Here is a 72,089-nt window from a genome sequence, read left to right as displayed (position 1 = left end):
GGCTCTGTGTGTTATACAGCCTCTTAGGAAAGCTTTCAATGTTTCCCATACAATCGTGGTTGAAGCTGAATTAATATTAGTATCCAAAAAAATGCATATCTCAGCTGCAAGAAAGCAGATTTCATCCTCCTCAAGCAGAATCGTCCGGTCGAAGGACCAAGAACTTTGCCTTCTCTGATAATGGTGTAGCAAGGTGAAAGCAATAGCAGAGTGGTCAGAGAGGTGAGAAGGAATGTATGTTATATCCTTCAAGTCGTCCTTCAGCTTATAACTGAAGAAAGCATAGTCAATTCTTGACTTGTGTTTATACTTATGATTGTGGAATGAGACGCCTGGATGTTACCCGCTCTCTGCCTCCATTCGTCCACCAACCCCAAATTCGATAAAATAGATACAAGAGTCTGCCTGGATTTAGAGGAAATTACAGCTCTTGAGTTGACAGATTTGTCCAGCTTAGAGTTTAGCACAATGTTAAAATCTCCCACCCAGACAATGGGGTCCTGGCATGAAATCAAGATGTTCTGGATTTTATTCAGAAATGATGGATCATCATGATTCGGGCCGTAGTAACCCACTAGGGTATACCCTGCCCCTTCTACCTGCACTTTTGCTATTAGCCATCTACCACTAAGGTCCTCTTTCTGTTCTACAATTCGGACACAGGTCTGCTTTTTAAATAATATAAGGATCCCTCGTATATTGGCATTGTGATCCGTGCATATAAATTTGCCCACCCACTTCAAGTTTTTCAACATATCCATGACCTCATGTTTTAATAGATGGGTCTCCTGGATAACTATTACCTGCGCGGGAGAATCTTTTAAGTATTGGAGGATTCTGTGTCTTCTAGCTCTCACCCGCAAGCCATTGACATTCCATGATAAAAACTGCAGCCCCGTCATGGTAAATCAATCTTTCCTCCCCTCATACCATCCCCAGAACCAAACTCTCTGGAACCGTCCATCCGACATCCCCCATCCTGAAGCCCGATAAAGGGTAATACATTTAACATAAGAAACATTGGGACAAACTAGTGAGGACTTTTAAAATTTTGCCACCCTCCTTCACCCCCCCACCCCCACCCCCACCCCCTGGAAAACCCTCCCTTATTGATGCTGGCCAGATGTATTGCCAGTTTGCGTCAGAAGAGAGACCATACCTGAGCCCCTATAGAACTAAATAGAGTCAGCGTTCCGCCACCTCAAAGTATATGGCGTGAAGAACGCAGAAAATATGGTGATGACACAATGTAATCAAAACTAAGAAAGAGAGGAGACCTCACCCCTTTGTGCTCAACTTAACTTTATTTATTTATTTATTTATTTATTTTTTATATATATATTTTTTTTTTTAACCAAATATAAAGACTTTATCATTCTGGGGCGAATTGTGAGATACTTCTACTTGTTCTCCCCCCCTTTTTTTTTTCTTTCTTTCTTTTTTTTTCTTCGTACCTTGTCACCTTCCGCCCCTTTTGAATCCTAAGACCCTGGAGCATATATCAGGGGAGCTGCTGCTGACTAATGGAAGCTATTAGGTCATCTGCCTCCTGAGGTGATCGGATGTTATGCATTTTGTTGTTATGCATCACCCTTAGAAAGGCGGGAAATCTCATCTGCACAGTTGCTCCTACTGCTCTAAGCTTGTCCATTCTTTGACCTACCTCCCACTGTCTGTCTAAGGTGGTTTTTGACAGGTCTGAGCGAATCTCAAAGGAGAAACCAGTGGCAGTCACTGACTTCGCCTTTAGAGCTAGATTGAGGATTTTTTCCTTCAGGGAATAGGTAAGAAAGTTCACCAGGATCTTTCTTGGTTTCACTCTCCCGGGGTTAAGGCGGAATGGATCTCTATGGATCCTCTGAATATCCCTGTCGAGATTTTCTGCCGAATCATCGAGATTCAGTGAACTTTTTAATAAATCCACCACAAATGCCTTAATATCGCTGCCCTCCTTTCCTTCTGGAATTTTAAGTAGACGGAGGTTATTTCTTCTGGAGTAGTTTTCCAAGGATTCTACTCTCTCCTTCATCACGTCACCTTGCCTTAACAAGGATTGGATTTTGGTCTCTGCTAACTCCAGAGTTGATTCCAGGCGCCCCACTGAAATTTCCAGATGATCTGTTCTTTCGCAGAGACCATCCACCTTCTTTTCGAGAGCATCACAGACTGCCCTGATCTCGTTCTGATTGGATTTAGACTGGGCAAAGCCACACCTGATCTCCTCCCTCATGGTATTCAGGAGAGTCTCTAACCCCCCCCTCCGATTTCCCCCCCCCCCTCCGGAGGGGTCACCACTGATCATATTGGTAGTCTCCCCTTCCCCCCCATTGTGGGCTGCGAGGGGTCCGCTCCCCCTGGGCTGGGACGCCTCATCCTTGTCTGGGACATTCATTACAGAGCTAGTCTCTGGCGATGCAACCGGCCCAAGTGCATCCTCACCATGAGGGGGATCGGAGTTATTTTTGACGCTCATAGGCCCTACTGAAGATCCTGCCGTATTGCTGCTGACCTCTGTACCAAGCTGAATATCCAGAATTTGAGGTCGCACCCTGAAATATGAGAGCAGTGAGGGTGTTATGCGGATTGAGTTCTTACGTAAGTTACTTTTGCCTCCCCTTTTGCCTCCCCTCTCAACTGAATGGGTGGTGGCACTTTCTTTTGGGGGTATAGCTGTTGTAACTATTTTTTCCACTGGAGCCTCCAGCAGATTTGACACCGCAATTGTAGATTGTTGGGGGGCCTTAAGACTGGGGGCTTGTTTACCCCCCAGGGCATTAGATTTAAGGCTTTTCCTCCTTTTAGACTTCCCCCCTCTCTCTCGGGGTGACCCACCTCTAGGGTTCTGAGTCCCTAGCACCCCCTCACCCTCCACCTTTCTTCCCTCAATACTACTAGACACTTTCTGATCCGAGGAGGAAAGAGGGACGTCTACGGCGCCTACCTTGACCGCCGGGTCTCTGGCTGTATCTATGTCCTCAGTGTCCTCCTTCAGCTCACAGGGGTGCTCTTCGCGCTGCTGGATCTGGCAGCCCCCCCTCAGGAGCCTGCAAGCCGCCGCCTTACGTCCGCGTCTGAGCTCCACGGCTGCCTGTTTCCAGCGCAGGGTGGAGAAATCGGAGGGGTTGGGGCTCCCACACATCGGCACCACTAGGAGTCAGTCAGGGCAGATCCTTGCATAAAAATGAAAGCTAAACACAAGCGGGGAAAAGACATCGGGAAGGATTTGCGATGCAGACGTGAAGAAACATACGGCGGTGAAACGGAGCTCAACGCGAGTCCGTGCGGACCTTCATTGTTGAGAAAACGCCGATGGCTTTGCGCGTATCAACGGAGGCTCAGTAGGTCAAAATCTGCTGACGCGCGAACCGCCTAACCCGCGGCCGCCATGTTTTCCCGTGAGAAAATGCCACTATTAGAATGATGGAACTTTCCTACCGTAGGCATATACTGCTTGCAGACCATCTCTGAGTCACATGACTGGGTGTAGTTGGCATTTGGTCTTTGTGTATTTTTCCAAGATGGCCACACACAACACATTGCTTAGGTGTGCCTGGAAAGGCCATTACTGGCAGGATGGGAGGGAGGAGTTAGACACAGCCCCCTTACACCTGAATAGGCTGTTTCCTGCCTTTACTCAAAGGATTGCTTGTCCCCTGTAGTTAGGCTGGAGCCAGGGCAGAACTTTCACCCATTTCAAAGAAGGTAACAGGTAAAAAATATTAGACCTCAGACACCAACTCTTCAGTACACCTCCACACTTGTGGATACTACAGAAGAGGGAGTGTGGTGCTGCTTTGCTGCTAGAAGGGCTGCCATTCTGCTGCCATGCTACTTTGCTGCTCTGCTGCCCTGCTTGCTGACAAGAATGATTGGACCTGCACCCGTCATACCAGGCTGAAGTGCCTCTATGCATCAGCCAGCTGAATTTCTGTTCTGAGCTAGAGGGACATAACAAGCTCCAGAGGCCTCCCTGCAACTGATCAGCTGACCTGTTGCCTGAACCTGCAACTGGATCTGCCTGGATCTGCCTGAGCCCTGTTGGCCTCTGCTGGAGTGAGTTTCTGATCCCTAAGTGGTGCCCCTCAGATTCTAGACCTTTTGTCAGTTGAGCTACCAAGAAGTTTATGAGCTCTCTATGAAAAAGAACTAGCCCATTTGTGTCAAGATCTCACTGCCCATGCTGCCTGCCAAAGCAATGCTCTAGTGAGCCCGACTCTTCATGCCACAGTGTCTGCCAACGACGCCCAGCAGCACGAGAACTGCACTTATCACTTCAGCATCCATAGCATGCAGGGACTGCCAACTTGAAGCTCTAGCAATGACTGTACTCAACTCTGACAGAAATTTCATGCTACAGCAATGACCATCCGTGATGCCCTGCTTGCCCTTTGTGCTACGTCGGTGACCATCCGGAACATTCTCCCTGCTCCTCGCAGTCCCTTCCACTATGAATGGATCCCTTGCACTGGATTTTGAAGGTAGCTCTTTCAGCGTTACCAACCTGGTCCCTTATCTGGGCCACGGTCCATTGCAGTTGGCCTGAACTTGTGAATTTTACCCAGGCGTGCACAAGCAGGTAGTCACAAGTGGCGCTTTGTGCGCATTGGTGCTATTTTCACTTAAATCTTCATAATTGAACTTCTCTGGTCGTACTAATTGGATTTATGTTATTTTGGTGTCTAATTATTTATTATATTTTACTATATTTTTCTAAATTGGTGTGGGGTTTCCCTTGTGTTGTTTTTTTGCTTACTACTTTCATCATTGCCTCTAAGCTAAGCCTGACTGCTGTGTGCCAAGATACCAGAGGCTTGAGAACAGGTTAATTTGGGGTTGTTTGTGACTTCACCCCGAACAAGGATTATGGTTGCTGCTTGAAAAGGGCTTCACCCCCTCAACCAGTAACCCAATTTCTTACACTTAGTAACAATCCTTCGCCATCTCTTTCCTGTCCATTCCCCGCTTGCCTCCTTTCAATTTTTAGATTCTAATGACAAGAGACTCCCATCTCTACCAACTACCTCCTCTCTCATTATGGTTTACCTGCTTAAGGAGACTTTTATTTTGAACCCAGGTGTATAGGAGAATGTGCATTGGGCCTAGTCTTCTCCCTCATTTATATAAAAAATGCTAAAAGAAAGAAGCAACTGTGACAAAACAAATAAAACTAAGGGGCAGATTTATCATTATATCACAGAGCACAGCAGGCTGCTTTGCTGTGTGAAAGGGATAGGGCAGAAATGCGCCATATTTAACAACATGCATGCATTCCTGTCCTTTCCTTGAGCTGGTGCACAATGTGCTGCCTCGCACCAATGCAGGCACCCTTACAGCGTGGTGCAAGGGTGCCTGCGTTACAAACATGATTGTGTTTGTGAAAGAACGGACGCCTTACTGCACAAAAACAATAATCTGTGACATTTTCCTATTTCTGTGTGCGCAAAATAGGAAAAAATGAGATGTAAAGATATTTGTCCTTGTTACGCCTCAACTGGGAGGCGTAGCATTTAGACGCCTTCCCAGTTCTACCAGTAATGGTGAATCTGGGAATGGGCCATAAAACCTGGGTGGATGCTTGGGAACACCCATGCTCCACCCATGGAATGCCTCTCTAGGGCTGAACAATGCGCCGCAGTGATTTACGCTGCTTTGCGTTGCTCTAGATTTATAAAGCCACTCAGGGCCACGCAAGGTGGCTTTGCATGTCTTGATCAATCTGGCTTAGGGGTTGAGATGCCCTTTCGCCCTCTTGCATGGTGCAAGGGCAATGCAACTCAATAGCAAATATGCCACACAATGCACATCTTATTTCATCCCAGTGGCAGTTTCCATAGAGAAAAACATCACTTATGTGTAGACTGTGCCGTGATGCAGTGTGGGTTTAATTTCAAGCAAAGTATCTCTTCTTTGAATCCATGCAGGCTCCAATTCCATCATTTTGATCCTTTTTTAGGTCCAGCATTCGAGACCTCTTGTGAATACTTTAGTATATACTTATATGTGTATGTCCTTTGTGGGCTCTGGAGATCAGCCCTAGGACTTGTCTGCTTCTGCTTAGGGACTTTTATTTCTGTCCAACTGCCTCTATTTAACTGTCTTGATAGAAAACAGCCAGTAGAGGTCAGTAAAATACGAGAAATGCTTTCTGCTGAGGGACTTTATTTTTTTTATTTTTCTTGCAACTGCCTCTATTTAACTTTCTTGATAGAAAACTACCAGCAGAGGTCAGCAAAATACCAAAATCACTTTAGCATTCTCTCGGTTCCAGTCCATAGAAATAGTCTTCCACAAGCACCCGTAGACAATAATATTTTATTCAAATCTTGTATTTTCAGTGATATGACCACCGAAGGCCCTGATTTTATATTAAAAACAGAGCTTTGGACTATACCATTTTCCACTGAAAGGCAATATTTCTCTCCATGTGTTCCCATACCTGGCGTGTCACACAGTTTGATGCTTACTTTCCCTCCATGTTAAAGAACAGAAGATGTTTCAGCACCTTGGCTAATGTGCTGCATAGCTAAATACATATAAGGTCCCAAAGGCGAGACCAATTGCATTGCAAATGCTTGTTCTTTTTTGCCTCCATTGAGTTCTCCTTCATGCCTTTGCTCTCTTCCTGCCTGGTTCACTGCTCACTCTTACACCCACAAAGCCTCCCTACTTAATGTTCCGGCTGCTTTTAAACTGCACGGCTTTGCTAATGATGCTCACGCCAGCACGCGTGGAGCACAGACACATCAAGTGTCACTTTCAGATAGGAGGTGAGTGGGCAGATAGATATCTAACTTTGCAAACCCTCTTAACACTCAGCATTTCCTCAGGGGCCACATCATTTAACTATAGGTGCTATCTAGCGTCTTTCTTGAAAATGTATTCAGGAAAGTTTTTAACTTCTGACAAAAATAAGACATGTGGACTTTGATCAAACCTGTTTTGTTTTAATTAACTTTTAAAACACCTTCGGTTGCCAATTTTATTGCAAATAAAATTGAAGCTTGCACGTATCTTTTTTGATAGTTAACATGTTTCTACAGCATTCTAGTCATAAAATAGTTTTAAAACAACGGGCGTGCTAGTCCACAGCACAAACACAATCTTTACAGATATAATTTGTCATTTTATTGTTTGCAGCTATTACAGAAAGCAACCTTATTACTCACTTGATGCTGATTAACTCAATGTGTGTACTATTTAATCTAAAAAGAATTGTGAGCTATCTTTTTCTCTGTCATGCATGACTAGGTAAGCAATTTATCACAATGCAGACACTTAATAAATGGCTCTCACTTAGTCTATGTACACGCAGACCCAAATTCCTTGGTTTGACACACTTCTGTCATTAAACATTGTGGCTTCGAGCAAAAGCTATGATCTGTTCAAAAAGTAATATTATAATATCATGTTAGGCCTATTACTTGAAGCATGCAGACAACTGCTCTAGCATCTACTTGCTGGATTCGAAACTTGTGAATGACAAGCAATATAGACTGCTTTCTATGCCAAAAATGCAAGTAGGTGACTGTGACAGTGTTTATTTGCCGTTTCGCAAACCTAGATACCTGAATTGCGGAAAATAAAATCTCATGTAATTGAAAGTTTTCTTCAGCGAGATGCTCCTATATTTTGCTTCAAATGATTTATTTGTTTTAATTCTCAGATAAGACCAGTCCATTAAAAATGCCAGTCAATTTGCATTGCCATTTTTATCCTCTCCTTTTAAATAGAGATCTGCAGAGTAACCGATTAAGTATCAAACATGTATTGATTGGCTTTGGAACCTTGGTCCCTTAGTAGGCGGACAAAAGTTTCCTAAAGGCCTTTACCCTGTGTGATAAAAAAATACGGGGCCTTATTTACAAGCTCCTTGCGCCACTCGTACGTCACTATTCCCATGTTAAAAATGACACAAAAGTTAATAAGCCCCATTGTTTGGTACAGAGGCGCACTTCTAACATTGTTATGCAGGTTGTGTTCTGTGTAGATAAGGATACACCTGAACACTCATATAAACTATGGGGTTTATTTATGAGAACCCTGCATCACTTTTGCACTGCATAAAGTGGTACATGTCAGACACAGGGCTCTTTATCAGATTTACGAAGCCATGCAAAGTTACCCTGTGTGGCTTTGTTTGAAATCAGGAGTAAGGTAGCGCAGGGCAAATCTCTGCGTCACCTTAGTCTGCGCATGGGAGGCGTTCCAGGGGTGTTGCTGCGTGTTTTCACATGCAACCATCATGAAATTTGACGCTGCCCCAGATTTACAAAATGATGTAAACCTGGGCAAGCTCCAAATCCTTACGCCTCCCAAGTTGAGGCATAACGAGGAGAAATATCTTTTTTTCTCCTTGTTTTTTCCTCTTTCTATTTGTGCTGCATCCTGCAGCACTCATAGAGAGAGGAACACGCCTCTTAGAATTGTTTTTGTGCAGGAAGGTGCCCCTTCCTGCAAAAAAAAAAAAAGAAAATCCTGCATGCAACGGAGGCACCCATGCACAATGGTCAAGGGTGCCTACGTTGGCCCTGGGCTGCTGAAATGGCGCAGGGAGAAAGGACAGAAATGCACCATATTGCACAGATACGGTGCATTCCTGACCTTCCTCTTTGATGTAGAGCAGTGCTGCAAGGTGCCGTGCTGCACTGCCCTATGCCAAAATCTCAAATGGAAATTAAATGACCTTATGAAGAAAGAGCTCACAATGTCAAGAGTTAAGGGGGGTACTAACAGGTGCTAAAGATTCACACAACTCTTTAACAACAGTGTTTAAGTTTAAAAAACCATGGACAACCACAGAGAGCTGTGCTCAGGGCCGAAATTTCTATTATTCCACCCGGTATGTGCACAAAATTTGGAGAAAAAATATTGTCCACATATATATATATATATATATATATCTTTATGCTATGTAATTCTTCAAAGTATGCCGATGTGGAGTTAAGAAAGATTAGCATATCGCTGGGCCCAAACTGAGGTTGCGTAGTGAGCAAAACACCGATGGATGAAACCCATATTTTTGTGACTGGGGGTGAATGTTTGCATTTTTCAACATTCTGTCCATCATTTGTTCCTTTTGCCTTTAGCTAATTCTCACACCATTTCCTAATCCGTTGTCCTTTTCTTTGACACAGATTTCACCAGTTTTCCATGGTAAAATCTGCATGGGTTCCGTGTTCCTACATACTGCATGCCACCAATTTGAACTTTAAAAATCTGTGACACCAAATTGCAAATAGTGCAAACTCATAATGAGGGCTTGAGAGCTCGAAGTGAGGAAGTCACTTCACTACACTAGGTAAGATATGTTAGTAGAATATATATTCTTTGATGGGAGGCAATATGGATGACAGAAGTAATATTACTCATTTGATGCTTATTAACTCAGTATGAGCACTGTTTGAAAAGAATTCGAGTTAACTGTGACCCTGTCATCCATGGGGAGGTAAGCAATATATTATTGTCAGTGATTGTCAGTGAAATTGCTCTCCCTCCCTCGCAGCTCCACCATTAAGTGAGGACTTCCTCTGAGCCCCTGCACTCTCGAGTGTTGGTGTTCGAGGCCCTCCTCCACCCGCAGGTTTCACCTGCCCCTCATCCCTGGTGGTCCAGTGGACCTCTGTCTCCATTCTCTCGCTCCGCTTTTTCTCTCCTTTTTCAATCGTTTTTATCCCTCACTTCTATCTCCCCCCTTCACTCGCCTTCTGGGTCTTTCCTCCGTTTTCTGTCATTTTCCCCTCATTTCAAGCTCACCCTTCACTCTCCTTCTGTGTCTTTCCTCCGTTTTTCACTCGTTTTTTACTCTCATCTCAGTCTCCCCCTTTCACTCTCCTACTGTGTCCTCTGTGTCTTTCCTCCACTCTTTCTTGCTTTTTTGCTGCCTTATTTACACTTTTCTCTCTCTTTTTGCCTTTTTCCTTTTGCCTTTTTCAGCCTGTTTTTCCCTGCCGCTGCTGCCCCCGCGGTCCCTCCCCCCAGCACGACCAGTGCAATCGTCCCAATCCAGCTCCCCTCCCCACTCCTGCCTCCCAGCTGTCCAGCCCTCCCGACCCCTACTTAATGGCAGTCACTGCACGGCCGCGCAGAGGCCACACCGCCGGCATGCCAAAGGCAAGCCTGTCTGCACCCGTACGCGACCCAACTGCGACCAGTGCCAGGAACCCTGGATCTCTGCACCGCCAATGCTACGACCCAGCGGCACTCCACACTCTCAACCCAGGCTGCAACAACAACTGCAAGCTAGCATCACCAGCCAACACCCACGGACCCTTCAGCTGTCACCGCTGCTGGCACACCTGCAGCACCGCCAAGACCACAGACCCAGCGCAACCCGCCCGCAAGAACACAACCGAACCAAAGACCCTACAATGCATCCTCCTCAACGTCCCATCCCCCCACAGACATGCCACTGAAATCTGGGACCTCCTCGACAGCACCACCCCGGACGTAGCATTCTTTACCAAAACCTGGACCAACACCACCTCGGGACCGGACATCGCCATTCCCCAAGGATACAATCTCCAGGAAGGACTGCCCCACCCGCCCGGGAGGAGGAATCATCATCGTCCACAAATCCACCCTCTGCCTGAGCACACTCCCAACGAGCCCACAGACCTGATGGAACACCATCACTTCACATCCTGGACTCCGCATTGTCAATGACTCAGCAAGTGAACGCCGTCTCCTCCTCCTGCTTCAACACCCTCTGCAAGATCTACGTATGGATCCTCACTGGTACCAGAAGGACAGTCACCCAGGCTCTCATCAGCAGCAGACTAGACAACGGCAACGCTCTTTATGCAGGAACCTCAGCCAAACTCCAGAAACTACTACAACGCATGCAGAACGCCTCTGCATGCCTCATCCTCGACGTCCATTGCCAAAGCCACATCACAGCCCAGCTGAAAGACCTGCACTGGCTCCCCGTCAACAAGAGGATCACCTTCAAACTCCTCACCCATGCTCACAAAGCTCTCCACAACACCGGACTTGCGTACCTCAACGAACAACTCACCTGCTACACCCCGAACCGCCAGCTTCACTCCGCTGACCTCACCCTCGCCACTGTCCCTCACATCTGTCGAGTGACGGCCGGCAGCAGACCATTCTCCCACCTCACCGCAAGAACCTGGAACACCCTCCCCATCCACCTAAGACAGACCCAGGACCTGCTGGCCTTCAGGAGACCCCTCAAGACCTGGCTGTTCAAACAGTAGCAGCACCCCCGCGCCTTGAGACCCTAACGGGTAAGTAGTGCGCTCTACAAATGTACTGATTGATTGATTGACTTCAAGATACTGGCCAGCCCTACCTCAACCCTCCAAGGAACCCTCATCTACTGACCCCCTGGACCCCATGGACTTTTTGTCAACTCCATCACGGACATCATCTCCCCGCATGCCAGCGCATCCACCAACTACACCCTACTGAGAGACCTCAACTTCCACCTCGACAACCAACTGGACCCCAGCACCACATCCCTCCTGGACAACCTCCACAACATTGGACTCTGTCAGATTGTGACCGAACCCACACACTTAGCAGGACACACCCTCGACCCCCTCTTCACAACAGGAAACTCCATCACCTTCAGCCACACCACCGAAATCCCATGGACTGACCATTGATGTGTACCTTTTACCTTCAGAACACCCACCATCCACAGACACCAGCACCTGCTCCCACGAAGAAACTGGACCAGAATCACCGACGACCAGCTAACCTCATCACTCAGCAGCTCCACCCCAACCATCGCGGAAAACGACGACCCCAACACCGCAGCCCAAACCCTGCACAGATAGATCTCCGACAGAGCCAACACCATAGCCCTCCTCAAGAAAAACAACACCCATGACAAGAAAGCTAGATGGTTCACCACCGAACTTCGAGAGTCCAGACGCACTTGCCGCCACCTCAAAAAGGCCTGGAGGAACAACAAATCCACAGAAGCCCACAATAGCTTGCGAGCTGCCACCAACGCCCACCACCAACTCATCAGAAAAACGAGGAAAAAGCGATTGAAGACAGAATCTCCACTCATGCACACAGCAGCAAAGAACTCTTCAACATCATCAAGGAATTCCCCCAACCCACCAGTGAGTCCACCAACATCCCTCCCTTACAAGACCTTTGCGACAAACTCAGCACCTTTTTCCACCACAAAATCAAGAGAATCTACAACAACTTTGACGAAGACAACCAACACACTGAACCCTCACCAACCACCCCCGACACCCTGAAGCCAGCGATTGACAACTGGACAGCCATCAACACTGCAGGCGATGAAGTCAATCAATCCACTCCGGGGCCCCCATGGACCCCTGCCCCCACCACAGTTTCAACAGAGTCTCCGACACCATCGCACCCATGCTCTGCCACACCATCAACTGCTCCCTGGCAACCGCCTCGTTCCCCGACGACTGGAAACATGCTGAGATCAATCCCCTCCTGAAGAAACCCTCGGCGGACCCCACCAACCTCAGAAACTACAGACCCATCTACCTGCTCCCGTTCCCAGCTAAAGTCATCGAGAAGGCCATTAACAGCCAACTCGCCACATTAATCGAAGAGCACAACATCCTCGACTCCTCCCAATCCGGCTTCAGAAAAACCCACAGTCTGGAAACCGCCCTCCTCGCCGCAAAAGACGACATCCGCACCTTACCGGACAAAGGACACACAGCAGACCTCATCCTCCTCGACCTCTCAGCATCGTTCGACACAGTCTCTCACCGCACCCTAATACGCAGACTCCACGACGCAGGGATCCAAGACAAGGCCCTCTACTGGATCAGCTCCTTCCTCTCTGGCAGAACGCAGCGGGTCAGACTCCCCCCTTTCCTCTCGGACCCTACACTTGCCACCTGCGGAGTCCCCCAGGGGTCCTCCCTCAGTCCTACGCTCTTCAACGTCTACATGGCTCCACTCAACCCCATCGTCAGAACCTACGGACTCAACATTGTGTCATACGCAGACGACACCCAACTCATCCTCTCCCTATCCAACGAACCCAACACCGCCAGACACAACTTTCGAGAAGGCATGGAAGCCGTCGTCAAATGGATGAAAAACAGCTGCCTACAACCAAACACCAACAAAACAGAAGTACTCATCATGGGCCCAAACCCCGATGCCTGGAACGACACCGGGTGGTCCCCCGCCCTCGTAAGCCCGCCCACCGCCACGAACCACGCACACAACCTGGGAATCATCCTGGACTGAGAGCTCAAAATGGACGGCCAGATCAACTCCGTCTCGTCCTCCTGCTTCCACGCCCTCTGCCTCCTACGTAACAGCTTCAAATGAGTCCCCCTCGAACACAGAAAGACCATCACTCATGCCCTGGTCATCAGCAGGCTCGACTAAGGCAATGCACTCTATGCCGGAATAAACAAAAACCTCACCCGCAAGCTACAGAACATCTAAAACACCCCCGCAAGACTGGTCCTCAACCTGCCAAGACACTGCCACATCTCCCAGCACCTGCGCCCACTCCACTGGCTCCCCATCGAAGCTAGAGTCACCTTCAAGATGCTCACCCACGCTCACAAGGCCCTCCACGACACCGGACCAGCATACCTGAACAGCCGACTCAAATTCCAAGCACCCCAAAGGACCCTACGATCATCCCAGCTCTCCTACGCTGTGGTCCCCCGCACCAGAAAGACCAGATCAGGAGGCTGCTCCTTCTCCTTCCTCGCAGCCAGAGCCTGGAGCGCCCACTCTCCCTCTCCACCTCAGACAGACAACACTCTCCCCATCTTCACAAGAAACCTCAAAACTTGGCTCTTCGACAGACCTCCTCCTTGATGGACTGGAACCTGCAAAACCCCCTCCCCCAGTGCCTTGAGACCCTCACGGGTGAGTAGTCACGCTTAACAAACACCTGATTCATTGATTAATTGATATAAGGGAAACATTTAATAAATGGCTCTAATTTAGTGTTCATCCCTATTGCCTGGAATTCCCTAGTTTAGCACACATTTGTCATTGAGCTTTCATGCTGCTGGCTATTACTACAGTCTATTATATGTAACCTTATTTGATTCTAATTATTTTACACATGAAGATAACAGTTATTTGCTTATGGCCAGCATTGTGACTGGTTAAAAATGAAGGTTGTCCCCTGCAGTGCAACTGTAAGAAATTTCAGTGAACATCTGAGTTCTTGTATCTGTCTAATTTTCGACCTTGGGTACAGAGTTGTGATGCTAGAGGTTCCTGTATATTGTAAAGCTTCAACAGAATTTAAATGTGTTTTCACCTTCAAACAGAATCTGTGCATTGAAGGCTTTCCTATTGATCTACTATCTTTTCATGTTTTCAACCTCTTTATTTTTTCCGAAAGATCATATATCAATTGTTTATTGACAAACTTAGCATCTTTGGGCCATGCCATGTTTCCTGCTGGTATTTATATTATGGCAATGCGTCCAAATATATTGCATGCACCAGTGGTACATTCCGCAGGATGGTGTTGCACAAAAGCAATGCTCGTATTGAGAATTCACCTGCTGCTCCTAATATACGAGGAACTAGAAATATTTACTCTGCCTCGAGTGCCAAGTCAGTGGGGGAACTCACAAAGGAAGACCAGCAATATACTCACGCCACGTTGAGCTTTATCTCGGCAGCGGTTGATTGACACTTTGGCTGGCATTACAAGTCGCCTTTTTATTGCGATGGACCTGGTAATACAGGGGCATATTATCAAGCACGGCAGAAAAATGCTGCTAAAGCGGCGATAATGGGCTTGATAATATGCCGCAGAGAATTCCAATAGAAGCCCATGTTGACACCAGAACATGGGCTTCTATGGGAATTCTCAAGGGCATATTATCAAGCCCATTATCGCCGCTTTAGTGGCAGTTTTCTGGCGATAATTTTAAAGCCGTTTCTTGATAATATGCCCCACAGTTTGCAGCGCTGATCACAACTATACGCTGTGGAGTCAGCTGTGGAATCAGCGGTAAGTGAAGCAGGAAGCAGAAACAACAATATGCTCTTGTTATTCCCCCAAAGCTCGCAATCCCTACTATTTTCCCTCCCTTGGATTTACCAGGACCCCCCCCCCCCTGATAATGGTAGCTACCGATCCGGGGAAATAACAGAGGTTAATGTTTCCGGTGCTCAAAGTGAGTGACAATGCAAGAGACTGCATACATTTACAAGACAGTGCATGCATTTGGAGCTTAACTGCATTTGCCAGCACTGTCGGAATTCACTGAGCCACTCGTAATAAAGATCTTGGGGGCTTATTTACAAGCCCCTTGCGCTGCCGGTACCTCAATTTTAATATGTAAGATGGGATGCAAGTATTCTACGCTCCCAGCATGATGAGAGTTTTGGAAGTTGATCGCTCAGTGTGAGGAGTGAATCTGATTGACTGACTAACAGGAGACTGACAGTTTATCAGCACACTTCCTGTTGGTGTATGCTGCACTGAAACCAAGCTTTACAGGTGTGCCAGTTGAAAACTGAAGACGGAATATCATTGTATATGAATATTGAGAGCAAAATATCAAAACAAAAATAAAAAATAGGTAGTCTATATTTACTCCAAATGAACGTATCTCTCGATATTTAGGTCTACAGTATTTTACCCACAGTATTCTTGTATCACAATAATATTAATACCCTCGGTATTCATAGCGCAATCAGCATCACACATTTAAGATGTTGATAACACAAGCAGTCTACATTGCAAATCTTGTGAAGTTCACCAGTCCTTGGAATAATGGTGGGCATTGTGCATTAATTAAAATTCCCACAAATGTATCCCCAAAGCAATAAATACCTAGTGGCGGCTCCTCCGCTAAGGTGGAGGAGAGTCGCCCCACTCTTTTCAAGCGTTGCAAATAAAGGGAACATAAAATGCTATTAACTGAAAGTTATTAGCATTTATGTTTCTGTGCTGCTTTGAAGGCGGGCGGGTGTAGCTGCTCTGCTCTCAGAGCAGGGCAGACGAGGAGTTGTTTTCCCACTCCAAGTGCGCAATAACTGTTTTGTTGGCCCTTTGGGGCTGGCCAAACAGCCATGTTCACTTCACATGTTCTCCATACAGGCTTCATTACAGGCCCCCAGTCTCCGTCTGAGTGCCGAACCACGGCTCTCAATGACAACACTGATTGGTCAGGGAGCTTGGGTGCTTACCAATTGGTATGGGGAGCTGGGGTGCTTCCAGGTTCCTGTTCGGTGGAGTCCTGACGTGAAGGAGAGATGGGGTGGCGATAAAGTAAATTTTTTATTATTTTTTTTATAACCCCTCCCTTGCCCCTGCCACCGCCCGCTACCCCACTCGGTGTCGGCCGCCACTGTAAATACCCCTTTCACAAAGCTGATATATTTATTATATAAATGTGGAAACCGTTTTATCTAACCATCTTATAGGCCTCAAGCATTTAATTACAAATGGCATTCACTGAGGCAGAGAATGGTACTTGTGCCCGTTTATTGTAAAGCAAAAGAGCCAATGGCTTCATTTCAGGTACACCAGATTTTGGTGCGTTAACACCACAGCTAGTAAATACTGGTATTTACCCATCACACTAGTCCCTCCAGATTACACATTTTTGTGCTCAGGATGAAGGGTAACTTGTGGTGTTGGAAAAAGATTGAACATGTTGCTTTTTCTCCAAAAACTCAGATTCTTGTTTCAATGCAAACCTCTGTATGCTTCTAAATTGGGATTACAGCACGACCCAAAACCAGGCCTTTAGGGATTGACTAACTGGTTGATGGTTTGGAGGTCCACTGTTTTTGTCAGAAGCAGACATGCATTTGTTGTGTGCTGGCATTCTTATTGTGAAGAGTCATTTTGAGGCAGTGAGGTCGTCATGCTGCCTTACTCATCTCCACTTCCTTTCCAGAAGTTAATGTTGCGTTTACAAAGGAAACTTTTCTTGCTACACCACGGTGTGGATGCTTTGCTTTTCAAGGGTCAAATCTTCAACAGGAAAGGCATATTTTGAGTAAGGTTATAGCTTCACACCAGCTTTGCTACAATTCTATACCGTGTCTTTGCGGTGAGCAACATGCCATATAGAAGTTAACATGGAAACTACAATGTTTTCGACATCCCCTTTGTTCCCTCCAGGTGGATCTGCACAAAACTTAATTTGCCATAACTAAATCAAATCATCAAATTGGCATTGAAGTTATAAGCTAACCAAAACAATGATTCAAGGGAAACCATAACCACACAGTCCTGACCACTGCCTACATTTGAAGTACAGTTGTGGCTATGAAATGTAATCTAACACCCTTGAAACTGGCTATGCATGGTTAGTTCCACAAACCATAATTTGAGCCAAATCAGGGAAAGCAGACCACGGCCACCAAATTTCACTGCTCACAATCTCATGCATGACATGACAAATAACATCACAAATGACATAAGTGATATTAGTGATTACATAAAACATTCTTTCTATTGACATTATGGATAACTTAACCATGGCTATCGTAGCCTTTGTTTGCCTGTTGTTTGACTGTCATTATTTAATGGTATTAGTTTGCTAATGTGTATGCATATCTGTTGTTGTTTGGGATGTGAATGGGACTGAAAAGGCTAAAAGGACTGACAGGTTGCAGTGATGTGTATTTGTTTTCCATGGCTAGTGGTATGGAATGAATTAAACAACAGAAGAGTGCGTATGAAGAAACAAGTATTCCAAATACAAAAAACTCTAAGTGTATTAATGTGCCCTAGACAAATCAATCTGATATGCATATAGAACCCTCACTCACCAACCTGGTTGGTGACATGCTTCAACATAGGGTTCCACCAGGGGTAGCTACTGCACCTCTGGTGTGCTTCGACGCTTCCTTAAAGCGGAGCGCAAATATCAGACCGAAGGGATTTTATTATGTGATGAGTGCACAAAATAATAGTGTTGATTAAAAAGTACACAGGATTCGCCCACAAACAATTTTAATGGCAACGAGCCTGGCACTGTCAAAAAACAAGTGTAAGAAAGGATGGTTAACACTGACTTAAATTGGTCAGGTATATCCTATATAATGAATACTATATAGGTCGACATGTTTCAGCTTCTAGACGTTATTACACAAAGCTTTCTTCAGGACCTATAAAAAATGGAAAAAGCACCTTGGCGGTATAAGCTCGCTAAGGCTTACCCTCACCTCAGGTGCAGAAAAAAACGAATACACTTGCGGTTTTGCAGAGGCCTTCGAAAACTTCACAAAAGCCTTAGGATATCTGTAAAAAAGCATATATGTATAGTGCATGCATATATTAATTTCAGATCATTACTTAGTATATTCGCCTCAAAAAATGCAAGAGATGTCATAGGCACAAATTCAAATCGTGATGACATTTTTAAGCTGGCATAAACAGTGACATTGTTCCATGTCTAACAGTATTTGGACAAAATCAAGAAAGAAAAACAAAGTTTTTATGCTAATCTTTCGAATACCATTTTCTAAAACTAATGTCTTAGTGGTTGAAGTCAGATGGCAGACACTACATGACCCACACGGAAAATGTCCCGAGACTGGTGGTAGACCCCAAGCATTGAGGATGGAAGGTTCACCCGAACTCTTGACATTCCTAGGTATTGTGTGAACCAAAGAATCTTTGATACTTTTAGCCTTTTTATATGAAAACAGTGGTTTCTCCCGTTTGATGCTGTTGCTCTCGAGGATCCGCCAATGTTTTTTGATAGATTTCGAAATGGCATTTGATGCAACATTATAAGTGGTCACACACGTAAGAGGAATGTCCGTCTCTTCTTTGATTGAATTTTGCAAGAGGACTTCCCTAGGTTGATTCCTGGCCCTCTTACAACTGTTTATCAGAATTTTTTCAGGATAGTCCCTCTGTCTCAGCTTTTGTGTCAACTCTTTGGACTGTGTCCTAAAGTCCTCCACCCTACTACAATTGCGTCGAATCCGCCACCCACCTGTATGCCCAAGGAGTTGGTTCATTTTTCAGTACACGGAAGCCCTGATTGGTTTTAGTTCTATTTCTTATTCGTTGTTCTCCTATGTGGTAGTATGTGCCACTTTGTTGATGGTGCTTTCTCTACACTGTTGGTTTGCCAAATTTTAGCATGATTACGTTCAGTTTCTAGTAATCTTCTTTGTCACTTGATATTTGATAAACGGTAGAACTGAGTGGATTTACTCACCTCTAATGACGGATTCGAAAGATTGCCATAAAAACTTTGTTTTTCTTTCTTGATTTCGTCCAAATACTGTTAGACATGGAACAAGGTTTATGCCAGCTTACAAATTTCATCATGATTTGAATTTGTGCCTATGACATCTCTTGCATTTTTATAGGTGAATATACTAAGTAATGATCTGAAATTAATATATGCATGCACTATACATATATGCTTTTTTACAGATATCCTAAGCCTTTTGTGAAGTTTCCGAAGGCCTCTGCAAAACCGTGAGAGTATTCGCTTTTTTCTGCACCTGAGGTGAGGGTAAGCCTTAGCGAGCTTATACCGCCAAGGTGCTTTTTCCATTTTTTTATAGGTCCTGAAGAAAGCTTTGTGTAATAACGTCTAGAAGCTGAAACATGTCGACCAATATAGTATTCATTATATAGGATATATCTGACCAATTTAAGTCAGTGTTAACCATCCTTTCTTACACTTGTTTTTAGACAGTGCCAGGCTCGTCGCCATTAAAATTGTTTGTGGACGAATCCTGTGTACTTTTTAATCAACACTAATATTTTGTGCACTAATCACATATTAAAATCCCTTCGGTCTGATATTTGCGCTCCGCTTTAAGGAAGCGTCAAAGCACACCAGAGGTGCAGTAGGCACTCCTGATGGAACCCTATGATGAAGCATGTCACCAACCAGGTTGGTGAGTGAGGGTTCTATATCCATATCAGATTGATTTGTCTAGGGCACATTAATACACTTAGAGTTTTTTGTATTGGAATACTTGTTTCTTCATCTGCACTCTTGTGTTGTTTAATTCATATTATAGGGGGATTAAGAGTGTGTCTCAACCCTCTCTCTCTTATTGTTTACATTTATAGTGTTATGGAATACCACGTCATGGGTGATTACAGTATAGATGGTCAAGTTAATTTTTTGTTCGAGCTTGCAGGTGAAGCCAGATGTCAAGGGACAGGCAAGATCCATGGGGCTGCCCTTGCTGCCTGTTGGTTATGAGATCTACAGGGAAGTAATCTGTAGTCAGCAGGTGAAGGGAGGCATCCTGACCTGGGCGGTTCAAATCGCTGAGAAAGATGTCTTTGGAAGAACTAGTGGAAGGTGCTGGCATGGACGTCAATTCACCAAAATGGCAGCGGAAGTGACTTCACATGCCCCTTGACCTTCACTTTCACTCACACATACATATGCTTATACATGCACACACATTAACACATACACACACATCATTATGAGGACCGGCCATTGACCGTAATGAAGTGTGTAATTACTATTCTAACTCCAGTCGCGCCTTGATAGTAGGGAAGGTTATAAGGCGGACCGAAGCAAGTCTAACTGCACTTTTAGTTTTTTGATACACTCGCTCGAAAGTACCTAAAAACACTATGAGGACCGGTCCTCATAACGCACCGGTCCTCACAAAGATAGTGTTTAACTGGTTTTGTCAAGGTTAACCCACACTATGAGGACCGAGCCGGTCCCCATAGTGTGGGTTATACATGCCCACACACACACACACACACACACATGCACATACACTCTGCCTACACATGCACACACATACACTCACTCTTGCTTATCTAACCACACTCAAAACTGCAAACATGCACACAACATACATACATTTAAAATAATTGTTCTTACTTACCTCTGCAGCCAGGAAAAGCCATATTACATCTAGTTGTACTCTATTTTTTAGTACACCAATTGCGAATAATGTAATATTATTCGCTATTAGTATCATAAAAAATGTACAATAAATGAGATGAGTGAAGCCCCCACCGACGTCCATAAGGATGAGCTGCTTCTGTTTCTGCCACTGATTTTACCACTGCTGATGCTAGGGGTTTCAAAGGCAGTTCCGGGGTCACACGGGGCATGCCAGGGGTCTCCACAGTGACCCCTGGCGACCCCTAAATGAAGTCCATAGGTGCTTGGGAGAAGGCAGATATCTTACTGATGAATGCTGAGCTGGTGAACACTTGTTAAAAGTGTTGGAATAAGATGGTCTGTGTAGTGGGTCGAGGAACTTAAATCTGCTCGGTGATAGATGTCGCTGATAAGTGCATGAACGTGTCGCTAGATGACTGCATTGGAGCACACCAATTTCATTCACCTTGTTCATATGCTGTCTGCCATAGTCTTGTGAAGTGGTGGCTCGTAGAAGGAGTGCTGCGGGGCGGTGAGGCAGGGGAGGGGTAGGGTGAGGGGCTAAGGGAGTCAGACATACGACGCCCACGAGTAAAGTAAGTAAATAAATAAATAAAACGATTTACCTTGCGCTCGCTGCATCACCAACTCGGCAATGCAGCGTGCGCAAGATAAATAGTTTTATTTATTTATGTACTTACTTTACTCCTGCCCCTCCCCCGCCCCGCCTCACCGCCCCGCAGCACTCCCTCTGCGAGCCGCCACTGGTCTTGTGTTACCTGAACAATGAAGATGTAAGTGAGGTGGTCCACGTTCCTGCAATGGCGAGAGCATCCAGTTGTATTAATGGCTTCAGGGATCTCTGTGATGTTGATGAGCATAAGTTAGTGGGTGTTGTCTATGTGTTTGCTGATTGGGATTGTTCAAAGTTGCAGGATTACACTGTAACTGCGTGAAGATGGCAGTGCTCGCATTAAAGAGAGTTAGTCGCAATGTGGTAGCTCAAAGAGGAGAGCATAAGTATGATGGAAGCGCTGAATGGGCTTTTTGTTGTGTGTACTCCTACTTTACTCCTGGAACTCAGGAGTAAAGGAGGACCACTAAAAGTGAAAGTTAAAATCTGCCTGCCTGATTGGCTTCAGTGATTGAGATGCAATCCCGAAGGTCCCTATTCCAGAAACACACAATGGGCTCATCTTGCAAATGTATTTTTGGCCATGACGTTGTAAATTTACAGCCAAGAATACCTCATTGACACCTGGCAGGAATTTACAAAAGGATTCCTGGCAAGTATAAATCCTGTGGAGTCAGCTGACACAAGTGTAGAGGGATCCGCCATAGTAAATCCAACACGAAGGGTGGGAAGTGGGCTTACAACTCAGATCCGACTCCACCCCATTCAAGGAATGGTCAGAGAGTTATTTCTGAGAAGGAATGCTCTTCCAAGATGGAAAAGGAGAATGTATTACCTCCATATTTCTCGGGGAAGGGAATATGGCTTTTTCCACTGGGAAATTTTCAAATCTTTTATTGCAGAGAGAAAATAAGAAGAAAATGTGCATTTGCACAAGAGAGTCCATTTTCCATGTGCTTAAATCTACGCATTGTAAGTTTCTGCACAAGGGCAATAAGATCCTGTGGGAGATGTCACAAGGCATTCGCAGTAGTATGTTTGGAAGCCTCCTCCTGGTGCAGCTTTCGTATAGTACTTCTAGGGATGCCTGAGAATTGCGAGGAAAAACGTAAAAGCATGTTCAGAGGGATATGTCATTCTAAACCTGTTCTTTTACCCAGGGGCAGCTGGCATGGCTCACAGTGGGGGGGTCACTTGTGTGGGCTGCTGGGGTCGCAGGGGTGTTGGAGGGGGTAGTGGGGGTTTCGCAAGTGTGTCGCGGGGATCGCGGGGGTGTCGCGCGGGGGTGGAGTGGAGTTTAGAAAAAAATACCTTACCTCGAGGCAGGGTCCCGTGTCTTCCGTGCACCTGCTCTCCTGCGTCCGCTTCCAGGAAAAGGAAGCAGGAAGCTAGGCTCCCTCCCCTAAGCCAATCACAATGCTGCACTGCAGCATTGTGATTGGTCTGAGCACTGTGACACAGCCCTCAGCCAGGGGCTGTAGGGGTGGGCATGTTCTCCATGCAGACTGTAATGCAGCCTGCATGGAGAACAGTGAAGTGCGCATGACTGTTTTGAGCTGCCTAAAGGGCCGACCAAACAGTCATTGCACACTTGAGTGGGCAAACCATTCCGCCCCTGACCTGCTCCGTGAGCAGAGCAGCCCTGGTCACCCTTCCGCCCACAAAGGAAACATAACATGATAATAACTGAAAGCTATTATCATGCTATGTTTCCTCTTCTCACACTGCTTGAAAGTAGTGGGGCGACGCTCCTCCGCCACTGCCTTTACCTTTTTTCAGGAAGGGAGCTCGGTGCTCTGCCAATGGAAAGAGTGACCATGCTGATCACCAGCACAGAGACGCGTGTCATATAAACAACCGCAGCCTTGATATTTAGACATCACTTCCATTTAATTTTACCTTTCAGATTGAAGCTGAAACCAAATGGATATTGATTATTTTTCGTCAGCCTGTGACATGTTCATTAGAAATAGTTAACTTAAACTATGTTCACAGATGACTCCATTTATGGTAATCCTGAAAACTATTCACGCAATGATAATTTCGCCATTAATACTGGAATTTGGAAACAGCCGCACTCTCATTGCTCTAATAGATTTTTATTCAATTGATTTTATTTAATTTAAAATCATTTCACATGTAAATCAATCAACCAGTCAAGCACGCGATGCACATTTGGTTTTCAAAGTATGCCTGGGAGAGAACTGGCATATTCATTATTAGTTCAATTCACATAGATTTTCAATTTACAACATCTGCCCTATTTAGATGTCTTAGATACATGACATTTCATATCTCACAGATTGGAAAGCCTGTGGCTTTGCTACACTGAAGGTAGCAATGCTTGCATTAGACAGAAAGAGAAAAAACAGGCGAGCCCAAGGCTCTGGAAACTAAGGACAGGCAGAGAAGCCTCACACAGCTAAAAGAGAAAATATGTCACACAAGGGACTGCATCTTCACAATTCACACTACCTCTTTAGGAAAGAAAGGAATGTCATTTCATGTGCGTGGCATCTAGGATTGCCAGTTCCTTCAATATAATTTAAAGTTTGACAAATCTTGCATTTATGGTGATCCTGTTAGGCTGGCTCCCAACTCAGTTTAAACTATTGATGTCATTTCTTGCATGAATCTAAATTTGAATTTGTTTCATCTGTGCTTTTAAAGTCGTGTTTTTTAACTTGCCAATCAATTCGTACCTGGTTGGTTAAATCCTATAACGCTTTTAGTTTACTTGATCCCTGTAGGACCGTGGGGGAGGGGTGTGTTACCTTCTCTTAAGAGCACTGTATGGCTCGCTGGGACCGTAGCAGCCATCTGTGTCCCCGTAGCGCGGGGACACACTGACTGAGTGTAACCAGGCACTTTATAAATGTGCTAAATAAATAAATAAATTGAGGGTGCCGTTCCCATCTAGGTGTTTGCACTCTAGTTTCCACTCTACCGCACTCATAAAATGGCTGGGGAGCATACGCGCAGCGGACGCACCGACAGCGCGCCTAAGGCAAGCCCGTCTGTGCCTGTCCCTGCCCATCTGGGGCCGGGGGCCACAACACCTGTTCCGTCCACACTGAATAGACAGATCTACACACAGCTCAAGAATTGTTGGCACTACGACAGGTACCTCTCCACAATTGCAACATCTTTAGAATTGGGGTGGGCCCTTTTGTTTGGCAACATTGCTAGTTCAGCCTCATCTCCCTCAGTAGGCAAAATGAACATTTAAGAAGAGAGCACAGTACAGAAAATGGTTCTAATTGGCACTCAGCTGAAGACCATCATAAGTGTACTCTACATGATCCACGCTCAGGCTTCACTGAGTTTGTATTTTTCAACATCAACTGTCACTCCCTCCCCAAACATCAAGCTCACATCCTGGATTTCCTAATAGACAGGGAACCAGACATGGTCTTTTTGACAGAGACGTGGCTGCATGAAGGCTTGGGCCCCAATGTAGCTGCTTCCCTCCTGCCCAATTATTCTATGATTAGGAAAGACAGGCAACATAAAATAGGTGGAGGGGTAGCAATTATTTACAAAATAAAATTTGAGTGCAAAACAAAAAATTTACTGCACCGGACTGCGAAAGTTTACTCTTCGAAATTGCACTTACACCCAAATGTACTATTTCAGGCATTCTGCTATATCTCCCCCTGGCACAGTGGGGTAATGGTTACTCTCCCCTCCAGATTTAGCAGCTCTGTATATTTTAAAAGCAGCTAACTTCACAATTCTGGGTAATTTAATCTTCGTTTAGAGGATTGAAGTTGCCCTAGAAGCTCTTCACATATGGCCGATTTAGGGGTGTTGAATCTGCGATTGTCCAATTCTAATCCCACCCATATAGCGGGCCATTTATTGGACCCCATCTTTTCCAATATGTCTGACCTTAGTAGTCTCCCATCCTTTCCCCTACCCTGGTCTGATCACTTTGCGATTCCGTTTACACTGAAAATAGTTTCCTCCCATACTTCGCCTTGTACAGCACCAGAACGAAAATCGAGGAGTTGAGCTATGCTTAATGTTCCAAATTTCAATAAGATTCTGATCAATAGCAGACCTGATCTTAAACTAATTTCCATAAAGGATCATGAGCTTATTTATATTGGGCTTTCGGAAGCAGTAGATTTAAGCCTTATGGACCTAATGGAATTCCTTACCAGCCTCCTTGCAAGCTGAGACCTCTCTGCTCACCTTTCGCAAAGGTCTGAAAACCTGGTTGTTCTAAAATTCGTTTTCTTCATAACCTCTTTTTTCTGACCTACCCTGCCTCACACCAGGTAACCCTTATGGGTAGCTACCCACCCTACAAATTTTAAATATTAATAATAATCCTGTCTATGCCAACTAACACCGAAAGAGAAAACAGAGGTATAATCACCGTACATCCTCCGAAACACCATAGGGCCGATTACGAGTCGTTCGGAAACTGTTCGGATCGAACCGGTCTCGGAATGTTTTCCAAACAAATTGGATTCTGCAAGTCTGAACAACTGATTATGATGGTTCCCAACATCATTTGGTCGGACTCGCATTGACTTCAATGGGAGCCTGTGTTCCCGAACAAGAACACAGGCTCCCATTGAAAAAAGGGGTGGTTGGGGAAAACCTTGCACCCTGTGGTGGGCACCCCATGATGCCTGCCACATTTTGCATGGTTAGGAGGAGAGGCCACAATCGGACAACTCTTGGTGAAGGGGGGCCTGCAACAGGCCCCCAAAGACAGATTCTGACAGCCATTTTGTGTCGGGCAGACCGAATTGGACCAGCTGTCTGTATCGGTCATCGTAATCGCTTATTCGAAAACCATGTCCATAGAGCTTAACGATTCGGCTTCGAAAGACTCGGGCTGTCCGAATGCCTTTCCGAACCAATTTGGACTACCCGAATGGTTTCCGGGCATCGTAATCGGTCATTGGGAAATGTGTACTATTTGTTTGGAAACAAGGGTTCCAAATCGGATTCTGCACTACCAAATTCCATTCAGAGCCTTTCTGAATGACATCATAATCGGCCCCTATGTACACAAAAGTATGGTGAAATACCAAAAATGTCATATTATTTTTGGATTAAATCCTTAGTCCTCTAAGTAGCGAGTCCATCCTTTATGGCTGAGGTGACCTCACTCACGTTTTGTGGCATAGGCTAACTCAACCCACCCTGGTAAGGCAGTGCTGCCAATGTGGATTCAACCTCATAATTGAGGGAGTTCTTGATGCAACTTTCAAACTGAATAGAGCTGGGATTCAGACCGAGACTATGTTAAAAAATACTTTGGGGTAAACCAAAGGAAATACCTTTATTAGACGTACCCTAGGTATGATTAAAAATAGATAGAATTAATGTGAGTGTTATATCCTCCTTCATCCATCAAGTAGTTATGTTTCTGCCCTTGCTTGTGTCTCCAGAAAGTTCAGGGGTATACATCAGGGCTTATTAACTGGATCTCTAATTGTATTTCCAATCACATGTGATAATTTGAATATCCTACCTCCACAGTTGAGTATACTTGACCCTAGGGAAACAAATGAGAACAAGGGCAAGCGTTAACACAACTCAGGGTTAAACCACAAGCTTCTTCCTTCTAGTGATGGGAAAACATGCATAACAACTATGCATGTTTTCAAACATGAGCAACAACTATGCATAAAAGCTGTGCATGTTGTCAGCTACCGAAATCACAGGTTTCCATTGAACATTTTGTGCAAGGCTGAAATCATTAACCCATTGGTTGGAGTCTGAACAGAACTTAGTTAACACCACTTGTTGCCTGATTCAGGAAGAATTTGCTGAGAATAGATGTAACTTAGGGTCTTAATACGAGTTCGGTGGTCTGACCGCAGAAGGACCGCATCCGTGACCCGTAGGAGACCGTTGCGCCTGTGTATTACGAGTTTCACGAGGGGCCGGCAGTGTGGGTGTGGCAGTCTTGTGGCGGTGGCCAATGTATTTCCATATGAGTCGATGCCTGTGTGTACATTCCAACTGCATATGTGTCAAATGCACACACATGCATGATATCTGTGGAAAAATGCCACCTACCCATTGCCGGAGTCTGACCCATATGTGGGCAGTCCCAGTAATGCGTACATGGTATCAAAGCACATACCTGTATTTCGCCGAAGACGGGGTCCTATTTCTCGGGGTGAAGATGCTCCTGTGTAGGGGGATCTGGAGAAAGGGATCCACGTCGAAATCTGCTGGGAAGAACTGGAAAGGGGTCAGCATGCACCCAAATCCTTCGTTACCGCCGACCTTCAGGTGGCGGCCTGACCGTCATGGTCGGCTCCTTTGGAAGTCAACTCGTAATAGAGATAGCAGTGTTGTGCCTCTGTACTGCCCAATGGAGGCTGTCTAACCCCTGCTATGACCCCGGTGGTTGGTGGAGTTTTAGTACAGCCAGCGGATCAGCCACAGCTTTAACAACGCCAATTTGCCCAACTTGTAATATGGCGGACGGCTCACCGCCATCGGACCTCCACCCCCGAACTCATAATAAGGCCCTTCACCTAATACTGCTACTGGCTTACCCCTGAACTCTCGGTGCAAGCAAGGAGTATGCCTAGCTTTCTCCACCCTTCCGACTGCTGTATTACGAACTTACCGAGGAGCCGGCTGTGTGGCTGCAGCGGTCTTGCGGCAGTGGCCAACGTATTTCCATATATATCAACGCTTGTGTGTACATTCTGACTGCATATGTGTTGAATGCACACATATGCTCATCTTACACATCAGAGACAACCTAGAGGCTATGACCATAAGATAAAAGTTTTGGTTTGCACCATAACCATCAAAAGGAATGTTACTGTCACAATGTCACTTCAATATGCTACTTCAAAACACTGTAGATCAGAAATGCAGTTGGATTGAGTGTAGAACAACCATTATAAAATAGCTTGCTAAAACCGTTTAATAGTAAGAACATTGTTTGAGGGAGACAGAGTTGAGTATATTTATTCATATCATAGTGTACTCCAGCAGATTGCCCAGAAATACATTTTGTTTTTGAAACTTTATTTTTGTGATAACCCTTTTCAAATTGCCAGATTAATTTTGAACCCTTCTGTAGCCAAACGGCCATGCTTTAAGTTTATTTTGTTCAATGTATAATCAATTTGTGCAGTTATGACATCATCAGCACTCTCAGTTATTTGATGATACTTGTGGAAGTTTCCTGGACATTGCCTTTGCCATAAAAAAAAGCTTTCTTTGCTGATCTGAATGTTCTCAGAGATTTCTGGAGTTGTCCAGCACTGCACTTTAGCTTCTAAATCTTTTGTGCAATACAAATTTCTTAATAACTACTAAACAGATTTACAAGAAAGCAATAAAGGTGGAAGAAATTAGTTAACAATTGTCATTTGACTTACAAACCAATGTTAGAACTGCACCTTTAAAATAATTTTAAAAGCTGCTGCAAAAATGTTTTTACATAGAAAAAGACCTTAGAACAATGTGCTTGCATTGTACTGAGAAATAAATCTTTCTAACGTATAACCAATACCCACAAGTGTTAAATAATAATTAAATAATGCAAGGAAAATGTACATAAATATTTGGATTACAGAACATATGTGTAAAAAAATGATTGTACCAAGCTATAATTCTTAAGTATATCCACCTTCAGTTTAGGCCTCAAGATCCTATCATTTCCACATTTGCTCATAGCTTAATAAACTTTTATTTGGAACATTTGCCTAGTACGAGCATCTTGCTTGGGAATTTGCTGAATCCTATCATGTGATTCCCTCAGCGTCCTCACCATTTAGTAGATCATTTACCTGAAAACAATGAGACTTGCTGTACTTGCTATATTAAATAAATATTTAGACATTTATATATGTTCCATCAGAATGCATTGATAGTTTGTCTCTGCTTTTCTAAACAGGCCTTTGTCCTCATACTGGAACACGAAAGGCATCCTTTAGATTAGGTATGAAGGTTTTCTCCATGTAATGACCTTTGCAATGGTGTTATACTAATGTACCAGCATGAGCACTTACTATGGGAATCGAGGGAAGGGACATCAGGAGCTTGACAACACCATCAGATGAGAGAATATATTGGATTAGAAGGAGCAACAACAATAATGTTTGCTGCAATATTTCTCATCTTACATCAACGAGTGTTCCTAGATTGTTAGTTTAGACAACGCTTTGGAGAAGCCTGAATGCGGAGCTGATAGACCCATCATCCTTGCCTTGCTACTCTTCTCCTGGAGAGTTGTGTTTGTTCTGTTACCGACAGCTACAGCTAAAGGTGGCTTACTTTTCATACTTAAAAATCTTTTCTTTTGGATCAATGCTACTGCAGAGCACATGTTATTATTGATGGTTGTTACCACAACTTTATTGGAAGTTCTATTTTATTCTTACTTTGCTCTCTTCCAAAATAAACTCTTCATGGGCTCTATTTAGGGTAGGATAGGTCCCTACGTTATTTAGTGACATTATCCTTTAAGGAATATTTCTGTAAATTGACGAATTTGAATACAACTACAAAAATAGTACTAATCTTTAAAGATAAATAAAGGCACTGAAATCTTTCGAAACCTCTCATCATTGACTGAAAATCTAAAATTATAATTGTCAATGATATATGACTATTTTAAGTTTTGTTCTAGCTTCATATCACAATGGCAAAGGTCCATTGACTTGTTTAAAGCCATCAGGATTTCCCAAGGTTGAAATTGATAAGTTAGATGTTTAAGTTTTGAAACCATACTTGGCTAATCCTCAGGCTTTCCAGCAAAGGCATGTTGTGAGTAAAGTTAAAAGTTTCACACCCACTTTGCTACAATTCTATTCAGTGTCCTTTCTGCAGCAGAGAGCAACATTTCTCATAGAAGTTAACATAGAAACTGCAATGTTTTTGACTTCTCCTTTGTTCCCTCTAAGTGGATCTGCACGAAACCTGATATGCCATAATTCAGTCAATTCATCAAATGTCATCAAAGTTATTAGCTAACCAAAACAATGTTTCAAGGGAAACCTGAAAATTACTCATAACCACACAGTCCCGACCACTAACTAAAATTGAAGTGCAGTCATGGCTATGAAATGTAACCTAAAACCCTTGAAACTGCTTTGTATGGTTAGTTCCACAAACCATAATTTGAGCCAAATCTGGGAAACTAGATCACAGTCACCAAATTTCACTGCTCACAATCTCATGCATGACATGACAAATAACATCACAAATGACATAATTGACTTTAGTGATGACATAAAATATTACTTTGTATTGACATTATGGATAACATCACTATGGATATAGTAGCCTTTGTTTGCTGGGGTGATTGTTATTATTTAAGGGTATTAGTTTTCTCATTTCTGTTATAAATTGATTTAAATATTGGGAAGTCATGGCCTGTGTATTCGCAGGAGAGTTAAGGTTTTCATGTTGGGGAAGTAAGTTATGGTTTGTGCAGTCAAACATAACTGTCCAATTTCAGTTTTTAATAATATATTCTGTATCTATAACTTCAATTTATCATAGTTTTATAAGAGAATTTTAACGTTTTTTTAAACATACATTATCAGAAGAAAGCATAATTTCTCTTTAACAAAGTTTTCTTAAGTAAATTTATGTTATTTTGATGCTATCCTATGTTCTTCCTATGTAAAAAATAAAACCCGTTTCACAAGACCTTCAACCCTCTATGGGCAACCAAACAGTGCTACACAAAAGCATAACGCATTGCACAGTGGGGGTTGGCTAACCTTCTGAACGGTTTTACTACATAGTGCAGGCCTGGCCTTCAGGAGGTGACGCAGATCTAGCCCATATGGCCAGACTTTTGGCCATGCTCTTCGCCCAACTCACTATTGAACCCCAATCTCATCCATGCTTGACCTTTTGATGCACATAACAGTAGTTGGGTGCGGAACGTGGACTTCAGCCAAACACAGCACTCAAAACATTGCAGGTAACCGATTGACACAGTGCACGGCCTTTGGCTATGTACAAAGGGGCTGGTATTTGACCAGGCCCAACCTCCTACAAGTGACCAACTCAAGCTGTCCACAGCTGTCAGCTCTGAGCATTGGGAATTTTGAGGACTTTACTGGCATCTGACAAGATTCTGTGCCCAACTCACTGCCGGCTCACAGCCACTTCAGTGCTGGCCTTTAACTCAGTGGTGGTTGGCCATCTGGCAAGGCCGTCTGCAAGATCCTGTGCCCAACAGGTTCAGGGTGCCAAACATTCATTGTGAATGGCCATTTGTTCTGTGCAGCACAGGTTGACTGCAAATCAGCTCGCAATCTGTCACGGGTGATCGGATTTGGTCTTAGTACCTAGCAAAGTGGTCCATTTAATGATGAAGGAGTTTGAATTTCTCATATCAAAATAAAATATAGCCCTGGTGTTTTGAATTTCGAAAAAAGGAGTAGAAGGATCATTTTGCCATTTCAGTGGCGATACATCCACTGAGAAAAGCCACAAGCCACATTTAATAGTACTGAGGAAATGCACTTTCTAATATTGACCAATCCATTGACCAAGCATTATCCTATACCTCAGAAGCTCAAACAAATGAAGGGTAAAGCGAGCCAGTATCTACAGCCTGAAACCTTTATTTTAAATTGCTGTCTAAGAATTTAAAGGTCTGATAGTGTCATCTTTTTTTTCAGTTTTTTTATATTTAAGCTATTGAAATTAATTTTGCATCCATGCAGTTTCATGCACATTTGATTTGAACTAGAATTAGTTACATCAATATTTCAAGAGGCATAGGCATGACTTACCATGTCTGTGGTTTGAGTGAATTGATGATAACTCCCCTTTTCTGTTGTCAAAGCATTTCTTTAATCCTCTACTGCTTCAAATTTTATGCCAACTTCAGAATGTCAGACATCAATGTTTTGGCTAATTTGTTTGATTTGATAGATCATTCGCAGCGCTTTGCATATGGAGTGGTTTGTGTACAATTCTTTTTTAATTTAAATTCCTCATGTTGCTTGTGATTATCGTTCGTGGTTCTGCTTATTGTGGCAACATGTCCTAATTTACCCCATGCAGGATTTGGATCAATAAACCAGCATACATGCTTCTCTATGGTCGATTCTCCTGGATTAAAGAGTCATAAATCCCTTGCTATATCTCTGCCATAAGTCTTGCATTATTGCCTTGTGTTAATTAAAAATTCTGCTTTCGTTTATCAACGAGGTTGATTGTATCACTTCAGCTGATATGTTTATCAATTCTTCTTGTGATTCAGCATGCACAATTTAAAGATGTTATTAACGGCAAGCCTTCCCAACTACACCAGTCTTTATGCAGCTTTTCCAAAGAAAAAGCCCAAGATTTCCAAATAAACTAATGAGAGGGCTTGTGAAGTGACATTTTTCTGTTTTTCAATTTAATTCCCATGTGTGATGTTTTATGCCTAATTCACAAATGCATGTTAGAGAATTAAAAAACATACTACATTAATACTACTTTACAAACTCCAAAATGCCTCTGTAAAAAGGCCGATAGTCGCAAGAGCCAAAATTAATCCTGGGATTTAGAATTACGAATGCTTTTTACATCTTTCTGAAGTCCATACTGATAGATATGCTCCTACTTCGGCTACAGTAAAAATATTCCTTCAAAACTGTTATGACACTTCATGGTAATATTTACTGTGGCATGTAGATTTTACTAAATAATTGTCAATTGGCTTTTGTGGGTCATATGCAGTATTAACATCATTAAAATTTAGAACCAGATTCTAACTCTCTGAATTTTCTGCTAATTGCTATTAGGAAATCGCTATTCCTAATGTATGGAACATTTATTTTTACATTTCCTGGTTCCCAGTGGGTTGAAAAGTGACCTACCTCATGAGTATTAGGGCCTTATTATGTTTGAACTGCCCGACAGATTAGGAGTACTCTCCTGCCTTGCCGGCGGTCCTTTGGTGTTTCTAGGGCGTGTCTATGAAAAAGGCACAGCAATGGGAATATCAAAGGTAGTACCTGCACGGCATGGACTGCTGCAGTCAATGCTGTGCAGGTACTGGTGTGCATGCACACAAGTTGACACATGTTGTGCCCCCCTGTCTGCATCCATATGGCGCGAGGTACCAGGGGGCCCAGTATGGCCCCCTTCATTTCCTCACCTCCACACTTTGCATGGCAGTCATGGCAGTCTCACCTCCATGTGGTGGTGAGAAAACTTGTAGTCTGCTTGGCAGGGCTGCTGCGGCCCCACCAAGCATATTGCGTCCTCAAGACTGCTGCGGTACAGCCAGGGATCTCTGGTCGTGATGAGCTGGTCGGAAGACTGCTACCCCTGTGCACCTGTGAGTCTGGTGGTCTCCTAAAAAAAACATTATGAGGTAGGCTGCAGTTTGTTACCCATGTGGAATGATAGCCATCACAGGGATGGTGACCTGCTGGGGTCAGCAAACAACCATTGTCTATGATTGCTTTTAAATATAGTAATCTTGTTTTTAATGCAGCCCGTTTTCCTCAAGGAAAATGGAATACGTTACAAAAACAAAAGTGAAACATCTGACTTTCATTTCCGTTGGACCACTGTCTACTCTACACAATATTTTTTTAACATTCTCAAAGGGGAAGAAATTTCTTGGGGACCCAATCACTTTTGTGAATTCCTTATTACTACCTTTCAGTAGTAAGTACAATTTTTAATGTTTTGCAACCACAATTTAATTGCGAAACATTCATACATACTACTGCAAATTGCTATTTGGAATGGATGCCCTAAACACATGCCTTCCAAATACCTATTCAGTATGTAGTCGCCAACCCAAATTGAGATTCCGTAGCATGTTACTGAACTGCAGTTTGGGTTTCATATATATCAAAAGACCTGATCCTGCAAATCAGACTATTTGCGACCTTAAAAAGGCTTTGCAATATCTGGCCCTTAGTGAGATACACAAAGAGATCACTTTATACTGATGCAGCGTAAGCCTGGTAACATTTTTTATTTTACGCCTACTCTCCCTTACTGCTCTAACCATACTGGCCCCTTTATGATTAGACATTGTGCAGTATTTCTATTCACCACAGAGGCAATGATCGTCTGATGAATCTTTCTCCCCCAATAGGAGGAGTGGAAATTAGTGTAGCAAGATCACCATGTTAGCTGTCCAATGAGGACCATTTACTGACTGCCAACTCACAGATTTGAGGTCAGAATTAGGTGCACCACTCTTGGAACCATGCTGTAGAAATAGAGAATGGCAACAGGAAGACCCAACCTCTTGAAGATTAAGTAGAATAAGAATTAAGAAGACCAAAAGCTCTGCACCAGCAATGAAAAACAAAAGAATGAAACACCTGCTGTTCTGTCAGAGCTCGCTTACTCTCCCCAAAACACATTTAAATCATTAGTAAACAGTACAGTTTGAATAAAAGAACTAACAGGACTCAATAATAGACTCAGACAGATATTAGATTAATTTGGACATTTACCAGGCTTTATCAGATGGTTATTAGCAGAATCAGTATACAGAGTTACAGAGTCCCACCCATAAGGCAGAAGGATAGTTCAAATCCTACGAAGAAGGGGAAAGGGTTCAAATGTAAAGCTCTTTAAGGGAATGGCCATTAATATAAACAAAGAAATGAAAGCAAAGGAGGTTTTAGTTCATCAGTTACTGACTGTAGCATCAGCAAGTCAGTCCAAATTTAAGAGAGAAGTTTATCAAGAATCGATCAGCATAGTATCTTGGTCTCAGAGTAGGAAAAATCTGAATGGTGTTACCCCTTCTCTCGAGTTTCTTCTTTTGTAAAATCTCTAATAATGTCCTGGTGAAGTAGCATCACACCACCATCATGTGTTCAGCTTCAAATATTGTCACCCAGGACACTTGCAACATTGAGATGCTTTCCCATGTTGGTCATGCTAAAAAAAAGATTCAAGGGTCCACATAGGTATAACATCGGGAAAAGGAGATACAAAGTAATCATCTTATCGCAATAGCTAAAATTCTGTTCCCACAGGAATATTTCACTGTCCACGGTGAAGAAACGTTCAGGAATGTCGGGTGTGCACATGTACAGGACAAATGAAGCAACATTTTACTAGTGGAAAATGAACCATTGTATGAAGTCAGGGTAAAGATCAGCACTAGAAAAAAGCATTTTCTAAAAGGTTTTGAAGTTAGAATCAAATGTTTTCAATTAAACAACTCTAAACTTAAATCAAATATAATGTGATGAAATCAATTCAAAATAAAGAATATATAGAACTTTAACATATCATTATTACACGAAGACAGCTAACGTTAGAACTACTCTACTACCACAATTTCTTCCTCAGCATTCATATAAGTGTATATGCAATATATTCAAGTTATCCCGTAGGGCTCTGGGATGATACGACTGATAATGTAATAATGAGTTCCTATCCGTCCCTTTTTGATGGACCAAGGTACTCAATGTATTCTCCTGCACAATGATGTCAAGATCTAGGTAAACCGCATGTTCATTACTTATTGTCCAAGTGAATCTTAAACAGGGATCAAGATTATTCAACCAGTTCAAGAATTCAAGGAGGATACTTTCCTCTGCAGTCCAAACACACAACACGTCATCAATATACCTCTTTCAGAGACCAATATGTCTCTGGAAGGGGTTTGACGAGTGGTACGGGAAGTGTTCCTCAAACTGGCCCACATATATGGAGGCCAGACTGGGCGCAAAAGTTGCGCCCATAGATGTACCGGACACTTGCAAGTACAGATCTTTTTTGTAGCAGAAGTAATAACGTGTCAGAGCAAGCTCGATACACTGGAGCACGAACGATTGAGGAGTGTCATAAAACCAGTCTTGCTCCCCCAGGGCTCTAGCTGCTGCCACCAGCGTAGCTTCCTGGGGGATACTGGTATACAATGATTCTATGTCAATTGTGACTAGAAATTGTTGTGTGGAATCAAATTCAAAATCATTCAAAATATTCAGGATGTCCGTTGTATCCTGTATATACGATGGTTGTCGGAGGACCGATACCCTTAAGAAGAAGTCCGCAAATTGGGACAGCTGCTCAAGGACGGATGCAATTCCCGACACTATCGGGCGCGCCGGAGGGAGCCGCTGTGCTTTATGCACCTTTGGTAATATATAGAAGGCTGGTGTTCTGGGCTTGCTGTTAACCAGAAACTCTGCCTCATTGCTCGTGATCCACTTCTTACTCTTGGCCTCCCCCACCATCTTGGTGATCAGATCTTGGAGTTCACCCAGGGGGTCCCTAGGGAGGTGGAGATAGTTTTTCCGTTCACCCAACAGACTCAGGACTTCTATGTCATAGTCGGTGGTATTCATAACTACAACTGCCCCGCCTTTATCGGCGGACTTTATAGTTATAGCATCATTGTTCTGTAATGTCTTCACTGCCTCCCAATCATCATGTTGTTAAAACAGCCACGTTGGTCAAGTTGTTCCAATTTTGAAATTTCATCCAAAACCTTTTGTTCAAATACCAGAACCTCTGGTCCCACCAAGGAACTGGGTGGACAGAACTGGGATGGACACCGCAAATTAGTCGAAAAAACTGATTGTCGTTCTGCATCTTTATTAAAAAAGAATTTTTTAAGTTTAATCTTTCTCATGTTTTCATGAAATTCCATCCTACATTTAAAGGCATCATGTTGTGGGGTGGGGACATACCCCAATCCTTTATTAAGAACCCTTGTCTCACTCGGTGTTAATTCATAGTCTGACAGGTTCATAACTATGTTGTTTACAGCAGGGTTCTGCCCCAACTGCGTGTTATACGTGGGGATAACATTGGCCATTGCTGTCCCTGATTCTGATTCTGTCAGGCCCGGCCTCTGCCCCTCTGTCCGCCCCCTCTGTTGCCCCTGTTGGTATGTCCTAAAAAAGAACGCAACAAAGCCCCTAGATCTTCGTTGGACTTGGAGTGATGGTCAAACCTTACCCTCCAGGGTTGGTTGGCTGGGCCCCTTCTTCCTCCCCACTCGAGGTGTTATCAAAAGTCCAATTCTGGGGTGTTCTTCTCTGCTGTTGTCTACCCCCCTCTGATAGTTAAATTGCGGCACCTGCTCTCTTCCCTGTTGATAATGTTTATCATCCACATAGGGAAAAGCCCATTCGTGAGTGTACCTCTCAAGATTCCTTTTTAGGCCCTTTATTTTCTGGTTCACCATGTAGTTTATATAACCTGCCAGATCCTCTTGGATCCATAACAGTTGTTCTTTTGTGTCGGTGATGGCAGTGTCTTTCTTCAGGGTTTCCTCTATTTCTAAAATCTCCACCAGTAGTTCATCACTCAACCTCTTAGCCGTATTTATAATTAATATTAGCCAATCCCTTTTGGGCAATATAACTCCAATCTAATCTAAATTTCTTGTCTTCTAAAAAAATACATGGCTCAATTCTTACTAACAAACTAGCTGGTGCGGCTCCAGCACGGAGATACTCTGTCATCAGAGCCCCATGCAATGCCACCCTGACCTGACGTTTCTTGGTATTACTTTCTTGGTATTACTAAGTCTCTCCCATTCTTCCCTTACCGAACTTGTATTGGTCAAAGAGGAATCTGGGAAAAGTGATGGACCTGACAGAATAGCGGCGATCTGATCATCAGAGAACGGCAAGCAATTCCTATCCATCCCTTCACCACACAATTTCTATAGGAAAATTCCACAGGCGAACCCCCAGGCCAACAGTGCGTGCTGCTGACTATGTAAAACACTCTTCTGGTTGGTCCAGTTTATTTATAAAATCCTTTAACAATTCTTTTAAAGCACTCTCATGGCTGAGCCGACATTAAAAGTGTACACCACTTTATGGATTTAGTTAGAAAATGTCAGGTTTTTAAATATTGAGATTTGTCGTGATTCCAGTTTTTAATTCAAGAGAAAGATATATATTATTTTTTTTTGCAAGAGGGGACAAGATATATTGTATTTGATTTAGACCTCTACAGAGATCAACAAAAAAGAGTAAAATTTACATTTTACAAAAGTTGATTTTCGTTATAAAACGGGTCACAATGTATATTTTTTAAATAATTGTAAAAACATTTAAGAAATTATAAAAAGGTTAAAACCTTGTATAGTGAATATATTATATCTAAAACATATAGGTTTTAAAAACCAAAATCTAGCCTCTACCGGAATTTTATTTAGGCAAATGTATATCACATGAGCTATATCTTGCTCACCTCCATTGCAAAGGTCACATATACCTGTATTTTTGTCAGATTTATTCCAGTTTATTGTGTAAGCTTTTAGTGGTAATATTCCTAAACAGAGCAGAGTAATGCAGCATCGGAAACTCTGTACTATTGTAAATTGCAGGTATCTTTGCTGATTCTCATATACTATAGTGCCTGCGAAGGATTTGTATTGTGGTAGCTGGGTACAGTGCTTTACATCCAGTTCACAGCTTATTCTTGGGGTCAAGGTATTTAGGAATAACTTCAGAAGTGCAGGAGTCCAAGATTTTAAAAGTGCTATTGAGCATTCTGAAAGATCTAGTGCTGTATTAAGATTCTTATTCAAAGTATATTGCGCAGATTTGCTTTTAAATGTTTCTAACTTTAATAGATCCCTCAAAAATCCTACTTCAGCATGCAATAAGTAATACACCCATCTTATTATGTTTGCTATAGCCCTAGCAAAGGTGCTAACTATGGTCAGCTGGAGGCACAATGCTTGAACTGGGACCGCTTGATTAACCTTTATGATTTTTTGAAGCAGGTTCCCTTCTCTCATGTTTACAGCTTTCCATTTTGGATTGGAATGTATTCTAAGGCATAGTATAAAATAGGAGGTATTTTCCTGCGGTATACTTCTATTAGGGAATACAAATGCCTGTGTCCGGAGGGGAAATATAATTGCTTTAGGGCTCCAATGTGAGTGTCTGCCTTAAGGCCTATATGCTGAAGATGGGAAGAATCCTGTACTGTCTGAGAGAAAATTCTCCCAAAGTAGGTGTATTCTTTAGCTACCTCTCTTTGTCTCCCACCGAGTGACCAATTAAAATGAAATGTTTTTTCCCTCTGAACAGTACAGCCTTTGTTTTAAAGATGTTTGCTTTAAAAAAGAATCCTCAGTATAGCTGAATAATGCATTTAGGTTTCATTGTAGGCCGATTGGGGTGAGGTCCATCATAACCACATCGTCCCCATACATTAAAGTGTGCATGTTACTAGATGCTAATCTTGGGGGACAGTTATTTATTTTAAAGCAGTCAGGGAGGTCACTTATAAAAAGGGAAAATAAAAGAGATGCTAAAAGACAACCCTGTTTTAGGCCACTTTTAGTAGTTATTATTCAAGTCAACCCCTCCAATTTGTACTCTACACTACGTTGATGAATGTAAAGAGATGCCAGCCTTAAAAAAAAAAACAGGTATTTCAATCTTCTCTAATTTACTCCATAGTGTGAGTCTGTCTACTCTATAGAAAGTTGTCATAAAATCTAGAACACAATTATCTAGAACACAATTTAAACAACCTGTGACTTGAACGTTACATATTTATCGTCTTCAGAGTTGCGATATTATCCGTTACAGAGTGTTTTGGTCAAAATCCTGTTTTTGTCATGGGAATCGCCCCTCTGGAGAACACCCAGTCTTTCAGCTGATTCAGGATACTGGCCACAAAGATCTTCCCGGTTGCATCCAAAAGAGCAATTTCATAGTAGTTACTTGATATTAAGCGAGAGCCTTTTTTAAAGAGTGTTATCATAATGCTCCCCAGCCATGATTTAGAATTAGCTTCATTCTTCTGGATTACCCTGAAGGACTATAACCGGGATTTTATCTGGTCCCATAGCCGCTGGAGATCTGGTGTTCTATATATATTGGGCAATATGTTGTTCAGATGGTGCTGAGATAGCCTGGCTCATTTCGGTCTTAGTATTGCTGGATTTGCCGAAATTGTCATCGATCTCATTTGCTTTGTACAAGTGAAGAAGATATTTTTCCCAGTCATATGTAGACACAGGAGAGGATTTTAGGAATTTTTTGTTCCCATTGTTTTAGCAATTAGGTTCCAGAATGCTTTGCTGTTTTTATGCATAGTTGCTACTTGAAGGTCTGTCCAATTTTTATTGTTTAATTCCTTGCTAGTTTTTCGCTTGTGTACTTTTTGTAGCAATGATACTTCTTTCTTTCTATCCTCTCAGTAAATATGAAATTGCTCTCTAATTAATTTGTTGAGATTGATTGTATCTTGATCAGATGATTTTCTATTTGATCTTTTAGTATTCAATTCCTGATGATTTCTGTAGTGTACTCACAATGGAGGAAAGAGTGTTTTCAAAGACGGTGATATGGTCATTGAAATAATTAGATTGATCTAACAGTGAAGACATTATTGCAGCGTTCATTTTATTGATGATGTTGCCACTCCATATTATTTGCCCTTCTTTTCACATGTGTTAAGGCCCATGGGGAAGCATAATGTAATGATGCTTCTAACTTCAAGTGTACAATTGCATGTAGCTTTCCTGACTGAATTGTGACCTTAAGTACAGAGCTTTTTCAAAAAGGCCCAGACTGCAAATTATGTAATCGAGAATAGAAGAACTAAAAGTTCCCTTTCTTGTATTTGCAGCCGGGACATCTCCTTCTACTCTTCCGTTCAGTACTACCCCATTAATACCTTTGGACAACTCAAGTAGCATTTTCCCACGCTTATCAGCTTTTATAGAGTTTGGAAACACTGGTGTGGGAATAGACTATGCTTCGTCCAGTTCTTTATTCGTACAAATTTTCAGGAGAGCATTAGAGATTTTCCCATTAAAGTCACCTATTCGGAGAGCTTGAGATTTCCTGATTGATTTTATTGTAGTTTCTATTTTCTCAAATATTCTTGCTATTAGTAGATTATATTCAGGGCCTGGGGGGACATAGATGTTAAAGATAAATAATACTTAAGCTGAAGCAGATTTTCTTTCCGGTATTTTATTTTGATGCATTGAGTGTTATTACAGGATAAATCTATTACTTCAAAGTTCCACTGTATTTCTTCCCTTAATAAGATTGCGAGGCTACCTTTTGCGTGGCCTCTTGGTACCCCTAATGCCGGCATTTCAAATACAAAGTATTTTTTCAGGTTAAAGCTGTTTAAAAACCATGTTTCTTAGGGACATACTATTGATGGAGAGTTTTCCAGGATTAGTGCTAGTTTTTGAAGGTTCTTACTAGCAATATTCCATGATGCAAGGGTGAAAGGTCTGCTAAAAAGGGAGTTTGTTTACCTTTCCTAGCCTGTTGCTATTTAGGCTGCCAGAGATCCAGGACCAAGTATTTGCCTTCGGTGATATTTTTGGTTTGGCTAGATTACAATTACAGATCGTCCCTCCCCGTCATTGATGCAGATGGTTAATTTTTCTTCTAGGGCACATAATGAGCTCTTGGTGCTGAAGGTATTTTGATTATGGTGTTGCTTCCTACTCTGTGTCGGCTCTGCTGTCCCTATTTATATCTGCTGTGTGAGTTTTTCGATAGACTCTGACTACATCGCACCCATTTATATGTAGGGAGTCGCTCTCTTAAAAATTATAGATGGACTCACGGTAGACCAATATTCTACTCTTGCTGTAGTGGGACCAGATTTATTCGGGAAGGCTACTAATTTTATTTTTGTTGAAGTTAGAGAATGAAGAGAGTGGACCATATGAAGGAGTTTTAATATCTTTTGTCGATTCAGAGGTTTGTTTCCTGTAGGAAATAAGTCAATTATCTCTAAAGTATGATATTGACTCTGAGTTTTGTAATATTGGGTAAACTTCTCCTTCCAAGTCGGTTTTAGGATGATGATCTTTTACTGTGTTCAAGCTTTTAAAATTTGGCACATAATTGGGGTTCAATTGTGGAGGGGTTTTCTTTTTTATAAACAGAGGATAAAAGTCCTTGTTTTGAAGTAATTCTGATGAAGGTGGAATTTCTGGTTCTACCCTTTTTGATTCTCCTGATACTTCTTGTGTAGGAAGCATTAGCTGCGGGAACATTAATTTTTGGGATTTTCATTTAGAGAATCTTCACTTACTTGTTTTTTTTTCCTTCTCTTTGATGTTGTAATTGGCCTTAAAACTGTTGCAATTGTTTGTTTCGGAGTTTACAATCCCTTTCTTGTCTTCATTCCTTTTTTATATAAGGATTGAATTGAAGACTCTTGTGCTTTTCTTTGTTTGAATATTGGGAATCTTGGGGTGGCATCATGTGGGATGCTTTCGCTTGTAGGAGTAGAAAATAGTTTGTGAAGGGAGTCGATTTTATCTCCCTTTATACACTTAATGTTCCCTTTTTTCTTGCTCCTTCCGCTAGTTTGCGTTGATTTTTTAAACTTAGTAGGAGCGCTTTGTTCAATGTGGAGTACTTTGCAGTCTTGCTCCTTTTTCCCTTTATAGATGTCCTCATTTCCAATTACGTTTAAGGTTTGATTATCTCGCCAAGATTGCTTATTTCTCTTGCGGTCCAGCAGCTATTGGAGTATTCCAGTTTGAGTTTCCAAGATCTGGTCTGAGTTATTGGTGGATTTCTCCAGAAGTGCCAATTTTGACTTGAGAATCCTTTGAAGTCAAAAGTGAATTAGATTTATAATCCTGCTTGTTGGTAGACTGCGTGGAACTAAACAATGGTAAATCTGGAGAGTGAGAGAGATTTTCCTCCATACCTGATAGGCTACTTGGAGTGCTGTTGAATAGTTGGAGTGTCTCCTTTGTTATTTTAGTTGCAACTGGGAGTGGCACTGAGCTGCAATTTATATCTGGCAGACTGAAGTCTGTATCTGGAATGTAGGAAGATACTGCTTTCACTACTTGATAAAGGGTTTTCTAATTCTCACCTGCAGAAGTGGGCTCAGAGAAAATATTTCCTTCGGATTCATCAGCTCGTTGGTTTAGCTTATTGATTTCTATTTTCTCCATTCTTATTTTTTCTTCATCGCTTTGGTGTACCAATGCTTTTGTCTGCTTAGTTGTTTAATTTTTACAGTCAGTCTTCATGGCAAAGAGAAACAAAATTGTTATTTCTGAGGTTGCCGAGAGGACTCATATGTGAGCAGATTTAAGTTTACTCTGTCTTAAAGACTGCTCTTTGCCTAATCTTTTCATGTGGATTGTCCGGTTTCTTAATCTCTTTTAAGCCATATATCGAGAAAAACTTTTGTTGGAACTTAATGGGTCAATACGTTGGTATATATTATGGACTAAGCCAAATAAAGATAATATTCCTTCTGCTTTTTGCTCCTACCATCCAGTTCGGCATTTCAAATACTTTTGCTGAGTGTGATTACTAGTTAACCTGTAGCAGAGATTGATTTTCTTGGGAGGGGGTTTGTCTCTGGGGATCAGAAGGAGTGCACTTTATAGAAAAGCATATTAGGTGTTTTTATTTTATTGGCCCCCCTCCATAAGGTCTGCACTGACTTCTGATACACCCTTTCAACCAGAGTTGTAAACTCCAGGCATGTTTTTGATAGAGAGGATTTTATACCTAGTCCTCTGACTGCGTTTGCGCAAATCAGGATCTGATTTCCTGTAGTGATCCACGTTCAAGCCTATCAAACACTCCTAAGAGACAGAGAGTAGGATTTTATTGTAAGGGGTGATCCTGTGGCTACAGATCTCAATGATAGGTACTAGATAGCTGCTGGCTGGCAGGCAGGAGACAAGCAGAAGAACACACAAAAGCCTTTAAGCGAATGTTCAAACAAGTTGATGGAGTGAAGCAAAGGAGTGAGGCGAGGCAAAGGGGTGAGACAAGTTGAAGGGGAGGGGTGAGGGCTAGAAGGAGTCGGAGCTCACCGGGTCCACCCGCAAGCTACAACCAGACTGAGCTGGGCGGTTTCCGTGGGGACCCAAGCTTTCTCTCTGCTGAGGTTCATCAAGCCCTCCGCGCTTGATCTCCTCACCTTTCTTTCCAGCGCTGTATGGAGGGATCCCTGTTTCAAATTAGGTGTGGATGCTACAATGACCTCCTCTCTTCGATACCCCACCATGCTCAACCTCTGCCTCGTCTTGTTCGGCCCGCCTCTGGATTATGCCGCAGGAGTCAGAAGTGGTATAAATCTGTCACAATAAACAAAGCTTTAGAGCTTGGGTCCCAGCAATGCCACCACACCTTCATCTTACTGGGTTGGTGCGATTTGCTACTGGAAAAGGCACTGACTCACTCTGTCTCTGTCTCTGTCTCTACTATGAGACCTGCTCCAATTAAGTGCCTAAGGCCCTGGTGCCAGTTGCACACCCGGGCATTAAAACTCTCCTGAGGCGTGCAGCTGGTGCACTGAGGCACCAACGATAAGCCCAAATGAGCTTTGTACTGTGGCGGCAAGCAGGAGTGACGGGGTCTAAAGCTTCCTGTCATAGCTGTTTCCTTCAGCTGGGGTTGAAGCCTGATGCAGCCGCTGACGAGCCGCAGCCCACCTCCACTGGTACAGGCACTGCACAGTGCCTGCCACCTGGTACAGGGACATGCCCACCAGTCCAACCACACACCCCCCAACACATTGGGGGCCCGCAATGGGCCCCTGGAGACATTCTCTGCATGCCTTTCCATGGCGGTTCCACCGCCACAGAAAGGCTGGCTACCGCCGGAATCATAATCATGCCAGCAGAGCCTGGCCCTGCACCGGCATCATTGTAGCGGTCCATTTCTGCCCGCTAGGCATGTGTGTGGACTGGTACCAGCGGAAAAGTGGTGGGCGAAGATTCTCAAATAAAGCAATTTTTCCCTAAAAAAATATGCAGTTTTCTTTAAAGGAGAATAAGATGTTTAATTTTTTTTAAAGATATACAAAGTTTTCTTAGGAGTTGGCAGGCAGAGATCTCATAGGCCATTGCCTTTATTAACATTCAAAAAGATGAAGCTTCCTGGTTGTTAATGGCTTTTCACGTCCCTTAAAATGGTAGAAAAATAATAATGTTTTGCTACTGGATTTCCATTGCAAAACATTATTATAGATATCACAAGGAATTGGTAGTTGGAAGAGATGCCTTCAACATACCCCTTCCAAATACTGATTTATTCTTGCTATTTTAACCCAAAAATGTAATGGTAATGTGCTAATATAAGTGATGTTAGAATTTGGGTTCCAGGTTGACTGGGGTATAAGCCCTGGTCAAGCAGTTACCACAATCCAAGTCAGGGTAAGGCACAAGCAAACCCTAATGTAACCTGTGCTCACCCTCTGGTAGCTTGGCACAGTGCAGCAAGGCTTAACCCCTTCAGCGCTGCGCGGATTCCCCCGCGGTGCTGAAGGGTTCTAGCGCGGGCGTGGTCATGACGGAACGGTTCCGTCATGAGCACAGCTCAACCGATGCTCATGACGGAACCGTTCCGTCATGAGCATCGAAGGGGTTAAATTTAGAGGCACTGTGTAAAGTATTTGGACAATACTTCAAACAGTAAAAGACTAAAACCACCACATAAAAATATTGCATACCAGTTTAGAAAAATAGAGCTTAATTTTATAAATGAAACAAGGCAAAAGCGACAAAAATCCAATAAGTAGAACTGAATAATAGAATTTTGAAGAATAAATGGTAAAATAGTGCTTAAAAGCATAAAGCGCCAACCGGGGAAATCTGGTTGCGCTAGACTAGGTAAAATCCAAAGGTTTAGGCCAGGCTCAATGGAGCCTAGATCAGATACAGTCCCAGATGAGTCCTGCTGGAGGTATACCTTCTCAAGTTTTGTGGCAAGAGTCCCATTCACAGGGGAGAAGATCCCCGGGAGCAAGGAGAGTGTTACTGGCGATGGTTGGCGTGGCACAAAGATCAGGCTGGGCATCACCGATGGGTGGGCTGGGGCATCACAGTGGCTCTACACAGCAGCAGACAATGCTTGCTGTGCGAAGAGACAAGCTTGCGGCAGCTCGCGCTAGTTTCTGGTGAAAGCGGCGCAGTTCCAGTGCAAATGGGCCAGTTTGCGAAGAGTCCAAAAGCTTGACTTTATGAGCAACAGACCTGCACCAAAGACCCAGGGACCAGAAAGGCACCTCTTAGGGGGCAGGAACTCGTTGAAGACAGGTCCAGGAGCTGTGGGGAACCTGTTATATCCCTGAGGTTCAAATCAGGAGGCAAGCAGACTAGCCCTTTGAGTCCCTCTGGGGTTCTGGGTTCAAGATGGGTTCCGGGTCTAGTTCTTCCTCTCCAGCCAAGATGGCAGCACAGCAAGGCAGCAGCTCCTTCAGAGTGGCAGTCTAGCAGAGTTGAAAAGGTCAAAGTGCCAACAAGGGATTTTGTTCAAAACAAACTATCTAGTTGTATAATTCAACAGAATGTCTTTTTCATGAAATGTGGATATGAATTGACCCTTTCTTTCATGATTTATTGCTCAACCAATGGTGTACCTTACTCCTTTTTACCCTGATTTATACATAACAATATTTGTGTTTATTTCACAAAAACATTTCCCGTGTGTGTTGCTCTTTATATTTGACGATTGAATCAGATGATTGATATCTTTCATTGGTGTTAATTTTGAAATACACTTGCCAATTCATTTCTGTTGAATTATACAACTAGATAGTTTGTTTTGAACAAAATCCCTTGTTGGCACTTTGACCTTTTCAACTTGTCTGCCCAAGCCCTCAAGGGTATATTGGGTCTTTCCCTTCATCTGCATCAGTCTAGCAGAGTGGCAGTCCTTTCAGCAGCACAGCAGTCCTTCTTCCTGGCAGAGTTTTTACAGGTTCAGAGCTGTACTGAAGTGGTCAGAGGTCCAGTATTTATACACAGTTGGGCCTTTGAAATGGAGGAAACACAGTGCACAGAGGTCTTGCCCTTCCTGCCTTGGCTACAGACTCACTACAGGGGGTATGCAGCCATTTTTATGGGGACAGGATATAGTCTATTCAGGTGTAAGTGAGGCCTCCCATCTTGCCAGGGGGGCCCATCTAGTCACACCTAAGCTCCCATTGTGTGTGGCTGTCTAGGGGGCATACACAAAGCCCAGCTGCAACCCACCCCAGATACGTGATCAGAGGCACCAAATAGCAAAAGTAAGAAAATACCAACTTTCTAAAGTGGCATTTCCAGAACTGCAATTTAAAATTAGGGGTGGGCGTAACTTGTGGAGTTAACTAAAAACTAGGCCTGGACGGTAAATTCCGTTCCGCTCGCGGAATTGGCGGAATTTGGGCAATCCGCGTTCCGTGGAGGATGCGGAATTGCTCAAATTTCCACGATCCGTGGCGTCGCGAATTTTTCTCTTATTCGCGCATTCAAAATGTGTGTTTGCGCACGCAAGAGCGACTTACCAGGATCCCTGCGTTCGCCGACGAGTTTTCCTATCCGTTCGCGTGCGCCACGAGATTTTGGTAGTTACTCCATTTTATGATGTTAAATAAAATGTGATGCCTTCCTCTATTCTTCTGTGTCCTTGCATACATTTCTGAACTGGATCCGACTGGGTTCAATATATCAATGAATGTAATTGAAGTATTCTTAAACTTAGCAATTGTAGCCTTGCTACCTGAGGATCTTTGACCTCACCAGACCACTGTCTTTCTGAACTAATTATTTACCCCAGGTCACAAATGTGTGGGGTCCCCTTGTTTTTGAAACGCATCGCACGAGATTTTGGTAGTCAGGCCACGTGATCCCACGAGAGTGTGCGATCGTGAACCCGTCATTCGGAATTGCTTGTTCCGCCCGTTCGCGAGGCGTTTTTCCTGTTCGTGAACGGTGTTTGCGTGCTCGGGGTGAAATATCTCGCAAACTTGCCAATGCAGTCACCAATTGGCGCGGCCATCTTCTCTCACTTGTCCCGCCCGCTCGCGATGAATGTTTCCTATTCGCGAATGCAGGCACCTTCCGGTTGCTGGAGTCCTGGCAAAGATTTCCACGCTGGTCCGCGAATATCCGCGGAATTTGCACACATTGCCGCAAAATTACGAATTATAGGGGAGATTACCTCAATCGTGTAGTGTAAACGCAAGAGGCAAAAGGCAGGCGCCTCCGTCCTGAGGAGACCCATTGATTTATTCAGCCTGGTTCGAAATTTGGACACACTGTCAGGGTTGTCTTCTATACCAACGCCAAATTACGACTCTGTGTGGACACTGTACTGATTGGTGTATTAGTTTGGGACACCTTGTGTTTTTGGTGTGTATGTAAACATGTATATACAGTCAAGCACTGAGCACTTTATTGCACCCTGCGCCGTCTGCACTATTGAATAGCAGCTGTCTTATGATTTTTGAATAATGCAACATTTATTGAAACATGGGCCTTTGTGTTTGACCGAGTGTAACTGGATATCTGGGGTGTGTAGATCATTGAATGATTTTTAATTCTTAATTTTTAATTCTGAGGAAGGCTCTCCTGTATTAACGGCTCTCTTTCTTAGGGGCCGAAAGGTCAACTTTCATATTGCTGGTTTGGCTTAAACATGTCATTAACTGTAAGTGTTTAAAAAATTGACCTGCCGTATTAGCCATAGGTTTACCCTAATTATTGTTCCTGTTAAAAGTACTGTCTCCAAATAGTAGGTAGTTGTCCTATAAAAGCAAAGTAGGAGTCTTGAAGCGAATGAGTTCTTATGTGAAGGCGTGGTTGTTTCTGGGGAAGTGGTTTATTACAGTGGTGTGTACTAAGGATGAGTTTGAAATCTGGGTGTTAGATTTCGGGCATTTGAAGGCTGGAGAGCGCAGAGGTACAAGGGGGATGCTGCTAATGTCTTCTTTGTGAATTATAGCTGCTCTGCATCATGGTCTATTTTTCAATGCTTTCGAAATATTTTATTTCCCTGTGTAATCCTCTTGCCCATAAGGGGGTGAACTGAGTGCGCAAATCATGTCTTGCAGAAGAAATGTAAGTGATTGTGTCAGCAGCGGATTGTGCTTTAGTTGTTGCAATGCGCCAGTTTAGTAGAATACATTTTACTTTTGTATGCAGAGCTTTGTTAATTATTTCTTTTTATTTTGTTTTATGTGAAAGGAATGCTTGGATTGGCTCATTTAGTAGGGAAGGATCTATTTCTTGGATTCTTCACAGGTGATTCTGAAAGAGGTAATGGATTTTTGGTTATCATGCTGTTGTCAGTTAGGTCCCTCTCTGTGGTGAGTGATAAAGGAAAGATCAGATTAAGTTGATTTATTAGAGGGATTACAGTTTAAGGCAAGAGACCAACAGGGTCAGTCAATAGGGGAACCAGCTATCCAAACATAGTAAGTAGTATCCCCCAAGTGCTGAAGTAATCTTACAGGAATCATTTTTTTTAATTTTGTTTCTCTACCTTTGTTTTTTACATCTTGGCTACAGGCATATTAAGTTGTCTGTTGTGCAGACGCATTGTTTTCATTATATGTTATGCTATATTCATTTGTAAAGCGCACTTAAGATACCTAAATATATTAGTCGTGCCAATATAAGATTAGAATTTGGTTTGAAAAACCAATTATTGACACGCCAATCTGTATTTTTAAAGTCTTTATTATCATTAGTCCGATCAGAGGAAGGATCTTTAGCGAAGTTGTGTTGGCTCGAAATTTCAGAAGGTGAATACTCGAGAAGTTGGCAGTCATATTTAAATAGTTGTTTAAGCAATTATAAATGCTTAAAATTAGAAGACGAAATGAGGAGTAAAACTGTATTTAAGAAAGAAATGAATCAAATGGCTGCTTTGCTTAGCACTATAGTGGACAAGGATGACCTAAGAAAAAAAACTCATTTTTGGACTATAGCTAACTCTTTTGGTAGGTTATCCCCCCAACTTTATTTGTCATACCATTTGAGACCTTTGATTAAGAACAAATGTATTCATTTAAGGATGGGTAGATATCCAACAAAGGATGGAATACCAAAATGGGAAAGTAAATGGTCATCGAATGTCTGCAGGCTCTGTGGGTTAACTGAAGAAACCTTAATGCATATTGTAACAATATGCCCAGGGCTAACAGATGCTCGAAAGTCTATCCTTAAACCGATTTTTTACGAATCGGGAGTTAGAACATGTAGGAATGCAATTATTGCCTGTTTAAGTGGTGATGATATTAAATTTGTTCATCTCTTTATTAAGTTCATCACTATTGTGGAAAAGAAATTACAAAAAATAGCTGCTTGAAGAATAATATTACACGACTATAGAGTACCAGCAACTTAATATAATTTAGGAGTTTGTAGACAATTATTAGAGATAACATTCATTTTTTTTTAGTTGGTATGATCTCTTAATGTCTACTTATTGAAATTATGAAACGTGTTACTATTGGAAGTTATTGTCGCTCACAGGTCATATTATATCAACTGTGTTACTGCTAAAATATCTGACGTTAAAACATGTTACATTAGATGTTTGCTGCTAACATAAAGCTCCTTAGTAAGCACAATGCACTTTATAGTAGTTTATAAATGGATAATAGTAAAAGGATCTCAATTGTAATATCTGCTGCTAATATATGTTACTTTAGAAAGATGTTGCTAAAATATTTTTTGCGGTTAGTAAAAGTTATTATTGTAAGCATAATGCTTTTTTATTTTTTTTTATTTTTTTCATTAAACATGAAATGATAATAGTGAAAGAATTGCAAATTACAATAACTGCTGCTAATATATGTTGTTTTATTTTGTTGCATTTTAAATGGTAATTATTGGAAGTATAATGCACTCTACTGATTATTAAGCTTTTTAATTACTGTTTTATGTAAAGGTTTTAACGTTTGGTTGAAAAATTGTTAATTATTAATTTACAAGTAGTGGTTCTTTTCAAAGGTGTTTTTATTTTATTTTTGTGTGTGTGCACATGATTGTAATGATTTTAATTAATTAACAAATACAATTACTACTACAGTCATTTGTAAAGCGCACTAGTCACCAGAAAGGGTATCCAGGCGCTTAATTATACAAATGCTCATTATACTAAGAGGTGGCCTGGGTCAGCCCCTTGCTCAAAATTGGAGGGCTTTGTTGCCCATCTCATATCTCTCCTCTTGATTCAATGGCTTCCCCCCATATTCCTGTGTTTGTCCAGTCACGGAGCATTCTGGTCTGACAGTGTGACAACTGGATAAGCTGTACCCTTCAACTGCATACTTGAGGGAATTATTTTTCCATTTATTGTAAGCACTCTATTTCCTGTCTGGCTCTCTTTTGTTCTTTTTTTTACTATCTATTCCCGCTTTAACCGATTCAGCCCCCGCCTCTTCCCTGCTCCCCTAAACACAGCTAAGATTATTCTATCCTTCATTTCAATTCTTTTAATTATTTAACTGGGTAAATGCATTGGTCTAAAGTGTTTTTTTGTTTGTTCATTCTAGTTACTGTTGGAAACATTTTCTTTATTCAGCCTTAGCTTCCATTCATTCCATCACTTCTATTGATTCCTTCACTTCACTTCCTCCCTTTCTTTCTTTCCCTGATCACGTTCTCAGAGTGTTCACTCAAGTGAACTATGGAAGTGCCTAGTCAACCTGAGCAGATGCGTTAGCCAATAGCTCTGGCTAACCACTTCTAAGGTCCCAAATGCAAGACGGATTGGCATTGCCAATGTTTGTTGTATAGGGCAACAGCCTCGATCTCTACATTCACCTTGTTGTCACCATGGAAACGGTAGCATGTTTATGACTTCAGGCAGCACACTCGCTCTGGTCCCCCAGGGGTACTAGTATTATTATGTGTGCACAGCTGCATTATGTCCACATTTATGTCCGACTGCCAACTTTAGGGTGGAAATAGACCGGTCGCAGAGTAACCCAGACACGTTGGTGCCTCCTAAAGTTTAGCAACGCTAGTGATAGGTTTATAAATGAATAAAGAAGGAAATGAGGAAACGGGGTTCAGGACAGTGAGGGTTACGGGAAGTCAAAGTATCCCCCATGCCGTGAATGACATGGGGGTTTGATGAAGCTAATTCATTCTCCTGGGTCCACTACAGTTTTGTGCACCCAGGGCCCTGAGTCCTGCATCACCTTGGAATGGGGAAAGGAGTCCTCTAACGGCTGGGTTAGTCTATCCCATAAACCCCCCTCGCTAGTTCGAACTCCTGTTTATGATCGAGGTATCACCTCTCTTGGGAAGAAAGTGTTGATATTTCGGACTGTCATTGGCTGGGTCTTTTTAACGCTTTGAACTTAGTATCAAAGAAAGCCCCTCTCGTAGCCTGTAGGTGGATTTTGTTTCTTCAAACAGCAACCTGACCACTACTGAAAGCAACAAGCAGCACCCACCCACATTCTTCCAAAAGGGATAGTTCTGTGAGGCTGGATGTCACTGAGACAGTAGGCTGCACTTGATGGTTGCCCAGGATACTATTGTCCCATCTGCTCTGAGGAACTATGAACAATAGAGATGGCTATTAATAATGGCATCAAAGCCAAGGAACAGGATATGGTGCAACGGCCAGAGCTGACGCCTTTTAAACTCCACTCCACGGTGGAGTGTGGAATTTATCAGGAACTCCACGTTCCAAGCAGAATCCGGAGCTCCCAAATTCTGCAAACTCCATAACCAGAGTAGAATATTACTCCCAGGTCAGCCCCTTGAGAGTCTTTCACTACCAGAACATGTAAAAGCCTAAAAGTACATGTCCAGAGTTTTGAATAGAATGCACCCTGCGCTCTGGGTTATCCAGGGCCTACCGTAGGGTGACTTATATGCAAGAAGGTTTGCACCTGCCAAAAGGTTTATTTTGCCAGGTTGACAGGCAGTTTAAACCACACACACAGGCTCTGCAATGGCAGGTCTGAGACATGGTTAAGGAGCTATTTAAGTGAGTGATATAATCAGTGCTGCAACCCCACTAGTAGCAGTTTTGCACTGGTTAGCAGTGATAAAGAGCTCAGAGTCCTATAATATCTAGGGGCTTCACAATAAGAAAACAGGGCAATGGCATGTCATTAACTGATAACCCCTCCATGGTATGTGAATGGCATCCAGGGAGCCTCGACCCAACCCCCTATTCTTTGTTTTCAGCCTCATACTCAAGGTCAGGCAATAACGCGAATGACGCCTGTAAGTCACTCCCCTTCACAGTTGACCTGGGCCTTTTGGTTTTCTTTTCCTTAGGTGTTGACCCCTAAAAAGATAGCGGCATTAAACACTGATTCCCCTCCACTGGAACGGCTATGTCTGAGAAGAAGTATGCACATGGTGAAGGAGGCTCTCTTACTAGCATAAAGTCACGGGTGTCGAACTCTACAACTTACAGACCAACTTTTTAGGTACTTGAAAAGGAATCTGACCAGAGCCTTTTCATTTCTTTTGAGGAGCATACTATGGAAAGGGTGGACCCGGGGTCTAACCAACCTACCCAGCAAGAAACAGAAGACCTTGGATGTGAGGGACTAAGCATACCACTCTTAAATCAAGGAGATTAAGATAAAAGACGTTTAACACTGATACTGTTTCCTTGCGATACATCCCGCACCTTTAGCATGGCAGAAACACACTGACATTTTAAGCTATGCAACTGTGCAAGCAAAATCAGCTTTGTGATAACGTAGTACAGAATTTAGGGATTGTGCATCCCTAATTGCAATTCTTTGTGAATCGCAAGTAGGAAATTGCAATTCATAATGTGCAAAAATTTACAAGTTAGTAATAGTGATTCCTAATGGGGTCACATTAGACCTACCACATTTTCTTATTTTTTTTTAGAGTTTTATATAGCGCAAACTTGACCCGAATCCAATCGGGTATCAGAGCGCTTTACGTAGCACCAGTTACGTTACATGAGGTCACACATTCATTTTTATTTTTTTGTTAGGCACGGGGAGATTAAGTGATTTACCCAGAATCACAGGATGTTCAGCGTCATTACCAAGACTCAAACCCAGTTCCCCAGGTCGAGCGCTGTAGCCGTTAGGCCAACTCCTCATGAATATTAATGAGGTGGGTCACAATTTGTGACCTATTAGGAATTGCAGCCATCACAGAAATGGTTGCCTGCTGTGGTCAGCAAACCACCATGTATGTGATTGCGTTTTTAATAAAGTAATCTTTTTTTTTTAATGCATCCCATTTTTCTTAAAGGAAAACGAGATTCATTTAAAAATATAAAATGAAAAATGTAAGTTTCATTTTTTTAAGAGCAGGCAGGGTTCCTTTGGTCCCCTGCCTGCTCTTAAATATGATTTGTTTCAACATTCACAAAGGGTATGGGGTCTCATGGTGATCCCTTTCCGTTTACGAATGGTTACCACTACCCTTGAAATGTCAGTAAAAAATGTATATTTTTCAACCGTAATTCGATCTCAAAACATTCATACATACCACTGCATTTCAGTATTTGGAAGGAACACCCTAAACACACCCCTTCCAAATACTGAATCTCTAAACACAAATTGCAATTTAATAACATGTCACCAAATTGCATGTGCTCAGTAGATACGTAAAATAATTTTTGCTGTCGGAAATAGCCAGATTCTGCATATTCCTTCCATTGATATAACATCATCATCATTTATCTTTATTTCGGTCACTAGGACCATAAAAGTATACAAAATAAATACAATAAGAATTATACACAATAAAATATACAAACATAATTCAGTTGATAATAGACGCAACACAATTAACTAAGATCGTCATAATAGTTCATTCAACTGAAGTGTCTTAAGACAGTGCATACGAATAATCCACATTGATGCTAAAAATTTTGCAACAGCAAATACAGTTGGGGCCGAAAGATCTGTTTTCAGTATTCTAAAAGCTGGGACATGCTGTCTAAAACCCAGATTCCTAAGGAGAGGGCGGAGCCAATACTTCCTTGCTCTTTGATAGGCTGGACAAAAAAATATAACATGCACATCCGTCTCACATGAATGCGCACAAGCGGGACATTGGGCTGTGTAATGGGAATGTGACCAAAGAACCGTACGCGCCCTAAGGGGGAGAGTGCTGTAACGCCATTGCATATATAGCTTCCTTGTTAATGGTGGGCCCATGTCGTCATATATAGGCTCTAGATGGTATGAGTCTTTAAAACCCAGGAAGTGACCAATTTGAGACCCCTCCCGTGCCTTCGTGGTGGCAACACGTAAATTATATTCATAATAAGCCTTCGAGATGAATTTTCGTGAAACCCTGGGACAAGCAGACGCTGGGTCGTACCACAATTCTGGTCTACCCAGTGACTCGCAAATATGCTTGATATAACTTAGCCATGGGATATGTATATTTTTGCAAAGACGCAGAATCTCTAACAGCTCAGCTTTGTATTTAGAAAGATCCGGCGAAGACCATATTTTGCACCAGAAAGTTAAGGGTCTGAGACCCAGCTCCTCTGAAATAGGTCTCAGACCCAAATCCAATCTGATTGGCAAAAGTGGGGTACTAGTTAGTAAGGCCGCCAATTGCCTAAGGAAGTTGTTCTCCGTTACCTGTAGCTTCTGCCCAGACGTATGCCCCCATATTTCGGCTCCATAGGTCACTTCCCCTCATGCCTGGATTTTGTATATTTGTAGGCGAGGGCCGAATGGCTTGTATGTCAATCCTTTGGTCATCCTGGCAATGCCACCCACCAGCTGAGTCAGTTTCATGTTTGCCCTGGTTTTATGCGAATCCCACGCCATGGACTGGTTGATTACTACCCCCAGATATTCAAACGTGTAAACCCGCTCCAATCTGGAGGGCCCTATAGAAGGGCACGGACGCGTTGTGGAGGGCGGGTTGAAGATCATATACTTAGTTTTTACGGCATTATTCTCCAATCCGCGGTCCACACAAAAACTTGTGAACCCATCCAGGATCCGTTGTAAGCCCATGGGGGATTTGGAGAGCAGCAGGGTATCATCCGCAAACATGATTGTGGGGACCCTGCTGCCGTCCAGCTTGGGGGCATCGGTATTGCTCACCTCGTTAACCCCTTCTGTGCCACGCCCTTTCCCCCTCTTGTGCCGGACGTTTTATTAGTGGGTGGGGTTCATGACGAGATAGTCTCGTCATGGGCACAGCGCGACCGTGCTCCATGACGAGACTATCTCGTCATGGGCACTGAAGAGGTTAAGATGGTTTACAACCCCGTTGACAAAGAGGCAGAAAAGGGTCGGTGCAAGGACACAGCCCTGTCTAACCCCCCTGTCAACGGGGAAGGCATCCGAGAGAGTGCCTCCTCTTCCACATCTTACCCGGGCAAAGTTTCCCTGGTGCAATCTCCTCAAAATTGATAAGATGTCAGCGGGAACCTCGAGGTCTGATAAAACAGCCCATAGTTTATCCCTGGGCACTAGGTCGAAGGCGGCACGCAAATCCACGAAAACCGTGTATAAGCTGCCGCCCTCGATCAACACAGTCTTCCAATGTATAAGAATCAAACGGAAAATTTGGTCGACGGTGGAAATACCTCTACGAAACCCTGCCTGATAGGGGCTCATGATTGCACTCTCTTCAATCCAATCCTGAAGGCGATTTAACATGAGTCTACCAAAGATCTTCTGTGGGACATCAATAAGGCTAATAGGTCTGTAGTTGGCTGGGAGCAGAGGAGAACCCTTTTTAAAAATTGGGACGATCTCTGCGCCCAGCCAAGTACCCGGCATAGCCATGCCTCCCAGGATGGCATTGAAGAGAATCATGAGGTAGGGCGCCCAAACCTCCGGTTCCTGTTTGAATAAGTCGCCCGGTATACCATCCAAGCCTGGTGCCTTTCCAGATGCCAGCCCAACAACAGCCGCTCGTACCTCCTTTAATGTAAACAACTCCCCAATCCCGACGGGACAGGACAATTGGGTAGAACTTACCCTATCATCCTCCGGTAATTTGTAAAGGGACTGAAAGTGATCTTGCCATACCTTAGCTGAGATATTAGGTTGTATGGCAGAGGCCAGCTCCTCCGAACCTGTGTTTACACAGCGCCAGAATTTGCGCGAGTCCCCGCTAGCCAGGCAGGTAGTGAGTTTTGTCCATTTTTCGTACTCCCATTCACTTTTGGCGTTGGAAATTAGGGACTTGTAAGCTGGTCTGCTTGCCCTGATTTCTACATTGCCCTTTCCCTCTTGAATTGAAATCATAAGGTCGGTCTTTGCCTTGCGTCAGGCACTATTGTACCAGAGAGGACCGACGGTTTTTCCATTCAGCTTGTTTGGTTTGTTAGTAAGACATTCAGAGAGGGATTTAACAAGATCATCGTGTATCTGCCCCAGTTGCATGTGTGCTTCCTGTGTGGTGTCTTTCATCTTGAGTACCTGGACCTTTTCAAATATAGGAATCACCTGGGCGTATAGCTTAGATATCTTTCCAGAGTGTGAAGCTATTTGCTCCCACTTCACTCTACGCCTGTTGTTCTCAAGGACCAGGCTCTCCACAGGAGACACCCTTTGTTTCCCCCTGGCCTCAGGCCCAGGGTGGACGTAAACTAGTTCCAGGGCATTATGGTCACTATCATCCCTAACTGATACCCAGAAGTCTCTAATATGCGACCATGAGGTCAGGGGAACTAGAACATAATCAAGTCGTGATTCTCTGCCCACTCTATTGAAGGTGCATCTGGAAGGGATGTCAGATTTAAACCTTCCATTGCAGGCCCGGAGGCCATATTTCAATGTTAGGGAGGTGATTTGTAGGGCCAAAGGAGACCACGTTCTTGGGGCAGGAGCCTGGGAAGGGGGTATGGACCACAAAAGTTCCTCCTCCAAGGCCAGCCCTTCCAAGGTGCCTGAAAGAGGCTCGTAGTGGCAGTTGAAGTCGCCGCCAATTAAAAGGGGAATACCCTCCGGAATTTCATTGAGGGCGATCACAAGCTACGCAATTGTGGGCGACTCCTGTGTGATGTTAACTGGCCTAGAATAGACATTTATCAACAGGAGACTTTGAGAATTAGGCCATTCCAACAGTACAACTAGGATGTCTTCCGAATTCGACGGGAGAATGGCAGCCCTGCATCCCAGGTCGGTGGCCACCCATATTGCAAGGCCACCTGAGGGGCGCCCTCTTCCCCCCCAGGTTGCATGTGTCGAGAATGTTGCAAAGCCAGTATAGGTGATATCTTCCCTAGCCCAGGTCTCTTGGAAGAGACATATATCTTTATCCTCAATGAAAGAATTCCAGGTCAGGTTATTCAATTTGTTAGCTAAGCCCGCAACATTCCAGGATAGGATCTTAAGGGGAAAAGAGTTACCTGTCGTGGAATGTAGGAATTGGTGCGGAACCTCCCCATAGTTCGTCCCCGGGAGTGAATTAGAAGCAGAGTTGTTTTCTTGGGCAAACCGGTCCATAATCATGTTGTGAAGGGGACTAATAATCCCTAGGCATCCTTCTTCAATAACTTGAGTATACTCAAGATCATCCTTCTCCTTGGGAATTTCCAGTTGTTTCTTAGGTGTTTTAATCTTATTTTGGTATGAATCGCCGCCTCCCCCCAGCACTCTCGGTCAATTCACCATTTCTAAAGAATTAAACCTATTATGGGTGGGGGGATAATCAAATCGAGGAAAACCTATAGAGGGGTACTCCCTTCTTTCCCCTAGGCCCCTTCTACCTCCTCTCCTACCTACTAATTCCCATCCTTCCTCGTCCTGATCAATAGTTATGGACGGGTAAAAGAATGAGAGGGGAAGGGATTGGATAGAGGACCCCAGGGCGTTGTCAGGCCAGCTGCATATATGGGAGACTGTACGGGGATCCCTGAAATTAATCAATACACAGTCTCCATGAATAGTTTTTCTGGTATTTCCTAGCCACGGGACTCTCCTCACCATAAGGACCTCACTATGGATACCCACAGGGAGAGGTCTGTGTGTGGAGAGCCAGTGGATAACCTTATTTTTTAGAGCCTCCACAGGTTCGCTGGTGGATGGTTTTAGTTCAGGGATACCAGCTAGAATGACTGTATACGGGACTGCCTCCAGAGGTAGGTTAACAGGCCTGTGTCTTATACCATTACCCTGGATCCGTGATGTAGGTTCTACTATCTTCCCATGGGGCCCAAAATTTGTAGTGCAAGATGGAATCGGGGGATTTGGTGCGTGAGAAATGGATGATCTTGGATGATGTGCTTGTGCAGGCTTCAGTGAGGGGCTACCTTCCTTACCTGGAGGTACTTGCGTGGGCTTCGTGTTTTGGATAGCTATTTTAGAGGCATCCACTATTTGATCGATTCCCTTTTGGAGGTTCACTAGAGATATTTCCAAATTTGCAAGGCGATCTACTAGAGGGGTAAGTAATTTCTTCATAAGAGAATTGATATCCGAGAGAGAAAAGCCATCCTCTTGCGGTGTAGCATTATAACTAGGGGATATGTGACCTATAATGTGTGGTAGGTCTATCCCCGTGCGAGCTACTCCATGTTGGTTCTCTTCACCCCTCGGGTTGTGCTTTGAAATCTTGGGCTTGCGCCCGCCCGTAGTTAGCGCCCTTCTTTTTTTTTGTTGGAATTGCTCCCTCCCATTCCCCCTTCCTTGACTGTGTAGGTGGGAGGTTTCTATCCGTGGTGGAGACCTTAGCGGTGGGATTTACTTTAGGAGTGACTTGGGCAGGGGGGTGCCTGAGTGGTGGGAAGGGTAGTATGCTGAGCTCTACAGGGGCAGAAATATCACAGTCTGCAATGGATGTAATCGAAGTATTAGGCTCAGAGCTGCCAGGATCCCCCCCCCACACCAGTAGCAATGCATTCTAGGGGTTGTACTGGGGAGGTGACCTGTGCAAGTGGACCCAAAGACGATCTCCTAACCCAATCAATTTCCTGTGAGATGCGCCTTTCTAAGGTGGTTATTTCATTGATCAACAAAGAACCTGCCTTGGCAAAATACATGTCCAAAGTGCCGGTGGCCATACCAGCGGCCAGCGCAGATTTGCTCCGGGTTTCTCTGGCAGTCATGATCTTGGCTACAAACCTCAGTTCAATCACTAGCGAGCGATGCCAGACCAGAGGGATTGGGCCTGGCCCTACCTCGTCCGTACTCGAACGGCTTCAAACGGCCCGCTCTTTGCCCGGTCTTCGCCCCGGCCTGTGCCCCGCACGCGTCCCGCTCACGCAGGTGTTGAAGACTCTTAAATAGTAGTGATTAAGGGGAGGGGTCAGGAAGAGGACGCCAGGTGGAGATGATGAGGTCCACGCTATGCTCCCTGGGTCTCGCAGTCCTGAATAGATACACCCCAGAGTCCGTAGGAGAAGTGTGCAGCGAAGGTCCTGCTGCTCCGCGACCTCGCTATCAGCATCGAACACCAGCGGCAAATACCAAAGCCTACGAGCGGCACCCCGACATAACAGATTTTGATATTGAAACAGCATGTTGAATACTAATTAAGGGGTTTAAATCTTTTGGTGCTAGTATATTTATTGTAATCATTCTTCCATAATGGGGATCAATGGGTATGCAAGCAGCATTTAGATAAGGGGGAAAAACGTATCAAGAACACATATAAGACCTAATGAAGCACACTGTTGCAAACAATGTCATACGCATAGTAAAATCAGCAAACTAGAAAGTTCAATTCAGCCTAGAAAAATGAACAAATGGAAAAGTTAACATTACAATATGACAGGAATGAGTCACAGTCATTCAAAAATTATTTTGAGATGGTAAAAGCAGGAAGCAGGTGTGTTGCTTTAGTGCTGTTTTAGTGTTGTAGTTATGGTTTTACCTTTCGTGACAGCGATTGTGTACGTAACCTGCTGTTGATGTTCTTTGACATGGATGAGAGGTGATTTTGTCAGGTATCTTTTCCCTCAGGTCCTCTTTGTCTTGAGAATACCCAAATAGGCTTGGCCATTAGCAGTGATGCTCCTCAGGTATGACAATATAGACCAGTGATCTTCAAACGTTTAAGTGCCATGCCTCCACATGTAGAACAAATCACTGGGCCCCCAGAATGACAAACATATTTTCTAATAATTATTTTATAAAATTGCCAGCTCTGAACATTTTTTGCAGATTTTCAAATATTAAAGATATATTCAGGTAGCCCTTTTAAAAATGCAATCAAATGCATCATTACCAACATGCTGGTGGTAACCTGGACTCCATAAACATTTAAGAGTATTCAGAGGTGAGAGTTATGAGAAAAGGTGGGAGAGACTTTGAGGGTTAGTTGGCGCCCTCCATATTAGCTGACATACTTTGACACCTACTGTCAGCCTGGACAAAAGTGAAAAAAAGATAACTGATGGTCCATTACTGAGTAGCTCACTTCCACTGTGTTTTTTTCACTATAAACAAAACACAGTTTTAAGCATCATGTCTCTGTTACCTACGACCCTCATCCTCCTGGACTTCTCAGCTGATTTCGACACGGTCTGCCACCACACCCTACGCACCCACCTCCACGATGCAGGAATCCGTGGCAAAGCACTGGAATGGACCTCTTCCTTTCTCTCCGACAGAACGCAGAGCGTCCGACTACCCCCCTTCCGATCCAAAGCCTCCAAGATCATCTGCGGCGTACCCCAAGGATCATCCCTCAGCCCGACCCTGTTCAATATTTACATGGCCCCTCTCACCCGCGTCGCAAGACTGCACGACCTCAACATCATCTCCTATGCCGACGACACACAGCTGATCCTCTCCCTCACCAAAGACCCTCGCACCGCCAAAACCAACCTCCACGAAGGAATGAAAGCCGTCGCCGAGTAGATGAAGAACAGCCGCCTGAAACTGAACTCGGACAAGACGGAGGTCCTCATTATCGGATCCACCCCCTCAGCATGGGACGACTCCTGGTGGCCAACTGCCCTGGGTGAAGCCCCAACACCCACCGACCACGCACGCAACCTGGGAGTTATCCTCGACTCAACTCTCTCCATGACCAAGCAAGTCAACTCCGTCTCATCCTCCTGCTTCAACACCCTCTGCATGCTCCGAAAGATATTCAAGTGGATCCCCACCGACACGAAGAACTGTCACCCAGGCCCTCGTCAGCAGCAGACTGAACTATGGAAACGCCCTCAACGCGGAAGCCCCAGCCAAACTGCTGAAAAGACTGCAACGCATACAGAACGCCTCTGCACGCCTGATCCTCGATATCCCTCGCCACAGCCACATCATATCCCACCTGAGAGACCTGCACTGGCTTCCCGTCAACAAGAGGATCACCTTCAAACTCCTCACCCACGCAAACAAGGCACTCACAACACCGGACCAACATACTTCAACAAACGACTCACCTTCTACACCCCGAACCGCCAGATCTGCTCCGCCGACCTCGCCCTCGCCACCGTCCCCGCATCTGAAGAATGACCACCGGCGGCAGATCGTTCTCCTACCTCGCCGCCAAGTACTGGAACGACCTCCCCATCATCCTACGGCAGACCGAAGACCTCCTGACCATCAGGAGGCTACTCAAGACCTGGCTGTTCGAGCAGTAGCAGCTACCCCATCTCCCTCAGCGCCTTGAGACCCTTACGGGTGAGTAGCGCATTCTATAAATGCCTTGATTGATTGAGGCATGTCAAATGCACCTGTTGGCCAGAGCCTGGTAACCCCCTGAGATGAATTCAGGTCCTCCCAGGGGGTCTCACCCCCCAGATTGAAGACCGTGGTCAGGAACAAAGGGACAGATGTTCGAGTCATCTATGATGTCACTTTGAACCAGTGAGAAAATATGATGTTATTACTATCTAACCCATATACATTGTTTTTCTGTACCTGGTTGCCATGGAAATCACCATATTAGCTTCTTCCATATATCGGTTGTGCGGAGGGGAGAGAATCATGGGGTAGCCACACACAATATGTTTGTGCCCTCTGAAAGTCCTAAACTCTCATCCGTTATCCCAGTAAGAGGCCGATTCGATCCGGCCGGAAAAACTACGAGCAGTACGCGTGTTTTCCGGCCGACTTGTACAGCTGTACGAGCGAGCCAGTACGATTGGGAGCTATATGAAATTCACCGACGAGTCGTTTCTGGGTCCGAACCGCTCCGTACGTCCCAGTCATAAGCTTACCGTGGCGTGCAATGGGTGCGATTCATGACCGAGTCAGTACGGTGCACACGTCGGACAGCCTGTGCGAGCCGGAGTGTATGGCTCGCAAAAGCTCCCGGAGTCAGACTTCGGGGGTCTGCGTCGGACCCCCGACACCCGCAGCCGTACGACATGCACACAGGGGGAGACCTATGGGTCTCCCCAACACAGGCATGTACAGTGCGGATGGCACCGATGCGTACCCACTGTAGGGGGCGCACTTGTTCGAGACGTACCCATTCAGTCAATGGGAGCGCATGTACGCATCGTACAACTGGCTCCCATTGACTTCTATGGGAGTCCAACCGAACCGAGTCCGACAGCATACGTGCGCATCGTACTCGCTCGGTTCGACTATAGGGTCCAGCTCGGTTGGAAAACACTCTGGATCCGACTCGGTCGGAGTGCTTTCCGACCCGGATCGGAATCGGCCCCTCAATATGAGAACCAAATACCTGATGTTCTGTCACTCCCACATTTTCTTTTTGCATTTCCTTAAGTTCTTAAAAATCTGCCCCCTACCATCATCTCACTCACCTTATTTAGTAATCCTTTCCAATTACCCTAAGATTATTAATGTAAAGTCCCTGTCCTCTTTCCACCTATCCCACTTTCATCTGTGCACATGTACCCATCTCTCCCTGGAGGCAGTCTTACAGAGAGCAAAAGCAACACAAATACCATGCTTTCCAGGTGCAAACTGACAAACAGCGGTGGTCGAGCCACTGAGGAGCATGGAGAGATAGAGAACCATTGTAGGCAGAGGCAACATTGTGTGGAGGTGCCTCACTATACCTCAGGATTGCTCCTGTATGGAGAGAACTAAAGGAAACAGTGCTCAATTTGTAAAACAAATAAATGCCAGGGCTCTTGTCAGGAGGCCATAGCAGCTTGCATCATGCAACGCTCCCAGTGACAGTACCAACATAACAGCTAACCATCACACACCTAAAATAAAAGTGCCAATACAGACTATTCCAGGCACCCAAAGCTATAAGAATGGGTTGAGCAGCAGGTATTTATCATTTATCATGTATACTGAACAACTGCTGCTGTGTTAATCTCTAAATTAGACAAACAGTGCCACCATGTTGCAGACTGTCATGCATGCATGTGTTGACAATTAGGTACAGGTGCCGAGTACCGGAAACCACGGGCTCAAATTAAGTACTAATTTAGTGAAACGTAGATGAGACAGCAGCCAATCTTTCCACCCCCTGCTTTGGACCATTGCCCACTCTTCCACTACTTATATCAGCTCTTTAGACATGGGAGAGAGGGCAAAGAGGCAACATCTCTGTATCAGCAGTGAAAACCACCTTTTTCTTTACTGGTGTGATGATAGCATTTATTGATGTGCATGAAAAAGGTTTTCTATAGAAGCGGTGCACAGCAAACTAAATCCGTACTACAGTAAAGAAGAATCTTCTCATTGTGGACACAAATGACTTCAAAAAGAACAAGTTTATGCATTCCTGGGATGTTTCGAACTGAAAATTGTGTTTACTTCCACAATTATGCACTCAATCTATCACTTGTGTCAATAAACTAACAGTATAGACGTTTCTGTTTATTTTAGCTAGAATTCTTGAGAAACATCCCTGGTCTCAAATTCCCACATCAATACTTCATTTGTCACCTAATCCAGTCGAGCTTTCAGTTTAAGTATTGACATGGGTTATTGATTGACCGTTTGTCAGAAAATCCAAGAGCTTGCCATTTATGCAAATAGCTTTTGCTGAATACAAACTATTCACTGTCACCGATGTGTGCCCGGTGCGTGTTTACTATGGTTTTTATTTTATACCAGGTAACTGTTAACTTTTCCTTCGACATTTGATATTGTTCTGTTTTGTTTTTACTTTTTTGAAGAGTGCTCTCCCAAACTTTATTTTTTATGTTCTTAATAATTGATTTGCATCTCTTCATTTACCATGTTCATACTTTTAACTAAATATACATATATAATTATATAGAAAATGGATCTTTAATAAATATTACACTTAAGTTATTGTAATTAATTATCGAGAAAGGTTAGCTTAAAACTGCTGTTTCACCTTAACAAGGTGGATAGTTAAGTAGTAGAACAATATGAATTTTCTCATTTAAAGTATTAATTTATCAGCTATTTTGGTATTTTTCTTATTTTAGAAATATATTTATGTGGTTAAACTCAAAAGGCAGTCTCATTCTGGTATTTGAAAGATTGTCAGAAGTAGAAGGGAACAAATCAGGGGGTACGTTTTTACAATAAAATGCAAAATCAACTTTGGTAAATAGTTACAACAAATTTCACGGAGTACATAGTATTTAATAAAGACTGTTATAAAAAAAATACTGCAATTCAATACAATACAATGTATACAGCCAGAATATTAGAATCCATGCCTGTCAAACCTGAGCTCTACATTTTGTGGCACAATGGGTGCATTGGCTTATTGCACGCAGTAGAACATCTTTCTGTACTAGCATTTCAATTATTGTACTGTTTTTGATGTAACTGGAAATAGATTTACATTGAAAACGAAACAAGGTGTCAATGATTTTACTCTCAAGAACATTGTCACTGATGAAATGAGCAATTCCTAGAACAAATACCCAAGAAGTAACCACATCAGTGGCCTGATTTGTATTTTCTTGTACTCAGTTGTACTTCCGTACTGCAAACTCACAAAAGCCTTTTCATTAAGTGCCTTCATGTTGTGTCAAAGTCCAACAGTGCGAATGTTCGATGAGGTACCCTGGGAAATGTTTGCTAAAAGCAGTCATCTACATATACAAATTAATTTCTACACTAAAGTAACTTTAAAAAAAACATATAAATTATAAATTATATAAAATTTAGTTTTTGCTACTTAATATTTTTCATATACGTAATTATTTTAGTATTCATTGATAATGCAATTTAATTATAATTATGGCAAAGTCAATACATTTATATGAATCGGTACTACACAATATTTAATTATTGTTCTTGCAATTGCTGTAACGTGGCACATGAGCAATGGAGGGATGTATTAAGTGATGCACTTTGAGTGATGCCCGTCTGCACACTATTACAGTTTCCATATTCATACTTCTGGGTGATATGATGATGGTGCTATTTTTCATTTATAAAATCCCTAATGTAGAGTTCACAAATAATAACCGGACCACCAACATCCCCAATAAAATGTGAAAGTAAAAATAGATCATTCAGCAGACATTGTTGATGGGAGCCGTCCCAATGAACTTATGTCATATTTTCTATATATTGTGTACTATTTCTTAAAGTGGTTTAAGACATTAAAACATTAATACATATTTTCCTTGTTTTTACACCCAAATCATCACAGTGCACCTGTGTAAATTTCAATCAAAGGCTTAGATTGCAAACTATATAATTGTCATGAACTTCACTTCATTTTTTAGATTATTGCAAAAAATAACATTCCCTCCTTAACAAAAGAGTGTTATTTTGCATATTTTGTCTAATTTAAGTGGACTGAACCGACCTGACAATTACACAAATATTTGTTTCTACGTTAAAGTAGGAATTGAATTTACATGTCGTGTTTGGGTTTTTTGTAGTCTTTTTTTTATTTCCAAAATATAATATATAACATATTGTACCATATACAGGCTAAACTTAGCATTACCTTGGGATATTGCACAACACAACAATAACAATAGCCGGAGAGTAATCAGGTCAGTACCCCATCATTCTAGCATTCCAACTGACAAAAAGACTCTAAATAGAGGAAGAAAGGCAATGGGTGGGGAGGTGAGGGGAAAAGACAAAAAGGGGGAAGGGACAGTGGGGGGTCAACAAACCCTCCGCAGTATGGCTAGTGGTGGAAGGAGGAGGGAAAAGAAGGAGGGAGAGAGTCCTAGGAAAGATAGAACACCTTATGGGCACCTCTCCTCGGGGGAGGGGCCGGGAATAGAAGGTGCACCCACGGTTCCAGGTGATCTGTGCAACAGGGCTGTGATCCCAGTGGCGGTGGCCCATGGCGGCCTCTGAGGTGGGGTGGGGGGGCGAAAGTGCAGCTATGAGAACACTGATTCGGACGTCCCTGGCGGGCTCCGGAGGTGCATGGTGTAATGATGGCTTCCCTCATAGTGAAGTGGTGCAAGGTCCCAATACAGGGCACTCATGATTAGTTATTTGCAGTCAGGAACGGGGCACACACCTGTTGAAAGGCATCCAATCTATCAACCATTGTATAGTGTAGAAGAGCTTCTCATAGGACCCCACCTCAAACATTTTGGTAAGCCTTTATGTATGTGTAGGCAGGCACTTGTTGGGAGCACCAATGTCACAGTATGCATAGTTTGGCTACAGTTAAGGTTGTGGTAAGGAAACAGCGCTTGTGTTTTAATTGGAATCAAGTCACGCAGAAGCACTGTTTAGTGAAATAATGGGGAGGGAAGGGACAGCAATTGGCCTAACGCGGCCATCACTGCTGACCCTAGCCCCCGGACATCAGGGCAGTCTTACAGGACGTGCAACATGTTGCATTACAGGAGGTTATATCGTCAACAGCGTGAGTGATGCAAAAAGCCGACATGTTCTAGTTTTGAGGATGTCCAGTACTAATCCGGCATCCTTTTGAAGAGGCAAAATGTCCTCTTTGACTCCCACACATCATGGTCTAGGCCTCCCAGGACCTCCATCCAGTCCTCCTTCTTGCATTCTACCTGCAGGTCTGCTTGCCCTAGCGTATGAAGTCGGCCCAACTGAGGCAAGGAGTATTTATGCCATACCATCAGGTTGTACTGATCTGACCACACCACGGTATTGGACCCACACTCGCTAATAGGTACCAATGGGGGAGGGTGCCAAAGTCCACAGAGGCACATCTAGACTGCTGTAGAGGCAGTGGCAAAGCTGTATGTATCGCCAGTGAAGATGGAGGAGATAATGGAATTCATCTTATAGAGCCATGTAAGATTTAATGGCTCAATTGTCTAGGTTCTGGGAGAATGCTTCAATGCCCACCAGTGGCCAGATAGGCCAATCAGGCATTTCTCTCCTGATACAGATGCTAGTGTTCCACCAGGGGGTGGCCTCATCATTCAGACAGGGATCAGTTGAGAGGAGGGAGTGTGTTCACTTCCAGGCCAAGGCGATAGCCCAGATCATGGGATCGACAGAACATGCCTTGAGTGCACAGTATTGATAGAGTAGTTGAAGGCCGGGTGGTATCGGAGATGGGCCAGTGTCCAGCGGAATGGTTAGCCTTGGACGGTGGCAGCCATTGTGGATAAGTAGAGGGGTAGTGCCTCGCTCTTCCTCCAGTTGATCTTGTAATCTGCTATCTGCGCTAAAATATCTATGAAGGTCGGAAGAGCTGGGAGAGATCCAAGAAGGTCTTTGAGGGTCAACAAAATATCATCCTCATAAAGTAGGATGGACGAAGGACCCCGGGGAGTGGGAATGCCCACAATCTCCAATTGACTTATGGCCGTAGCTAAGGGTCCTAGAATTTACAAGAAGAGGAGTGGGGAGAGGGGCATCCCTGTCTCATTCTACGTTGGATTAGGAAAGGCTCGAGCAAGAAGCCCCTGCAATTTACCTGCATCGAGGGGTTGTCATAAAGCCATCGGACTAGTTATATGAAATCATCTCCCAAACTAAACCTGTGAAGGACCACTTTATATGGCGGAACTCCTTCTCTGTGTCAAGATACATTTGTTGTGCATTGCCTGGCAAATCCTAAACCCACAAAAGGACGAGCTAGGGTACTAATATGATTCCAAGAAATCTGGCCTGAAATTAACCCAACCTGAGTGAGCTGCACAAGTGTAGGAATGACTCTCTTGAGCTGAGTTGCCAAGACACTGGCCATTATCTTGACATCTCCATTTAAAAGCGAGATAGGGTGATAGCTGTCACAAGACTGCGGGTCCTTACCCACTTTGGGGAGCACTGTGATACCGGCCTTGTTAGAGATCAGCCCCAATCCACCCATCTCCTCCACTTTATTTTTAACTGCCACATTAGTTGAAGTCCATTTTGATTAATCCGCAGGGAAACTGTCCTCCCTGGGAGCTTTGCTGTAAGGAACAGGGGAGATGGCCTGCACAATCTCCTTCCTGGTGATCTCTCCGGAGAGTAGGGCTCACCCCTCGTCATTCGACTGGGGGAGATGGGCTGAACTAAGAAATCAGTAAAGGTGGGCCTCATCTGTGATAACCTCCAGAGCATAGAGGTGGCATAGCATACCACAACGGTATCCGCTATGCCTTGAGGGTGCAGGACCAGACGGCCGGTTCGGTCTTTAATAGCTGGAATGATGGAGGCTGCCTCGTGTTACCGGAGCTGCTCCACCAACCTGACAGCTTTCTCGCCTTGTTCTTAATGATGGTGTCTGAGTTTATGAAGCGCATATTCCGCCTTAGAGGTGAAAATAACCCAATGATGAAGCATGCCAACAAGGGAAAACCCTGGTGAGTGAGGGTTATTTAAAGAAAACTGTCTGTTTTCTATCTAACACCTGGAGTAGAAAGGTAGTCCTGTAAGACGGATGTGTTCATTTTGGTTTAAAGTATGGGTAAAGAAGGCACCAGAAGTCCAGGAGGCCCTGGTCCACCAAAATATGACATAGGATTGCCCTGTCCGAGTCTACAGCCCTATCCAGTGTGCCAGTTTGGTCAAGTACAGCGTCCATAGCTAAATTCCGGTCCACCCCAGCAAGACCATTGTAGAGCCCACTACCATAAGGATACGGTTGGAGTGGAGGAGGAAGGTTGCCTTGCTCCCTATTGGGGCATAGATCAACCCCCACACATTTGGTAGTGTCATGAACCTTGAGACGAGCAAAGACGTATCTCACCACTGGGTCTGCCCATGTCTTAAGAATAGTGAATGGAAGTGACTTACGCAGCAGGATGGCCACCCCCCATTTGGCAGCAGAGGCATGTCCCCAAAGAGTAGCTGTGGTGGCCGGCTGCTATTTATCAACCTGCCTACCCAGTCATGCTTTAGATTATCTGACTCGGACTAGAGAGGTGGGTTTCCTGCAATAGGGATCTATCAGCACGCTTTGAGTATAATTATGCTAGGATTTTTTCCCATTTAATGTAATAATTGAGGCCATGGACATTCCAAGACAAAATCGTCAGGGAGGCGATGCCATACATAGGAGTGGGTAACAACATGGGAGAAGGGGCAGGCAGACGAGGACAGCAGTAGCACAGAATCTCCCAGAATCGGTCAGCAGAAGGAGGGTCTGTTGGAGGATGGTATGTATGGGGAAGCAGGGAGGTAGATAGGAGTGAGAGAGGTGCTCAGATGGGTCAGTGGGAAGGGCATGTACTCCTCTCATGGGGAGCTGGGGGAGGGGCATAAGGAGAAGCATTATATATTTAGTAAGAGGATCCTCCTGTCCTGTGCACCTGGTCAGATCCAGAGAAAAGGCACAGTGGGGTCCATGTCCGGGGGGCCAGAGGGCGCATGACACAGAGGATCGTGGTCAGAAACCCCTACCAGATGACAAATGAAAGAAGAAGGGGCTTATCATCTCTGACACAGCGATGGGGTTTACAATGTGGACTCTCTGACAGATTCAGTGGGAAGGGTTTGACATTGTGAACTCTTTGAAACAGAGAACAGAAAGGGCATCTACATTTTGAACCCCCTGACAAACACCCCTATGGGACTACTGCATAAAAACTACAATAGAAATGACTATTATATTGTGAATGCTGACAATCTATTATTTTTTACATGCTGAAGTCTCAAATACAACAGGAAGGGGTTTTACATTGTCAACTGCAAGGCAAGCACCACAGAGTGGGGTCTTACGTTTCATAACTACCTGGCAATGGTCAAGGCTGATCTCATTGGTTCTCTGGCAAACGTTCAGTCAGATGTTATAGGTCTTGTCTGTTTTATATGACAAAGTATGACAAACTCAGAAGGCCTAGATTATTTATTTTTAAAAGCATATGTTAAATCCAATAGGCAGTGTGGAACTACTCACCAAAAACAATACAGAGTGACATTTCATTGTGATCTCTCTGAGAAAGACAATAAGAAGGGGTTTTACATAGTTAACTTCATTGCCAAATACCATAGACAGGGGCCTTACCTAATGAATCCTTGGACAAATGTAATCGAATGGGGCTTTATATTGTTAACCCCAACAAATGCATTAAAAAGGACACCATAAAAACACTAAGGGATTCTTAATTGGCAAATCTCTCACAAATGCAATAGGAATTTTTTTTTTTTTTACAGAGGTCTCTTTTTAGGCATGTCCACACTAAATGCTAGTTGTCTGCAGAGAGAGACTTTATGTTCATGTCAATATGTACTTTGGCGCTAATGCAAATGTTTGATGGGTTTCTCTAAGCAGAGACCACATGGTCATGTTATGTTCATGTTAAAGCCAACAGTTTGAGTTTATTGTCTTTTTGAATCTTGTGACAACGTTATTAGGCCTCTCTTATTCCATTTTGAATGCCTTGAAAATGCCTGTCAGCCTTGCTGATGATAAAAAGCTTTATGCGTTTTAGAAGGCAAAAAGTGCTGTTTTTTAGGGGTAGAGCCTGTTGGTGCACAAACTGCCACATGGCACCACTCAGATAATGGGGGCGTTCTATAGGTACCAGTCTAGATGTACCAGGTTACTTGTGACTTGTGATATTTGTTTGGGGTACGTGATTACACCCTGGTATTCATTAAAGAGGAGTTTCAATTTGCAACTCAACTTGAAATCTTTTTTTTTTTAAATCAGTATGTCTATAGTATTTAATTGTGTGCCTATTACAGTGCTTTTAATTTTTAAAGAAGCCTTGTCTGGCATTAATCTATTGCCATTTTGTTTTTAAAAGATTTTTTAAATCAATTTATACAAACTCGCACAATTACAGTTAATG

This window comes from Triturus cristatus, chromosome 11 (assembly GCF_964204655.1).
Source record: "Triturus cristatus chromosome 11, aTriCri1.1, whole genome shotgun sequence".
Classification (NCBI taxonomy): Eukaryota; Metazoa; Chordata; class Amphibia; order Caudata; family Salamandridae; genus Triturus; species Triturus cristatus.
This window is presented reverse-complemented; position numbering follows the sequence as displayed.